The sequence below is a fragment of the Dryobates pubescens genome, chromosome 19 (assembly GCF_014839835.1).
Source record: "Dryobates pubescens isolate bDryPub1 chromosome 19, bDryPub1.pri, whole genome shotgun sequence".
Lineage (NCBI taxonomy): Eukaryota > Metazoa > Chordata > Aves > Piciformes > Picidae > Dryobates > Dryobates pubescens.
The window spans coordinates 6,644,926-6,717,014 of NC_071630.1; the positions used below are offsets into that span (position 1 = coordinate 6,644,926).

General features: G+C 41.5%; 1 protein-coding gene across 1 annotated transcript; it reads right to left on the reverse strand.

The window, feature by feature from the left end:
- Positions 1–2,230: 2,230 nt before the first annotated feature.
- On the reverse strand, positions 2,231–53,103 carry VAT1L (vesicle amine transport 1 like). Its single transcript, XM_054170112.1, has 9 exons — positions 52,785–53,103; positions 47,938–48,067; positions 44,212–44,427; positions 34,560–34,702; positions 32,149–32,252; positions 30,814–30,869; positions 28,963–29,157; positions 6,802–6,885; positions 2,231–5,234 (listed from the first exon to the last, which is right to left on the reverse strand). Exons 1-9 carry the CDS (start codon positions 53,012–53,014, stop codon positions 5,136–5,138), a joined length of 1,257 nt encoding a protein of 418 aa, XP_054026087.1. The 5' UTR covers positions 53,015–53,103; the 3' UTR covers positions 2,231–5,135.
- Between the last annotated feature and the right edge of the window lie 18,986 nt (positions 53,104–72,089).

Below are 72,089 nucleotides of genomic sequence, written 5' to 3' on the forward strand. Positions count from 1 at the left end.
TGTCACTGTTTGTGAGGGATGAAAGTGGGCATGGCCCAGGATTCTTCAGGAGGTAAAAAATTAATTTTCCTGAAATGCTACCAGAGAGCAAGGGTGATGATTGAGTATTGTACAGAATCTAGAAACCTGACAAGAAGGGATGGGAGCTCGTTGTCAAACCTGGTAAGAGATGGAGGGGCTGTTAAAGTAGCTCTGAGGAGTATCCTGATCTTCAGCAGCAGCAGTGTCAGTGCCAGGCACCCCTCCCCTTACAGTAACACCCCTTTATACACCTGCCCTCTGTGGGCTTTGCACAGGTCTAGCTGGCTGGGGTAGGAAGCGATGGTGCACCTGCCCTGTTTACCTCCCAGATGTGTGCTGCCGGGCACTTCTGCCGCCTGCTCAACATGCATGGCTTTGTACAGAGAGATAGGAGCTAAACAGAACTCTTGAGTACTGAACACTTTCCTTGCAGTGAGCTGGATTTACAGTGATGTGGTAAAACCCAGGAAGCCTCAGAGGCTGCCACACATGGATGCAACAGCCCGGGCAGTACCTAAACCCTACACCTGTAACAAACCAGCCCATGGCCAGCATTTCCAGCATGCAAATAAATAACAGGAAACATGCTGCAAATTCTACTCACTTGGGCAGAGACATACATGATTCATTTATCTTCATACATTCATCATCTTCATCATCTGTGCTGTTCCCGCACCACTTCCCACTTTCTGCAAAGCATACTGGTGGGGAGGTGCCCCACACAGCATTGTTAGATGGAGGCAGTGCTCAGAGCTCACTGCAGAGGTAGCTGACCGAGATGGGCCAGGTAAACATGAAAGAAACGGCTAAAGATCAACTAAGCACACTCAATTAGCACAGCAGCTCAGACTGAGGAGATAAAGCTACATTTGCATTTATACTGTAACCTCTTCTCTCCCAGGAGAACATTGGGATGTTTGCCTGGATGTTACAAATTACTTGGGAAAGGTGCCTGGATGCAGATAGCAGTTACAATGTGTTGATTGCTTTGGCTGCTTCTGCAGTGAAACGAAAAACGAGCTCACACCCAAGACTGAGCTGCTGTCACAGGTAGGAACTCCTGCATGGTTGAGCTAGAGGTTGCAAGTGTGTTTTGTGCTGGCAGTTGTGGCCATACTAGAAGAATCTTTTCTGACAAAAAACAACCGGTATTAATCGCTAAGCTTACAGAAGATGAAAGGGGAAGCACAAAATGAAGGATGATGTGAGGCCCAAGGATACCCATAATCCTAGAATATTTTTGCATTTTATCTGGCCATGACACACAGAGGCAGCCTGCTGCATCCCTGCTTGCCTGGCAGCAGCCTTTGTGTGTTTGATTGTATGACAGTAAGGTAGAGATGGCCTAGTGGGAATGCTGGTAAAAGGCAGAGCTTTATTAATAATCACAGAGAGATTGCAAAAGGCCATAGCTGTTTGCTTTCAGTCTTATCCTGACCCTGTGATTAGGGATGCACTGATCGTTATTTGCTTATTAAGACTTAAAAACAGAGAGCAGAAATTTTTCTCAGCTCCTCTTCACAATCAGCAAGTGTTCCTATGAGCTTTTAGATTATAAAGCAAATGCAGTAACTACTGAAGTGAGATTTTCCAGGGACATTATGAGCTATAGAACATGTCCTGCATGACTGGGATGAAGCAAAGTTAACATTTCCTCTTTGGGTATTAAACTGAAGTTCATGGAACTCTTTCTTCCTTTCATGCAGGGAGACCTTTGAAGTCATGTATGGAAGCACAGGCTTGAGATGACCTGCAAGGTTTAGTAACCATCATCAGTTCTTTGAAAGAAAAGGTAGAAGCCTCCTTGCAAGCCTGAGTAAAGTCATGTCCTCCTGCTTTCTCTTAGCTAATTTGATGGTGGCTGTTTGGGATCCTCTTTCTGAAATGAACTGTCCTCTGAGGATGTCTTGTGTGTCAGTCCATCTCCCAGTGCAATCCAAGTGCTAACATTCTAGAGACTAGCTTCTGTCTGTATCAAAATACGCTTCCTTGAACACTTTGTGACTGCTGCTTATATAATGTTTTGCATTTCTTAAATTGTAACATTCAATGCTTTATATCTGAATTTAATACAATCTGTCTAGATATATATCCTTCAGTGACCAAAATGGAAACTAACACCTCAAATTTTGCTCTTAACCAGTTCCAAGTCAGCTCTCTAAGGTGACCATAACTGGAATAAAACATGTAAGCCAAGGATAATGCTATGCTCAATATTTTATTTATATTTTTATGTAAACATAATTTGCTTTGTAGGCACAATATAACAAAAGCTCTAAAGCAACAAATACAATTAAACAGTGTTTCAGTTCACTTCAATCAGGCTTAAGTTAAAGAGAAGCTTTCACAGTTCCTTTAAGGCAAATTGAGTAATAATTTGTTTCACTTGAAGAAACTATCCAATTGTTTTAGAGTTGTTTAAACAACACTGTCAGTAGTAAGCACAAACCTTCATTTCTACTACAGTAAGACCTGGTCAGTAGCAAGTCTCAGCATTGTCGTTTTGTATAGCATGCCCTCTACCACTTCAGATGCAATACTACTGTTTGTGGTATTCTAAAAGGTACTTAGGGCTTGTGGGCCATATTCTGTTAGCACAAATCCTGCTTCCAGAACAAATAGCCAAAAAAATTCCATTAATACCAGTACAACAGAGAGTAGAGTTTAGCTTGCTGATGGTAACACTCATCCGTGTTGCACTTAGGTTGATCCAGAAGTACTCCTCACTGCAATTACCTGATATTCTGCTGATCAGAAAATGGCCCCAAAATTGCTATGAATTAGCATGAACAGTATTTTTGCCTTGCTAACAAAACCAGAAAGAACTAGCCAAAATTATTTCATTTGATTGTTGTCCCTGTGGTGTCTGTGGCCACGACCAAGATCACCCATCTTTGTCTAGAAGGGTAATTTCACTGCAGAGCCAACCATACTGCAATTATTCTAACAGAAGAACGGATTTGCTATTCTGCTTGCCCTACTAATTTAAGGCCTTGAGAATGCCACTTTACTGCCAGCTCAAAGATCACCAGCAATATTGCTCACTTTGGCGTCAAATCAAAATTCCTAGTTATGTTAAGGTTTGTTGCAGGACAACATCATTACACTAACTGCAAAACAAAATTGGGCATGTTTCCTACCGTTGTCAGCTTATGAGTCATGAGAACTTAATGGCCTTTCTTAAAAGCCCAATTGGCAAGCCCAGTACGTGGTAAACTCTCACTGAATACATAATGTTTCTGTGGATAAAAATCCCTGTTTGGGCCTGATATGGCACTGGAAGTACAGACAAGTCTGGCTTGAAAAGAAAATCAACCCCAGTGAAGTTCTGTATCAACATGCAGAGAAAACCAAAGTTCTGGTTCCGTTCATATTTCAAAAGCTCTTTTGACATTTTTCTCCACAGTTGTTTCTTCTCAATTTTTTCTGAATTTAACTCACTGGAAACTCCATCAGAATGAACAATTATCTGATATTGGAAGAGCAATTTCATGAGTACAGTGGAAAGAGATGGACATTAATACTCAGGCAGCAAGATGAAACAAACAGGAAAAATAAGAGAGAATCTTCTCAAACCACACATAAAAGTCATCCAGGCCTACAAGTCCTTTCACATTGAGAAAAGCCTGAGAAACCCTCCCTCTCCACTTTTCTCCATTAGCTTTTAACTTCTGTCACCACAGGATACGTGTAGATTTAGGTGAACAACTAGCCATGGCTGGGGAAATACTTCCTTTTGAAAAAACATACATTATTCAAGGCTACATGGCATTATAGACAGCCTCTGACATTCCTTTAGCATTTCTACTGGAGGGCATTGCAGTTATTTGAAAATAATTGTTTTGACAAGACATTTGTGGACCTGAGTAGCTGCTGCTTGGATAGGTAAAAGACATGGAGAAAACCTTTGCTTCTGTCATAGTTAGGTATAGTTTCCACTAGTGGGAGGTAGATAAGACGAGCTGGTCTTTGAATACCTTGAATACAAAGGTAACTGTACATATGGAGCAGAGCTTTTGACAGAACTCCTCACCTAGACAGAGTTATCCCCATTCATAATTTCTGAGGGGATTAAGGCCTAAAACTCATTTTTAGCAGGGTTAAGCTCTATAGGAGTTCAGCTCCCTCTTTGACAGTTGATCAGCACATTAGAGATTTCAGAGCAGTAAACTCCAGCAACAAATTTCTTTCCTCATACTGATGACTGATCCTTACCAATACAACCTAAAAAAGAAATTTAACATTGGTTTGGATTTTGGACACAGCTGAGTCAATGTGTCCTTGGCAGAAAATGCTGATCTGTTGATAACAATGTTAATTGCTACAGGCAATTAGAGTTCTGGGTCTAAACAGAGCAGCTCACTGACAGATTTCTTTGCCTGTAACCCACAGGGTGACAGCTCAGCTCAACAGCAAAGCATGGTAGTTGGCACTCTGAATGGTGTTTCAGTACTAGTGCTGATGACTAATGTGGTTATACAACACTAATCAAAGTCTCTCAATTAATGATTTCTTGAACAAGTCAGATTCCACAATTTTAAACAAGGTATTTTTGAAAAGGGAGATAGGATTGCTTATAAAATGCTAAAGCATGACCGAGGAAAATGAATACTCTTCTTTTTTGCAACTTTTATCTGTGGTTCATAAAGGGAAAATTATTTTAACACTGAAAATCTACAAACTTAAAATCCTCCCTCCAGTTACTAGAGTCTTCCAGACAGCAAGTGGGGAAATTTTTGTGTTACTATTTCCAGCTTGCAAAGAAAAAGCCCAACCCCTGACAAATAACTGTATGCAAAATGCTGGAATTGCATGAGGAAGATGCCCATCTAAAATTACACAGTAACTTAATAAGGCTTTTAAACCAGAACCGAAAAATCCATGGAACTCCTACAGGGAAATTGGATATTACACAGGAATGTCATAATACTGCACTGGATGAGGATGGCACTTGAGTTCAAAACAACAATGATCAACAGCTCATAGCTCAGCTGACTGCAGACAAATACAACACACACTGTACTACAGCATTTGTTCACTGATGCACAGGATAGATTTCCCAGTCTTGTTCCCTTCTACTTCATCAATCTTTCTGCTGCCACCACTTCTGGCTGTTACTGGATGAATGGCATGCGCTCTTTATTCTCATTGTCCCCTTCATGGTCTTCTTCCTCTTCCCCAGCCTCACTGGTCTCTGTGCTGTCATTGGCCATCTGTGGCATGAAAGATGAAGGACATCAGAGCATCTTTCACATTGTTTCAGTCATTTTTATTTCAGTTTGATTCATTTGACAAAGAAACTTTAAAAATGAAAGACAATGTGATTGTAACATGAAAATCAGCACTCTGCCTGTGCAAAGCTGCTCTGGCACTGCACCATTTCCAGCTAAAATTGTAAGCTATTCCATCATGGATAACAGCTGAACTACCTCACAGAAAGCAGCTCTGTAGGACAATTGCATCTGTGCACTTGTAGCAAACTGATATTGAGGCACTCAGCAAGGAAATGCAACTGTGTAGGAAGTTACAGAATGTGTGTAAGCTCTGGTTTGCAACTTTCTGTATCTGCTCCTCCAGAACTGTGGGCTTTGGTTTACAGCTTTCTGTATCTGCTCTCCCAGAAACGTGAGCCCTGGTGTACAGCTTTTTGTGTCTGCTCTTCCAGAACCGTGGGCTCTGGTTCACAGATTTCTGTACCTGCTCTCCCAGAAGTGTGCACCATGGTTTACAGCTTTCTGTATCTGCTCTTCCAGAAACAGGTAACATTAGTCTTTCTAGTCTCTTCCTTATTCTCTTTCTTTTTCCCTTTGGGAAGGGAAAGGGGTTAATAGAGAGCATCTGTCACTCATTTAGTGGCCTGCCCAGCCCTGATCCTTGACAGACCTGTCTCTGGAAGCACAAGGGTGGTTAACTGGACAAGGTGGCAGTGTTTAACAGCATAGATTAGTTCTCTCTTAGGACACAAGATGATTCTTGTATTAGCTTATAACGACTTCAAACCCAAGTAAATAAGGGACCCATTTACTTTTTAGGCAGAAACGCAGTGATGTTGTAATGTTCCCTGTTTGGCTACTAGCCTCTGCTCGAAATAAGAGTAAAACTCTCAAACACAACCTGATTTTACTGGAGGAAAACAATGCTCAGAAGTTCTCCTTAATTTAAAACCTTTTCATGGAAGTGTATCAAGTTTATCGTCACCTCTAACCAATGGCTGCTGTGAATATACACTATCAAGCTAATAGATGGAATAAATGTATTCATGTTCTGTTGTTGTTGTGGATTCTTCCTTCAGAATATTTCTAGAAGTGTTTAGATATTCTCATTAAAAAGTAAAAGGAATTCCTAACACAGGTATAGTCCAACTTTTGTATGGGAATCAGAAAGCACTTCTGTGTTTGTACCCTGAAGTAATTCTGAGTGTGTCATTTTGTGTTCCATCCACTAATTCTTATTAGTAGAGGAATTTTGTATTATGTGACATGTCTGCTTGCTTTCCAGCACAGGGACAGAAATAGATGTGGCAGTTCCACCCCAATCTAAGACTTGCAGACACATTTTTGGAGAGGCAGCCAGCCATTCAGCATAGAAAAGTAACTGCTGGGACTCTAGGAATTACAATTATATTTCACTTTGGGTTACATATATAATTTATGATTATTGGTTGCAATTAGGTGCTATAGACATAGAAGAAAACCATATTAAAAAAAAAAACTCATAAAAATCTCTAGCATGCTCTAACTCATGTGGCTGTACAGCAGGTATGTAGTGCTTGACACTCACCAGAGGAGTGGGTGCTTTCTCCACATCCAGAATTAGTTTCCCTATATTTCCTCGGTCATGGATTCTCTGCATGGCCTCCTTCACCTGTCAGAAAGACAATTTATTGGTAATTTTCAGGCACACTCTAAGAGAATTACCTCCTTCCAAAACCAGCAATATATTTAAGGCATGTGTTGATTGCCCATGCTACGTTCAAAGTCATTCAAATAGCTGCTTGAAACAAAATTAACAGGTAAACATTTTTGACAGTTTGTGAGGCCTGATTATTGCATTGGGTTTGCCAAAACGAGATGTGAGTCTTGATGACAGTTTCTGAATAATGTGGTACAGACAAAATGTTAATGCAGTTCAAAAGTAATGGTTAGCTGAGGTGCAGAGAAAAACACAGGCTCGGGGAGTTAATCCTTACAGGCTGGTTGTTAGATTTTCTCTCTGCAGAATATTTATCATAAGCCCAAACTTTTCACCAGAAGTATGAGATATTTTTCTAACTGACTGATGATATTTTGCAGTTAATTTCTTTTACATTCATACAGAGGGAATGCTGTATCCAGGCACTGCGTGTGATTACTGCAACATTGTGGTTCTCACTGCAGAGGCAAGTGTTTCTTTCCTTCTTTTTTCTTTCTAATTAATTTAACTACATCGTGTCATACAGATACCACTAAGAGCAGACAGTTAATAGCTGGCTGCAATTAGCACAAGTGAGAAAGGAACAAAAACCTCTTCTTACCAGTGCACTGGAGAGGAGCTTAATCTGATCTATGAAGTTTCAGAACTCATGAGAGCTCAGTGTTGATCAATAGAAATTGTGTGTGTGTTGCACACAGCATTCACACTGTCTGCTACTAAATCACTGAAAAGTGGAAGACGTCAGGAACTTCCTTGCTTTCATGGTGGGAAACTTCAGGAACACAAAATATACACATAAAGGCTATTTTGTATCCTCATCACACTAATTTTTGCCCACATAGCAGGACACGTTGAGACAAGAAAGAGTTTAATGTTAACGGCATCTGCCATCTGTGACATAGTTTGATTGAGTATTTTAGGAATAATGGCATAGAAGTTTTAACCAATATGCTGACTTGGGAACAGGTGGCTCCCACAGTACATTTAAAAGCCTGACCTGGGGTTCAGCTACCTAAGATAATTACTGTCTAATACATAAGGAGGTGGGAGATTTTTAAAGGTACTAAGCAAACACAGCTTTCAGCTTTCAATTAAATGCAATGGATGCTGGGCACAAAATGTCTTTACCATCTGTCAGCCTTATTTCAAAAGCTGACTGCAGTGAACTCAGTAACTCGGTATCACAGCCTTCGTTTGGCTAAGTGGTTCCCTTGATTTGTAAATACCAGACTAAAAAAAAACCAAAACACCAAAACCCTGTTAAAACAAAAGAAAAAATGCCCTGCAGTACACAATGATTTTCTAACTTGGCCCACAATTATGAATTAACCTTGGAAAACACACTGTTATGAATCCACTGGAGAAAAGACTGACCTCTAAATGCAGTCCACAAAATCACAATGACTTTTCTGAAGTTATCTTACAGCATAAACAATACCTAACTATCTTAATAATAATAATAACAACAACAGTTAACAAGAATACCTAACAAAAACAAACTATCCCAGAGATGATCCAAGGGCTGGAACACTTCTGCTATGAGGACAGCTTGAGGGAGCTGGGGCTGTTCAGCCTCCAGAAGACTCCAGGGGAATCTTAGAGCTGCCTTCCAGTACCTGAAGGGATCTGACAGGAAGGCTGGAGAGGGACTTTTCATAAGGATGTCTAGCAATAGGACATAGGGGAACGGTTTTAAGATGAGGGAGAATAGGTTTAGACTGGGTCTTAGGAAGACGTTCTCCAGGGTGAGGGTGGCGAGACTATGGAACTGGTTGCCCAGGGAGTCTGTGGATGCCTCCTTCCTGGCAGTGTTCAAGGCCAGGTTGGATGAGGCCTTGTGCAGCCGAATCTAGTTGAAAGGCATCCCTGCCCACAGCAGGGAGGTTGGAATAGATGATCTCTGAAGTCCCTTCCAACCTAAGCTGTTCTATGATTCTGCAGGACTTCTTCAGCAATATGGACAATATTCCATCACAAGCATCCCACAAAGACTCTGAAGCAGCAGCAGCAGCTGTATTATTTTTGATCACTCTTATTAGCCAAATCAATCTTTCAGGAGTCTATAGCACAGCGTAAATAACCAAAAGACATGTGACAGAACTGGGGAACTCAGCAAGCACACTTGCATATCCACTGAAATTTATGAGCAGAATATCACGTGGACAGCAGGGCATGCAACATTTATTTTAATTTGTACCACATCCTATTTAGCAAGGCAAATTGGAGAAAATGTGCTTTCCCTGCAGTTTTTACATGCACACTATCAAATTTAAGACTCTAGAGAAAGGTTCAGGAATTATTTCCAGGACACTCATAAGTAGCTTGCAAATGCAAACAGCAGGCAGAGGCAAAGGGAATAATAAAACTTCTCACAATAATAGTGGCTATGGAATCCACATGGAGCTATCAAATACATAAAAAAATTGACACAAAGTTTGAAGAGCTGACACAACATTTGTGTATTTTAGTGTTATTTGCAACTTACCTACCCAGTTAGTCAAGTTCTGTGCTAGTGCAATGCCACTTGCCACGTCTGACTTATGAGACCATGAGCTATTTTATAAAGGAGTCATTTTTATGTTTACAGCTGCTAACAGTCCACTTATTCAACCAAGACTGCAATTACTTGTTTCCCAAGATGCCTGAATATAAAAATCATTCCCTTCTCATACTATAGCAGGCAGAGAGCACTAAAAACCTCCTTTGCTATGCAAGTATGGTTAAGACTTAAGTTGTTCTATGCAGACTATATCAAAGTGCTGTGCATAACCTGCCCATCACAGCGTGGGGTATGTCAGCACGTGCTGGAGGTGTCCAGGGAAAGGCAACAAAGCTGGTGAAGGGTCTAGAGAACAAGTCTCATAAGGAGCAGCTGAAGGAACTGGGGTTGTTTAGTCTGGAGAAGAGAAGGCTGAGGGGAGACCTCATTGTTCTCTACAGCTACCTGAAGGAGGTTGCAGTGAGGTGGGGTTGGTCTCTTCTCCCTAGTATCAAGTGATAGAATCAGAGGAAACAGCCTGAAATTGAGCTGGGGGAGGTTTAGATTGGATATTTAGAAAAATTTCTTTCCTGAAAGTGTGGTCAGACACTGGAACAGGCTGTCCAAGGAGGTGGTGGAGTCACCATCCCTGGAGATGTTCACAAAATGTGTGGACATGGCACAGATGTCTTGTCTGTTTTTTCATCTTAAGTCATTCATTTCAGGTCTTCATCTCTGCTGTCCTGGCAGTCATGGCACTGATCCTAAAATCTGCCACAGCCTGTGACTGAAGTGAGACAAGTTAACCTTGGATGCCCACTACAGAAGAAGCCTGAAAACTGTACTGGATGTAAGTCTGACCCTTTATAAATAATACATGCCTGAAACAACTGTGCTCCAACTTTGTATTGCTATAGTCAAGCTTCCACTTATTTACCCATTTTACTTCAAACTAATTTGTAGGCTCTTCTGCATTTGAAATCAAGAGCCAACAGTACTCTCTACTGAGGTATTCATAAGTGCTTGCTGACATTCAGTTGCCTCTGGAATCTCATTTTGTTGATAGAATATAGCAAAAGCAGTCTATTGCTTTATAAATATAGGACAAGTTCAATGGAAAATGTATTGCTAATTATCTGTTGCACCATTTCACAGTGTGAAAGATAAATGCAGCCCACCTAAGAAATGGATGCTATTTTCAAGCCCCTGGATATTATTTTAAACATAATGATCCATTTCTGTATTTGGCTCTTATAAGGAACCAGTCTCAGGAGTAAAATAAGAGAGACTGCAGAGCTGGAACACTAAACTCCTCACTTTGCCAATATAACACATTGGGGGCTTTAGGCCCACGTTAGTAATACGGATGTTTAATAGAGAGAAACAATGAAGGCAACATGCCATGGAGAAGCTTCCTAGTGGAAATGTCAAAACATAAAGCTTTCATCATCCTACATGAAGCTGTTCAGCTCAGTACTATCATTAATTGTGTGGTTTTTAAGTAAAGTTGTACATTTATTTCAGAAAATAAAAAGGGAATTGAAAGACACTGGTGCCACAGAGAGGGGACATTCTTTTAACTCCACAAGGTCAAATGCAGTTTGTTGCACAAGCTGCCATCTATGGATTAGAGTTTCATTTCCACCGACAACTTTACCCCCTCACTGTAAACTAAGGCAACTTTATTGGACAGTGGCAGAGGACTGTGTACTTTATTTTCTTAGGCTTCTCTGCTGACGGTGGGTTTCCTGAGGTGTATAAAAGGACTTCTGCTTACGATAAAGGAATCCTTCATTCCCTTTTGGTAAATAAAGGCTTAGTATGAAAGGCTAAAGAATCTCATGCCAAGGTTACAAACTTAACCCAAGCCAGAAGTGAAATAATTTCAATTACCTCAGTGTAATGTGTGAAGCTCACCAACTGTTGTAATGCTGTATCATCACATGTTGTCAAAAAGGTGATTAGCACATGTCCTTCACCTCCAGATGGGCACAGTGGAACAGAGCATCAATTTGGTCTATGATCTACAACTGTAATTTTCCCCTCTCATTCGTTCCCCACCTTTAGGTTCAATACTGCTCTTCATCTTCACACATCATTTCAAAGAATCACCTTTTGCCCTCTGTTTACATGACTTTACACCCTGAAAACATCCAAGCCTTCCAGCATGGCAAGACAGTAATCCCCAAAACAGCAAAGTCATTGCAATCCCTCAAATTCTTCTTAAGTCTCTTCAGATGTGTATATGGGAAGCTGACAGCAGCTGAGTATTTGAGAAGTAGCTGCCATAGTCCTGCACCTTCCCTCACTGGCTCATACTGTGGGATGCTCTTGGCCAGTTTTGGAAGCAGTGTCTGTGTCTTCTTAAAGATACATATATCATGTCAGCAGAACCCCCACTTGATCATAGCCAAGCCTGCTAATCACAGCTGTGGCACACAGAAATAGTAACAGCATCTTTTAACCATCTGTCATTCTACAGCCAGTTTCATATACAAGTAAAAGAGGTGCAACAAAGCATTTTTCAACAGCAGAACATCTTCATCCTGAGGTTCTCTTACTAGGAATTGGCTGGCTGGCTGTACTCAGAGAGTTGTGGTCAATGGCTCAATGTCCAAATGGAGACCAGTGACAAGTGGCATCCCTCAGGGGTCAGTACTGGGACCAGTGCTGTTTAACACGTTTGCCAGTGACTGGACAGTGGTGTTGAGGCACCCTCAGCAAGTTTGCAGATGACACCAAGCTGTGTGGTCTGGTTGACTTGCTTGAGGGAAGGGATGCCATCCAAAGGGACTGGGACAGGCTTAAGAGGTGGGCCCAAGCCAGCCTCATGAAGTTGAATGAGGACAAGTGCCAGGTCCCACACTTGGGCTGGGGCAATCTCAAGCACAAACACAGGCTGGGTGAGGAGTGGCTCAAGAGCGGTCTCGAGGAGGACTTGGAGATGTCAGTTGATGAAAAGCTCGGCATGAGCCAGCAATAAAATAGAATAGAATAGAATTAGCCACGTTGGAAGAGACCTTTGAGATCATTAAGTCCAACCTATCATCCAACACTATCTAATAAACTAAACCATGGCACTAAGCACCCCATCCAGTCACTTCCTCAACACCTCCAGTGATGGTGACTCCACCACCTCCCTGGGCAGCCCCTTCTAATGGCCAATGGGCACATGCAGCCCAGCAGGCAACCATATCCTCTGCTGCATCAAAAGAAGTGTGACCAGCAGGATGAGAGAAATGATTCTCATGAGATCCTGCCCTAAGTACTGTGCCCAGTTCTGGTGCCCCCACCATAAAGGACAGGATGTGTGAGGCCTTGGTCAACCTGGTCTATTGCAGGGGGGTTGAAACTGGATGATCTTTAAGGTCCCTTCCAACCTAAACCATTTTATGAATCTATGAATGAATCTACTTCATAGTGCTGTTATGAGGTTGTGTGTGTTGGAATGGGCAGTTCACATCGTGACAGCTCCTTTTTGAGGACAATTTGGAATATTCTGTGTACACAGACAAATTTCACTCCCTGTTCCACTGGTGTAACTTCCATGACATGACTAGGTTGCATGTGAATGAGAAGAGCAGTATTGGGAAAGGACAGAAGCCTCAGTTGATAAAGGAATACCAGTAGTGTTCAGTAGGCTTCAATTACTCCAACATACATTCTGTATATGACTATTATCCTTCAAATACGGTTTTTACACAGGTCAGCAAACTCTGACCACTCCTCCAATCTTGGCAGAACATGAACTTTCCATTAGGAGAACTCAGTATGTTCCTTATGAAAGCTGAGAGAGTTTTCTCCTATGACCCTTGCCCTAATTCTTTACATGCAGCTAAAACAGTAAATTCAGCTTTTGCATTACTTCCATGCAGGCTTTCTCTGACATACAGAAGAGCTGTCTGCAAGAGCCTTCCTTACCAATGATTAATTCCTCTCTTTGCTCACTGTTGTGCGTCTGAGAAGCCTGCAACTGCATCATGTCTGCAAAATCACATGGACAGGATCTCCATGGTGATCGTGTCATGCGGTATGCAAACATCAGCTGGCTAGTCAAGGTTACTTTGGCAACCCAAGTGTCACAGGTAATGATCCAAATCTTGTTCAGATTTATGAAAGAATAATCTGAATTAAAAACTTGTCTGTTTTTCATGCTAGAGCTGTTTCTGTTCTGTTGTTCATAGCAGACACCATTTCAATAAGCCCAGAGCTATCTCCATTAGAATTACACACACTGATATCAATAATATTTATTTACGCATCATTTGTATGCAGTAATGAAGAAAAAGATGGGCACTGCAGTCTGTTCTAGCTGAGATACCACATAAGCAAAGCTTTACTATTGGAGCTTTCATTTAGTGCTATATGGCAACATGATTTTTATTACCAGACTCACTGCTGTGGTCTATTACCAAGCTATGCTTTAAGATGAATTGTGAGCTGCATTATAATTCCAGCTGCTCTTCTCAGAGAAGGAGAAGAGGGGTATTTTTTTGTGCCATTGGCACGGGTGGCTTTTAAAACTGAACACAGCACTCCAGACAAAGAGAAATCACACAGTCTGTTTTCTGGATTATGTCTGGTTAGCTTCAGTCTGTGGAAGGGAGCAAACTCAGTTATCAGAGGATAACTTTCTTAACTTGCTGGCAGCTGCAGGGGAAGTGCACTGGTACACTGGCTCCATGCATCTTTTGGAGGGCATTAGAGCACGGGAAGCATAGAGCAAATGTCCCTTGTAGAACCACTTGCTACAGCCCTCTTAACGTGGCTTGGGCTACAACAAGGGACAGGACACAGTGTGTCTTGTGTCTCCTATGACACACACCCTGTGAGCAGTCACTGGGATCCTTTGCACTGATGACTGTGTCCTTCCACCTTCAAAAGTGACATCTGTCAAAATTAGTCCTGTTGCTATGCTGGCATATTTCCCCCTTGGCAGCCTTGGAATGCATCTCATGTTTATGCAGTATGATTGAGTGGAGTAATATTTCATTGGGAAACATTCTGACTGTCTTTAAAGGTTTGTTGTGCTTTGTTTTTCAATGAGTTTGCAATACTTCCCTTTCTCAGGCTAAGTCTTATGTGCAGGGTTTTGTAGAAAAGCTGTTTGCCTGGGTGTGTTCACTGATAATTCCCCTACCACAGACACTTATTTGGACAAAACCACCCCTTTACTAGTAGGGATTGTTTCCCTTGGGAGCAATGTAAGAACCTGTGTTGAGCACAATACACTTCCATGGGACTGATCTGCATTCATGATACGGGTATTTTCCTCGCTCTGTGTAGCAGAGTATCTAGCAGAGAAATGTCTCTAGTATTGAATTGACTTAAATGCTGTGACAAAATCCTCCAATTATGCATTTCAAGGGACCTGGGAGGCTGGTAACCCCACATCTGTAATTGGCCTGGGTTCTCTCCTCTTACCTACACCATTAATTCTAAAGAGACCTCTCAAACTCCCTTTGTTCTCCTGGAGGCTAAGGGTATGCAGTATCTTGCAGACAGATAAAGCCGCATAATATTTACAGGATTTTGAGTAGGCTTTATTCCTGCCCATGGTGAATAGACAGCTCTTAAAATGCAGAATTGAAGCACTGAGCATGTACAAGAAGACACAGCAAACTCAGGCTACCTGAGGCTGAATTTTGATAAAAGACCTAGTGAAATAAAAGAGAAGTGCATGTGGAAAACACAGCTACAATCAAAAACAAACTGCTAACGTGTTAAAAAAAGTATTGTGAGCATTGATTTTAGCTGATTGGAGTATGTTAGACAGAGGAGTAGGAAAATAGCTTGGGTCATGGAGTCTGTTTCTTTGCTCTGTTACACTGAGGTTTTGCACCAATGGTTTTGCCTGCTGTCTTAGTTTTGACTGGAATAAAGTTAACTTTCTTCCTAGCAGCTGGTACAGTGCTGTGATTTGAATTTAAGGTGAGAACATCACTGATAACATACTGAAGTTCTAGTGATGAATAAACATTGTTTGTACCAAGTCAAGGACTCTTCAGCTTCTCATGCTGCCCTGCCAACAAGGCTGGGGATGCACAAGAAACTGGGAGGGGGTGCAGCCAGGACAGCTGATTCAAACCGGCCAAACTCCATACCTTTTGACTTCATGCTCAGTATATAAACTGGGGGGAGCTGGCTTGGAAGGTCATGGCTTGGTGGTGGGATGGGCATCAGTCAGTGGGTGGTGAGCAATGGTGTGTTGTGCATCATTTGTTTTGTATATTTTGTTTATTATTTGCCCTTCCATTCTTGTCTTATCCTGTCTTTATCTCAAGCTATGAGTTCAGCTTCTCCCCACCCCCCTAATTCTCTCCCCCATCCCATTAGAGAAGCTGGGGACTGAGCAAGCTGTGTGGTGCTTAACTGTCAGCTGGAGCTAACCACACACCTGCATACATGCACACAGAAAGTACTTTTGAAATCCCTTTCATTCTTCCATTGCTATTCACAACTGCAAACAGCAGCTCTGGCCTCTATTCCCTTCTGCCGCTTGTCAGTGAGAAGAGACCTTTTCTCTGGAATACCTTTTAGCCTCACTGGATGTTGCCATGGCATCAACTAAAACCAGACCCAAGATGAGAAAAATGTCAAAGGAATAAAACCTGACGCTACAGGCAAGTTCTGACTCTGAGTCTTCCCTCAGCTACTGAAGACATCTATTAAGTTATAGATCTTTTAGATGGAGAGCTACAGCTGCAGAACTGTGCTGCTTTATCTCTTTCCTTATTCCTATAACCTCCTGCTGACGTCAATGAGTATTTGTTTTGCCTCAGTAAAATTCAAAGAAAAAGAGATTTAAAGCCTTGTAATTACAGAAAAACTGAGCCAAACCTTGCCAGCTTTTACTTGTGGACTCAACAGGGATAAAGCAAAGAAAGTCAGGACCAACATCAGATTAAATATTTAGAAGTACTGAAGAGCAGTGCCTGGATTATCAGTGCAGTGGGAGCTTTCCCACACTGTAAAAGAGGAGAAAGGACCTTGAAATTTGATCCATCAACACAGAGATTGCAGCGAGTCAGGATAGCTCAGGGGTTATTCAACACTTCGATGGCAGCAGACTAACATTTTGGTTGCAAGTAATGTGCTATAGAAAGAACATCTCTGAGACTGTGCATTACCTTAGGAAAACCTGCAGAGAGTGAGAAGGAAAGCTATTTTTGATTTCCACTAGCACTGCACAGGTTTTCTCATTATCACTTGTTATTAGCATAAGCTTGAAGAAAAAGGGAATTGTTTCTGCACTGATATGGGAAGACATTACATTACTTTCAAAGTCAAGGGTTGTTTCTGATTTCTTCCTTTGGTGAAGGAATCCCTGGAACACACTCAAGCAGTAAAGCCACATCCTGCTAATCAGGATAAAGGGTCCTGCACTGGAATTTCTTTTGGAGCAGCAATAAAGTCAGAACCCCTGGACACAAAGCTTCTGCAGCAACGTGTCTAGTTAAGAGCACAACACAGCCATACCAACCCTAGGCTGAGACTGACCAGCCTGAAGATGAGCAGCATTGTGTGGAAAGGATACACAACTCTTGTGATTAAAAACTTCCTCAAATCCCCTGACCAAAGAGAGATCCCTCCTACATTACACCTCTGGCTGGCACTATATGCCTGTGGCAATGCCAGTGACGAGCAGCGTGAGCAATCTGGCAGTGCAGGCCTAGAACCTGACATGGTGGTAAGCCATGCTCAGCATAGGTGCAGAGCCAGCTAGCAGTGTAGCAAAACAGTGCTGTGCCTGCAGCATGTAACTAAAGCAGGACACTGGTAGCTATAAACATAGAAAGTTATCTTGGAACAACAGGACACGCACCTGCATCAACAACCTCACGTGTCGTTAGTAGCTGGACCACTAATCTGTAATAGTGCGATGTGTGGTCACTCATAGGGGACCAATGAAGCCATGCCAACACGGCACTCCGAGTTTATTTAAGTTGTAGAAGTTCCCTTGCTATGCACTTCTACCTCTCCTTTCCTTTCTTCTTCTTTGCTTTACTTTACTGTGCTATGCTCGCACTATAGGCCTACAATACTGGAACAATAAAGGAACAATACCTGATCATATTGATCTGCTGTATTGACTCCAATCTCTGTCATCGTCTTTATATGCCAGTGAGCCACTAATTCCCAGCTGCTCTCTTTGGGATTGCTGGTAGAAATTACACCAGCATGGTCCCAATTTATATTAGGAAAACGGCTTTAAGTACATCAAAGCCACATGCAGAGGAGCTCAGAACACAGCACCTTTATGGTACCTTCCTCCATTCTGAGCATTAAAGCATTTTACAGTTAGCTGCAGCCAACTGTGCAGGCAGGGAAGCCCCAGACACTTCTGAACTTGGGGTATTCAAAAGAGCAGACTCTACTCCAGTGAGTCTGGTTTGGCCTCCAGCATTACACTGAGGGAAATTCCTTTGGCTGCAAAGGAATTTTGGCAGGTGCAGGCAAAAGAAACAGGCCCTTTGGTTAAGATGCAGCAGTCTCCTGCCTAAACTGAATTCATATCTAATGTTCAGCTTGGTGTTCCATTACAATCTGTTGTAACAACTCATGGCAGGAAATAAAATTTATTACATTCATCTACACAATTAAAAAAATAAGAAGACTTTGTGTTGTTAGTGACTATCAAGCTCCATGACATCAGTTTTTAAACTCTTGCCTCAGCAATGCTGCCTTGTGATCTCGTTGAAAAAAAGTTTGGAGGAAAACTGCCCCAAGCCACAGGTATGTCTCATCTCTCACTGAACTCTTCCCCTCCTCCTCCCCCGGAACGTGCAGACATTATTATAAGCATACTGTGTTGGGTAGGGTGGTGTTTGTTGTATTGTCTTTCTAATTACGATGCCTAGACTGTAGACGCTGAATGTTGTTGATCTCCTTCGCACAGCCTTGCAGCAGCAAAGCTCTGGTTACTCCTCTGTGGGCATCTGGCAAACAGAGACCCCTCTTCACACATGAGTGAAAGATCAGACAGTCTTTCTGGAACCATGTTGTTTCACACCCATATGAGAACTCCCAAGTCTAAAATACTTCCAGAACCACAGATTTTCACAGACAGTCTAGACACTTGCAGGACACTATTTAAAGGCAGAATAATCTTTTCTTTGACACCATATTCTGAGCTAACTAGCTCCAAGTGTTCCAAGTCAATCCATGCCTTAACTCTGCCTCTGCAAAAATCAGCACAAACATTGCTATTTGAGTTGCTGGCAGGGGGGGAACCAGCTTGCAAAAGATTGGGTGATTCTATTCTATTCTATTCTATTCTATTCTATTCTATTCTATTCTATTCTATTCTATACATCTTGAGCACTTAGCAAGAATCAATGGCAATTTTACCATGTTTGTATATGTGTAGGGAGTTACACCAGAATACCAATGGAACACCAAAGACCAGGCTCTGGTCTTTGCAGGGCTTCTGCTTCATTTGAGGAACACTTGGCACTATGAGGGCTCAGTTTCCCAAGGTTCTAGGCATGGCAGACTTTTCATTAATGGCAGTGTTAAAGCTAATTTGTGCTATTGTTTTTCTGCTACTATGGTTAAAACCCCAGTTACTCTTTCTGACATTAAAGCCCTTCCAAGTACCTCCTGGATGTGACAAAACCAAAACCCCACATGTGGCTACTTTCTTGCTCTTTCCCAAGCTTTTATCAGTACCTCTTTATTCGAATTTCTGTTTATTGGAAACAAAGCAATTTATTTTATATAAAGGAGATATTTCTTTGTTTGTACCTCACTGGAGAGGATTTACTTTGTTTTGGGAAACTCTAAAACTACAGAAAACTTTCCCAAAGGAAGGTAATTTTTTATCTTGCATTATTTCATGAGCACTCCATGCTGATGCCCAGTATCACTCCCACCTCATTTATCTTTCAGGGTTGTCTCAGTTCTCTAATCCACCAGAAACATCATTCAATAACTGGATCTTCACCAAAACCACATTTCTACAGTCTTCCTATCAGAGACTTCTCCACAGCTTTCCAGCCCCACTGTTTTTTCCCAGTATTTTATCACCAATGCTTTTACATCCAGACTTAAGGCACTACAACCTGTATGACCAACTTTCTTTTCACCTCCTTAAAACCTCCCTGCCATGGCCTTACAGTAGTAGGGGCTGCTGACTGTGCCTTGCTTTCTTCTGCTTGAATCCTGTAATAAGATCCTACCTCTTTCCCTACATTTCACAAGTAGCAGTTTATGTTTTTGGAAGTTGGACACATAACCTTTGACCAATACAACTTCTGCCACTGCAACTTTCCATTTTCTAAATGGTTCAAGTGAGTCACATATCTTTACTCCCAGATATGTTCTACCACATATTCCCCAGCTCTTCCCTGAACTCTGTTTTGAGCTATTTATTTCACAATATGGGATCTCAAAATCAGTGATTAAAAACAAAGAAATTCCTGTACTATTTGGCTGCTCATTTCAAGGAACTTTAAGTCTTCCTTTGTCACTACTACAGAGAAGAAACCATGGTCTATTCCAGAACCACTAATCCAAACCATGGCAACCAAACTTATTGGTTACAAAACACAGTAAACATTCAGTCTTCCAGACAGTAAAGATATAATCATTTAAAAGCCTTGACTCCAACGTCTGAGCAGCTTCATGTACAAATCCATCTACTAGGATCAGATTACAAATGCACATTTAATACTGTCTTCAAAAAAAGAAAAAACAAATCTCCATGTTCTTTTATAACAATGGACTGTCTCCAATAAAATCCATCCTTCATCAGTAAACCAATTATGTAAATTTTTGAAACTCATCAAGGTAAATCCCAAAGGTCTCTAAAGATCCAAATGAGAAAATATTTCTCCTTCCATCTCTTGTCCCATTTATTTTTTTGTTTCAGAAAGTAGTACCTTGAGGATTCCAAATCTAATTATTCACAAGCCACCCTTGTGTTTTTGATTATTGAAAAAGCTCTCTTAAGTCAGATCTTACCACTGGGTGCCACTCCATAGCTTCATTAAAATGAAATAACCCCCAAACCCACTGATATATTAAACTGTAATGCAGTTGTAATGTTAGAGAGTGTGATTCATGCTTGTCCTATGTTTCAGCTACATCAGTTTAGAGTAAGATTGAAATCCCTCCTCTAGGTAAGACGAAAAGTATTTGAATTTATCTTGTTCACTAGCTGACAGCTTTACAATTTATTTTGCAGTCCTATTTGCTTTATTACTTAATCTTTCTCCTGGCACTGTTAAAAAATGTCTCATTCTAAGCCTATATTAAAGATCTTAACTTCACATAAGTATTGTACAATGTGATTGCTACAAAAATTGATGTAGTTTACAAGAGGTTTAATGCTCATGTGTGAATACTCATTCAGTTTGGCATCACATTGCGTCGACTGCAATCAAATTGCTGCGTAACTGGTAGCAGGGAGCTAAAGCAGTGCTCTTCAAGGGACAGAACGTCACTGATTCAGCCAAGACAGCTTCTAATCTAATTCAATTAAAGTTACATGTGGAGATGCACACACACACATACACACACAAAAGGTAAGTGGCATGTATATTAGCTACAATACTTCAGCAAAATAGGCCAGAACTTTAATAACACGTTTTGCTAGCTGTAGGCTAATGTATCACAGTATCACCAAGGTTGGAAGAGACCTCAAAGATCACCAAGTCCAACCTGTCGCCACAGACCTCATGAATAGACCATGGCACCAAGTGCCACATCCAATCCCCTCTTGAACCCCTCCAGGGATGGTGACTCCACCACCTCCCTGGGCAGCACATTCCAATGGCGAATGACTCTCTCAGTGAAGAACTTTCTCCATGCATAGAATACAGAATCACAGAATATATCTGGTTGGAAGAGACCTCAAAGATTATCCAGTCCAACCCTTGACCCAGCACTGAAGGCTCAACACTAAATCATGTCCCTAAGTGCCAGGTCCACATGTTACTTAAACACTTCCAGGGATGGTGACTCCATCACTGCCCTGGGCAGACCATTCCAATGTTTGATAACCCTCTCTGGAAGATGTTTCCACTGACTGGGATACTCATTCTCTTCCTCTCACATTGTGATGATCCAGTACTGAAACTCAAGTATATAAGGTAGGACTCAAACACTGGAATAAGTGGACTCATCAAATTTAATATTCAACTGTCCTTCTTCATTACAATCAATGCCAGCAATGGATAATCTGGTTAACATGCAGCAGATTATTCACACAAAACTACAAAATTATCTTGTCTACAAGTTCCCCAGATATAACAGCAGTGAGTGATTTTTATGGGCTTTTGGCAAAGTTGTATGAAATGGAACACAAACTTGTGTCATCTGTGCAATGAAGATCATCTAGAAACCTAGCCAGACTGGTAGTATGAAAACAATTAGAAAAGAAAAAAGAAAATAACAACCCAGGAGATGAGTTTTGTGCTACTGCTCCTGAGTTCCAGAAATTCTATCAGTCATCAACACGGTTAGCTGCTGAGAGACAAAGCTGTTTTTTGCTGATGGAACTAGCAATTTACTTTTTCTTTGGCTGTTGTTACACAGGTACACTGATAAGCAGATCCCAGGAGCAGGTATAGATTGCTCACTTTAGAAAGGCATTTCTAAATCCAGAAAAGCCCAATTAATTAAAAGGCCTCAGTCACTATAGTTCTGTGTCTACTAACAACTAAACCTCCTTCTACTGACAACTTGAACTGAGACCAAAAAATGTTTCTGAAAGAATACAAACAATCACCAGGAACTGTTAACAGAAACCTCAGATTTTTCTTTCATGACACCATGGGAGAGAAGCTGGATTTCTCACATTAGCAGTCCCTGCCAGTTCAGCTTCAACAACCAAGAGCTTTCTTTCCAAACCAGTCAACTAATTAACAAAGAAGCGTGAGTGGAATTTTTTGACACAGGTTCCATTCACAGGCTCTATGGCTTGAACCACACACACTAATAGTGCACAGCACAAGAATGAAATGGCATCTAGATGTGTCTTTGAAAACTTAAGTTTCTAATCTCTTCCCTTTTGTACCTGCTATCCAGCTAGCATTTACCATTGATGACATCCAGTATCTATTTCTCTATCTATTTCTCTAAGTGACAGAAAACACTCACTGGTCCAAACCTTCCAGTTCATGGTACTACCAACTCTTTAAGGTACACTTTCTGATAGAATCCATTTACAATTATTTCTGCTAGTAGATGGAATGTGTTAGCCTATATTTAATCAACCTGTGTGCAAGACTAGGAGAAGACAAGGAGATGTTTCCCTGCATTGACACAGAAATGAAAAAGAATGGATTGATGTGTATTTTGATCAAGGGTATAAAAGCAAGCAGCTTTTGCTCCCTAAAATTTCATGAAGTTTCTAGCAGTTGTTTTTGATATGACTCTACAAAATCCCATTTTCCTGACTCCTGAGAACAGCTAAAATGCTATGACACAAACAGTAAAATTGAAGTGTAGAACATGTCGGAGTCAAACATTCATGATGAACATAAAAGAAATCTGTCTCCTGGAGTTAAGCAGCAGTGTTTTTCAAGGTGTCCTAGATGTCTGAGATATATCCCCTCTGCTTTCCCTAACTCTGTCTCTGGTAATTTTCTTGCACAGGTATAGTATCACCCCATCAGTTCAATACCTATGGAATGTGTGACAATTTAGCATTTAAAAGCTAGCTAACATATTTCAGTAGGCAGAGTACTCCTGCAAATTACTGCTTCTTCATAGAAATTCAGCAGCAGCTTCTTCCTTCTTTTTTTTTCCTAGTAAATGCCAAAGCAGTTTCTCCTCTATCTCCTGTTGCTAATTTAATTAACTGGAAGCATGTAACTAGTTTTATCCTTAACAGTGCACACCTTCTTGGGGAATCTATCAATCTGAATCTATCAATGCTTCCCAAATTATTTTCCTGCCTATCTCCCCCTTCCCTGACATTACCCATCAGAAACCAAGTCTACTGATGTTCTCTGGCCTGCAGTTACAGAAAGCTATTATCTCTGTGGCACACAATTTGACCTGACCCAGAAACATGTATCATGACTCACCACAGCACTTCCAGTGTCTCATGCCTTCTAGAAAAGTATTTTCTGCCTGTGCATCTCCATAACTAATTAATTCTTAGCAGAGTGCTTACTAAGTAGATTAGAAAAGTGCTGTAGCTGTGGGCTGTGTTTATGTTAATTGAGGGAGGTTTAGTCTCACACCAGTCAGCTTCTAACCTTTGTAACAGTATCTGAACACAGAATCGATGTTCATCAGAAATATTGCCAAAATACATTTCCCTGTCTGCTACTTCATTCCAAACCACTGAGACGCCACTGCCCTGAACTGAAACGGCTTCCTGAGGTCTGCTAGCACACAGCATTCTGAGGTTAGAACCCCAACAAACACGTTGAATCACAGAGATGCAGAGAGACAGAGATTTTTAGGCTGATCCATGATCCTTCCACTAACATGCTGCATGGTATCAGGCAGGTGAAGTTATCCACCATCTCTTTTGTTATTTACCTATTAAATGAGTATTACAGCATGAATATTCTCAGCATGCACAAAGGAACATTCTGAAGACTCTGGATGGCAAAATTGTTTAAACAAGTATTCAGCTGGCAGGCCAGACAAAACAAACTAAATTTCAGAAGCTGTAAAGAAAAGAGAAGAAAGCACAGAGCTGGAATAAATTACTTGTTTAATTAAATTCCATTCATGTAGCTTGAATTTTATGCAGTGTTTATGAATAATATATAGCAATTGAAAATAATTGACTTCTGCTTACCCACTTAACAGACCTAACAAGTGATGTCTGAGTTTCCTAAAAACATCTCATTTACCCAGCCTGATTTTGTGGTAATCACAGCTAATGTCATGTGTCTAATGCCTTATTTTAGAACCACAAGGCCTGTGTCTAAGTCTGGTCCTGCTTCTTTCTCTCTCATTCTTTTAATAAAATCATAATCACATTATGTTGCCATCAACAGTGTGTGAAGCCAAAAAGACTTCTGGGCTATGCTATTACTTGCTGATACAAGTAGGAAGGGTGGAATGAATTACCACATAAAATGAAGTCCTGTTAAACAGTGTTAAATGGGGAAGAAATGTAAATGATATTATCTAGTAATTTATTAGCAACTTAATAAGAGCAGAGAGGATCCCATAATTAGGTATATGCAATGTCTTAGAGGGCAATGCAGTACCTAATTAATCTCCAGTAGTTTCAAAGTATGGTTTATTCCTCTAAGCATATAGCATCAAAATTCTTTGGAACATTAATATTTCTGTCAGATAAGCATCTGGGGAAAGTCTTTTATTGAAAATCACCTTACTCATGGCTCAATTTTCATTTATTTAGAAGTTGTGTTCAGTACATTTAATGTCAGTGAGGTAAAATTCAAGTGGGATAGCTTTCTCTTTACTCTTCCCAAAATCTGAGAAGTGTTTTGGCCTTTAGCAGTGTGTAATTTGCTCGTGAGAGTAGATACGAGCTACCCTGAATTATGCAGGCTTTGCTTCTCAGTCTGCTTTCTCCACTTCTCTCTTTGGAAACCTGCTACAGCAGTAAGAGATAGCTCCTTGCATTTTTGGCATTCTTTTGATATCCACATTAAACTTGTGTTAGACTTGTTGGTATACAAAGAAACATCAGTGATGTACAGATAAAACATTTAAATTGACTTTGAACTAGAGATGTTTATTTTATACAGCCAAAGGGAACAGAACCTCACACACAGGAAGAACAAAGAGTTCCAAGGCAGTATCACAGGACAGTATACGTGGGGAGCTAATGCCTGTAAATCAGGAATGCAGTTCATGAACAACTGCAAATTAAGTGCTGTCGTAGAAATAGTCACAGCATCAAAACAAGCAGACTCTGCACTGTGGTGCTAGGGAGGCAGCCACTGCAAAGGAAACACCTACCTGCTCTGGGAGCTTTCACAGACTGAGTTACATTTCCCTCTTTCTACATATAACACTGCACACTAAATTGGTTTATGCTTATGAAAAGAATTATTCTTTTCTATATTTCAAGGTGGGTTATTACTCATCTTGGTTATAAATTAATTCTAGATTACTTTTCATACCTTGAAGAACAAATACAAGTTCTAAATGCTACAAAAGTCACTTGACTTCAGGAAAGGTGTAGTTTGTTCAGCTGAAGATTCTGTTTTCATCAAGCAAAAAAGATAAAACTCCTGCACCTGCCTTGACTATTTTATCACAAAAAGAAAAATACAAGATGGCATTTAGAACAAGGTACCAGCCTCTTCTGCTATTATTAGATTGCCATCTTACTACGTTAAAAGTAACTAATAGGTCCATTTTCTCTCTGTCTTACTATGGATACATGAAAGGCTTTTTGTCCTAAAGCTAAGATCAGTGAAAGCTATGAATAGCTTTTGATTAAATTAAAGTCTCTGCTTTAGGGTGTTCACTGTAATTATTTTGCTATCATGGGTTTAAGACTTCCCATCCTTAGCCCCAAATAACACTGATATTCCTCCTATCTGTAGACGTGAGCTGAGATGGTCATTTACATGAGGATGAGTTCAGTGGAAAAGATAACAAAACCCAGGCTTACAATACCTGAATGCTTTGAAGCCACAGAGCAGTGATAAAACCAGACATACTGTGATGGCTTTGGCTCCCCCAAACATGCTATAAATTCTGCATGAAAAGTGTTCCTTTATCTATTTCTTGTCACTGGATAACAACTTCACAAAGCTGAGATCTTAGATGGACAGTTTCTACTGCTCTCCTTTGCATGCTAGTAACATTGAGAGCTACTGCTGAGAATTGCAACATGTGAGAGGTGCTTCTAAAGGAAACATCTGGAAGGGTGGCCCAAGGTTAAGGCTGCTCTGCAATTTTTTTTCTCAAAATATTTTAATTTTGAATGCGAGTTCCTGGATTCAAGTTCACCTTCATGGCAGAGTTACTAGTCAGAGGACAAATGGATTCTTCCATGGAAAAGTATTCCACCATTCATTTTGAAATGCTGTGCAGGGATCCACCTTTCTGCCCCCATCTAGTTAAACATATTTATTGTCAGTGCTCTTATGGGTCAGGAAATTTCCTCTGGAAACATCAAGGGTAAAAATTGGTCACATTGGTTTAATCTCTAATGAAGACCACTAAGAGTGAACAAATCAAAGTGGGCATTTGGAGAAAATCAGGCTTACTCAACAGGAAATGAAAAGCAATCAAATGTCAAACTCTGAAGTGGGGAGAGCTGAGAGCTATGGAGTTAAAAAAAGAAACCTCCCAAAACAGAACAAAAATGCACACCACCAACCTTTCCTCAGTCTGGTTCCATGCAGTCCGTAGTTATGACACATTTTTCTGTGTATTCCATTGACTTGAGAGTCAGCCCCAAGTTATTTTTAGATCCAAAATAGAAGATCCCCCAAATGCTAATGCCCTGAATGAGCAGCACTCAGTGACACTTTGCAATTGATTAAGGGCACCTCTAGCACTGCTATAGGCCTGAAGATGCCAGCCAGACATTTCCTTTGTGGATTGCCAGACAGCTGACGGAAAGCAGGCAGGCATGATAAATGAGCTGTAGTTTTCTAGTGCTTCTTAACAGATGTATTTACACATTTCACAATCTACCGGTGGGGATGGTGAGTGTGACTGCCAAATTTTAGACAAAATGTTATCAAACAGAAGTCTCCCAACAAATTCCCATCATGCTGACTATTAAGATCTGCCTGCTCTGTGTAATTTTTCATGCTATATCCTCCTTCAAAGTTTTGTAAGCTATTGCTACTTATTTTAATTACCCATTTCTTGCTCACCAATCCATGGGAAGTACATATTTACATGAACAAAGAGATTGCAGATTGCCTACCTAAAGATTGTGCCACTTGGATTTAAAAAATAATTCATGACCTTACTCAATAATTTGAAAAAAACTGTATAAAAACCCCAATCAAGCCCTTACAGCTGATTCCATTTTTATTTTATGCTGCTCTTTACAGCACTTTCTCTCTCAGACAATAGCAGAGAATTTTGCCTTGTCTGAGCCAGCTGCTCTTTATCACACCATCTCATTTCCCTCCAGGAGTTCAATGGTGAGAATTAGCCACTCCCATACCACTGGCTAGTAAAACCTGAGGTGTCACTGGGTTGCTGTCAGTGGCAGTGTGGCCTCAGGTATACACTTTAGAGAAACAGGGAAAGATTCCTAAGAAAGTTGTCATTCCTCAACTCTTTACCGAAGAGCAACAAACGGAGCTCATATTGTGCTGGATCATTTCCATCTGCTGTACCACACAAAGTGGCACATTTGGGTACACTGGGCCAGGTGTGATAGAATCACAGAATGGTTTGAGTTCAAAGGGACCTTAAGGATCATTCTAGTTGGAACCCTCCACAAAGCATGAAGAGACCTATGGCTCCCACAGTAGCACAACCTAAAGCAGTACACACCTTGACATATAACCTGGTGCAGGCACATACAAGCCCCAGTGAATAACGCAACACATGCTGCTCCAACAGCTGTCATAGGCTGTCCCACCATCCAACTCCAGATCTCTTACCTGTGTTCAGGACAAAGATGGTGCTACAATGCCAGCTGAATACTGAACATGCTGGGCTCAACACCCTGCCCGCACGGCATTCAGAATCTTAATAAAATCCAGTATTACCTAAGGCATTAATTCTGATGGGTGCTGTTTCCTCATGGATGCAGAGTGGTATCAGCTAACCTGCTCAGACCTTTTGAATTATCGACCATACAAGAATACAAGCACAATAAGCAAAGCTCATGCATTTGAATGGAGGTGTCAGGCTCAGTGCACTTCACAAACACAAAGCACAAACATTCATCTGAAGGCACTACCATAATCCTGCTGTTTCTTTTTATGTTAATATCTGCTCACACCTCCCAAATACTTGTGTTCATGTATCAGCATCTTAAGTATAAAGGTCTCAGAAATAGTGTTTGGGTCAAGGGGCTTAGAATTGCCCAAGCTGACCAGATTAGTTTCTTCACATGACTTTACGGATAGCTGAGCAATTAGAAGGAAGTAATCCAGAACCTAAACCTCCACATTCCACAAATGTAACTTCTATTAAAAGTGATTTCTGAATTGACAGCCTGTGATACATTTTCAGTAACATCCTGAAAACCTGCAAGCTTCCAAGGTTTGCTTGCAAAAATACAGCACTGAAACTAAAGCTTCTATTTTAGATCTTTTCCTCAGAATAGTTTTTGTTTTCAATCATAATGTCTGCACTTCACACTGCACTTGTTAGTCACATTTCATGCACTTAGGGAACAGACACAAATTTCTAAGACTGAAAACCACATTTATCAGCAGTATTTTCAAGAACTTTGCACAGAGCATTTGAAACTCCCAAAGTATTTTTATGAGAGAAATGTGTGGATAACTCTGAATTGTGGAGTTTCTGAATAGCAGGGGCTCTCAAAGCAAACTGCACAAACTAAAAACCAGAATCAATATGTGACTAGCTTTGAAAGCAAATTTAAATCCATTTTTACATCCAAAAGTGCAGAGATTTCAGACATTTCAAAACAGAGCGAAATATTTTGCTCTTACCTCTTCCAAAGCCCATAATGAATCAACCACAGGCTTGATCTTCTTACTGTTATAGAGATTAAGGAGTTTGTCCATCACACCCTTGACCAGGCCACTTCGATTCTGTTTGAAAAGTAGATTCAACAGGGAAAATCCAGCAATGACTTTGTTCTCCTCATACAGCTTGATAGGATTTACTTTCTCAACCTGCCACCACTGGAAAGCAATGAACAACAGAGGGTTAGAAAAACATTTTGTAAGAAATGTACAGGAAGCTACACAAACTGTCTGGGCTGGTGTGACCCATGACTCATCCCTCCGAGCTGAAGCAACAAGAGAAGCAGTAAGGATTTTATCAAAGGAAGAGGCAAAAATGGCACAGGTGACTGATGTGGAAATAAAACACAGACATGTGCTGTGTGAGATGAGGGTGTGAGAAAAAAAATGGTGAACAGATTTGGGTTTAGAACATGGCTCTAGAAGAAAGGAATTTGGACCTCCCTTTGTACTTCTGCTATCTTTTTTATCTCAAGAGAACCATGCAAGCTTCTTCTCTTACAACCAAGTAAACCATGCACTGCTTATCAGCTTCCATTTACTTTACGCCCATTATTATGTTTGTGATATTTGAGCAAGCCTTATAACATCTAATGAAATTATTTTATCTCATTTAGCCCAAGAGCATCCTTGAGACTGAGAACCCACTTCCTAGCAAGTTTTATTTGAACGGGTCAATTTAATTAAAGCTTTCACACAATTCTGATGAGTTCATTTTGCAGTATAATTAGAGAAACGGTTAGACACCCATACAGAATTTTATGTGCTGCTTATTCACTCAGTAACTATCAGTCCTGCCTGAAAAACAGGGCAGTTGAAACTGGTTTCATTAGGCCAACCTACCCTACAAATGACATGGGTCTGGATATGTTTATATTAACAATACAAAGGCTGCAAGTAAAGATTCTCTTGGTTTAGTTCACAAACACAAGACAGTAACAGAGATTGTGCCACTACAGCCAGCAAGAAAGCGTAGGAGTGCAAGAACAGCTTCTTGCTACAGTCTTTGATTTATCTTCCTTTCAACTACACCGAAATTTGAAGCTAATTTCTCCTGGGAAGTGGTTGTTACTGGAAGCTCTAAATGATTTCCTAGCACAGAGATTGTATGACAGATCTTCAGTCAAGACTTCTCCCTCTGTTCTTCTTGTCTGAAGGAATCACTTCCACTCCTGGTTCTCGCTGGCAGGTAACTTGATATATTTGCCCCTTTTGCACTCCCTAGGATTTCTGAGCGGATTTTGGTTGTAGTAAACTGAGGGAAAAAATGTAACACTTGAATTTTGAATTCGTTAACATCATCATTTAGAAAACAAATGCAACATCATCAACCTTGACATCACTTGAGATGAACATGGAGAAATGAAAACCACAATGCTGTATGGAACTAATTTCTGAAAAGCTGGAAATGACTGGACACAAGTTCAGATATATCTCCTTTAATACCTCCTTTAATTCACTGCCCCATCCTGACTATTTTCAGATGAGTAACCTACAGGGTACAGTTTTCCATACCCATGGATAAAATATTCTGTCATAAATAAACAAATAATGCAGTCTAACTTTAAACTTGGCTGTACAAGAGACCTATGTCTGATAGCTAACAATTTAAATATGCACTGCACACAGATCTCATTCCTGTCTAGCTGTCATATCAGAAGAAAATATGTCAGACAACACTGCAGTCAGAAAAATGCTCTTTAGCAACATCAGAAGTAACAACTTAGTAGAGAAAAGCTGGAATGGTAAAGATGAACCTGTTGCAGAAAAGACTGGTTAGAGGAAAGAGCAGAATCACAGCACTGGGACACTTACTGATTTTGCAAAACTGAAGAAGCTTTTTGTCTCTCCAGTAACCATGTTAGACGAACCTGTAAAAGATGAGTACATTCACACACAGCTTATTACATGCTGACAAGCAGCTATGTAAAATCACTTCCATGATTCATATATAAGGAAAAAACCTAACTTCCCCAGGTTTAAAAGGGATTAGTAGACATCCTTATACTTTGGCAAACAATAACAAAGAGGCCAAAGGACTGAGCCCTCCAAATTCATAGGAATTCTGAGATACCAAAAGCAATCTATCAAATCCTCCAAAATCAGGAACAAGTCAAGTGCATGCAGCATCTTGACACCACAACTCCCCAGAGCTCTCTCCATCTCTGCGGTAAAATGACATTTGTCTCTGACACACTACTATTTAGCAGCAGTCGCCACACAGGTGTCCCTTCTCTGTAAAGATAAATGTATGTGGCCACTACATGCGTGAAAGTACACCTCAACCTGTTAACAAACAGAGTGACGACTCACTGACAGGGGCTTCATTACAAACAGGAACCAGGCTGGCTTGCACAGTCCAAACAGACATCCAAGTGACGACTTGTTATTGCCACCCTGCCAGCTAGATCAAGCCCAAGGAAGCAGCTATACTTATCCATGATGCCACTGCACCTTCCACTGTGACACAGATCTGCTCCCAATTTCAAGACTTTAGGAACCAATCAGCTGTCCCACTCAGAAGCTTGCAGAACTGCAGGGCAGGTATGTTTATTTGGTATTTTGGAGCAGTCCATGGAAATTAGTGAGCAGAATCCTGGGACTGAATTCCTCAAAGTCACATCAAATAAAAATGTTAGCATTCTTCCTCCAAAATTCACTTCCACAAGAACTATATTACAGTTTCCTTGGCCACACTGTGTGGTGTGTAGAATGAGAGATCCAAATTTTCTCCTAGGATTAGAATCATAAAATTGTTTTGGCTGGAAAAGACTTCTAAGATCATCAGGTCCAACCATCAACCTAACACCATCATGGCCACTAAACCGTGTCCTGAAGTGCCATGTCCACACGTTTCTTGTGCACTTCTCCTGCATGACCCAAAGATATTGATCAATCTGAACTTCTGCCCAGTTTCACTACTGGACTTTAATATTAATTTTTTTACAGAGTTTCTTTGCATTGCCGATTATTTCTCACTAATTAACTCCATATTCAGCTTCACTAAAATCCTTGACTGGAAATGGTCAAATGGAGAAAGTGTAATATGGTGGCCTCCAGTTCTGGGAGAAGTAGCATGTGTGATTTCAAGAGATTTCAAGCTTTGCAAAGCTTTGGTTTTGAAATACGTAACTGGATTCTTCCACTTACCATATAAAATGTAAGTACCAAGTGGTTTGAGGAGACTGAGGCCTTTCCCGGTATTTTCTCCACAGAGACAGTCCAACACAATATCTACTCCATCTGTTGAGATTCTAAAAAGCAAGAAAGAAATCTCACTTAATAAAATCCACAGGACTGGTCAGCCAGCACAATACAGGCTGATTTGTCAGGGTAACACTAACGTTTTCCAGATACGTGAGAAAGGACTCTAAGGCGGCCACTGGATGAACTTTCACTTTGCAATCAGCTTTCAGTGGCTTCCATGGTTGAATTGCTTCCTCATCCCCTAGGAACATTTCCACACTTCTGTAACCTCTGGGTTGGTTTTGGTTTGGGTTTTTTTTTTGCCTTTTTCATTTGTTCTGGGGTGGGTTGGTTTTTCTGGGAGACTTTGTGCCCTGATGAAACCTCCTCTCTGGAATAACCAGTCACCTGTAATAAAGCAGGTTCCTACTACTGTCATTTCTCAACCATAGACCCACCCTTTTCTGCTCACAAAGACTCAAGGCTCCCTTGATTTTTTCCTTAGGAAGGGGAGACACCCTTAGGACTACTCCTGACCCACTGTACAGCAAGCAAATGCAGAGTCTCTGTCTTCCCTAATGGCCAGCTAACCTTTTCAAGCAGAAAGTGGGATATGGCTAATATCCAGCAACCCAAAAACTACACCATTCTCCCCAATGTCTCTATAGCATTCTTAGAATTACCACTTTTTCTTTTTCTTTTCTTTTTTTCAATGTAAAATGAAAATATTTAGATCTGAGCAGCACCACAGAGTACTGACATATTCTACAGGGTGCCAGTTATCAGTTGTGCCAATCCTATGCACCTTTAAACCAGGCTGGATTCGATGATCCTTGAGGTCTCTTCCAACCTTAGTGATACTGTGATACTGTGAAAGAAGCACAAACTAGTTTGTTGCATCTACATTTGTTACACTCACTGGTTTTCTGCCTCATTGGCCTATTGCCAGGTGAAAAAGTATGTGAAATTGCCAGGGCTTTAACAGACTTAAGAGCAGAAGTCCTCCCTTTCTTGACCAGGTGTCCTTTTGAATTTATTAGTTAAGGTTTTTTTCACAGTTAGGGGGGGGGTGTCAAGGAACTATCCCAAAAAGAGCTGTCCTGATAAAGGGCAGAAGCAGGCAGTGTTATGTGCAATTATAAAGTTATTAGAAATTTTTATTCCCTTTTTCCTTTTTTTTTTTTTTAAGCACTAATTTCTGTTGTATCTGCTCCCACATCACATACCCACTCAGACCAGACACCCCTGCCAAGAGTTAGGATTAAGGTTGGTGCTGAACTCTGATTAATGTTTTCAAGTGTTGTTTCTCGCTGAATCAATGTTTATAAAGTGGGAATTACTAGAATTCAATCTTCATCTCACTACAGCAATTTTCCAGGAGCAGCAAAACGCTTTGGGATGTATACTTGCCCAAGAAAAAGGCTATCAAATGGCTGAAGAAATGTGCTGCAGTTCTTCTGAGCTGTAACAAAATGGTAGGGGTTATGATCGGCTGGACAAGTCCTATTTTTGGTGACAATTCCCATATAGAAAAAGTTTCCTTTGATATAAAAAATCCTTTGTGATGGACCATTTCAAATGTTCTCTAAGTCCTCAAGCGTGCTCTGGAAACAGCAGCAAGGCACCTTGCATTCTCCTCCAAAGCCAGTCTGGGTTGCTAAAAGCTCAGGCCCTCTTTGAGAACTAGTGACCTTCCTACTGAGACCTGCTGAGACTTTGCACGTCACTCTGAGGCATTTGTAGGCTTGACAGGAAGCCTGTCAACTGTAAAATTAAAAAGACATTTTTTTACCAAGATCTTTCTTTTTACCTGTGCTAACATCAGTATCTATAAACAGACTGGAAAACAAAGGATTTGACAGCATGTAAATCGGAACACACGCGATGACTTCAAACGGCAGCAGGATGATTCTAATCTGAATGCAAACAAACAAAATCTAAGGATCTGATATTAAAACAGGCATCATGTGCTCTGACATCAGTCCCTGGCAGAGGATAAAAACCCAGACAGAAACACACTAGAGAATTCCAAAACCTGGATAACTTACAGATCCACTGAAATGGATTACCGTGAGCTCCATCATATGCAGGTAACAGCAAAGTGTATCCTTCTGTTAAGGCCTTCAGTCTTTTTCCTCAGTTTACTTTTCTCACAACAGACATTCAAGTATGAACATGGACAAGCAAAGCTAATGGCACTTGCGAAGAAAAAAGAAGATTCTTGCTATCGTGTCCCATATAGTGGACAGATGGAATATCTAGAATAAACTCCAGCTCCCAAACTCACAAATACAATTTCTTCACATAAACACGATCAGCCTGGTGTCTTTCATAGCATTTTGGCAGATATTATACTCAGCAAAAGAAAAGATTACCTCTTTACTTCTTGAACATAGTCTGCATTTCTGTCGAACAGGTGAGTTACCGAATCTTTGATTGCTTCATGTTTGAAAGATGAAGCTGTTCCAAAAACAGTAACATTGGGAATAGTTGAACAGAGCTGAGCAACAGCTTGACCCTGCAAACACATTATTATGTTAGTTCACTGACATGGAAATTGGTTGATGGACTTTGCAGCTGCCAATTCACTCATGACACAGCAAAATCCAAGACCAAACATGTGCAAGGGCTTCCCAAACTAATTCTTGACAGTGAAATGCAGTTCAGCCACAGGAAAAATACACACAATTCAAAAGAGTATCCTGAACACAAAGCAACTGCAGGGATAGGAGTAATTTAATGTACCAAAAATGTATTGGAAAGGAGTTCTTCTTGATCTTTTAACAGAGGCACTGCAATTGAAGGGAAATGGCATTAATTTACAAGGATCTCCAAACGTATTTACTCAGAGTGCTAGAGAAACATTTCTCATTTGCTTCTTGTGTCCTATGTGTATCTTCCCCAGAGCGCCTTGGGTAGTGTCTGCAGCCTTCTTTGCACTTCATGCCCTGGATCAGTGAGTGCTTCCACACACAATTTTTGTCTGCTCAAGGGAAAGACCCTGCAGCACCCTGTTGCTGGAATAGGATTTCTGACAGATCATGTAAAAGTGCTTGGCTGCTCTGGTGCACAGATACAGCTTTTATGCTTCAGGGGTTTGCAGTCCTGATACAGAAGGTCTAGTGTAGTCAGGTCCAGGACAGATGGTAGTCTACCATTCCTAAGAAGTCACACTTTCTTATGATTTCAGTGAGAGGCAGAAATTTGGTGTAAAAGATAGCAAAGCAAATCTGATTATTCAAAATGCAGGAATAACCTTTGACTCACACTAGCAGGTTTGCTTAGGCCAGTCCTCAACCTCAAAACTGATCAACAGCAAAGGGGCTAAAATGGCCTAGAGCACATACATGAATAGTTTTCCTAGTATATCCATCCTGCACCTGGGCAGGAATCCAGTGAAGTCAATCAGATCCTATGGCAGTGTTTATGTAGGACTTGAAGTGTTGGAGAACTTGTGTATTCAAATGTCTGTACTTCAACTTTCCAGCTTTGGGCCCCAGAAGGCTTTAACTTCCTGAGTTTTAAATTCTAATTCCATGAGGCTGAGAGAAGAAGGGAAGCATTGCACACATGCTGAGCCATCTAGACTTCAACAAACACCCTAACAGGTCATCTTTTTACAAGCCTAGGTTTTGGGTTACTCTTAACATACTAACAAATGGAAGACAGATTTTGGTAGCCACATCCTACCTCTTGTACCTACATTATGCCACTGGATCTGCCATGATTACATAGACATGCCCCAAAGCAAGGAATGGCACTGTCATTCTAAAAACAACATCTGATGGAATTCAGCAGATCATTTATGTTTACAGCCAGAAGATTGCCATTTGTAAGCTGTACGCACTAGCAGTAAAATCATCCAGGGATAAACACATTTCTGTTCTTTCCAACCAGAAACTTGATTGTCTCTAAATACCAGTAATCAGTGCTTGGGTTTTATTTACAGTAGAATAATTAGATAACCCTGCATACCCTGGAGGTCTTGGCATGCTCCCATGTAATGCTGAACATAATCGTTAGTGACAATCCTCTGAGTGGAACATGGCAAGAGAGGACACTATTGGTATTTAAATATGGTGGCATCCAGGAGTTTCAGGTTGGTTTCCTACTGGATTAGTCAGTTAACAGCTACACAGCAAGCCATGGGGTATAGGATCCTTTGGACAGGTACCAACAGACAGAGAGAAAAGAGCAGGAGAAGAGCTGCATTCTCATTCATACAGATGAGAAATGGAATAGCACAGCAAATTGAACAACCTGTTCAAGAGCTCAGAGAAACTTCCAGCAGGACCCAGGTATGAACTCTGATTCATAGCATGGGAATACAATTCAAAAGATGAAGAGCCTTTTATTTTTAATATCATCCACCATTTTCCCCGGCTGGAATCCCTAATCTCCTAGAAATCATAGGAACATCCATTCCTGAAGGTCCTCATCTCACAAGATGTAATGTCTTCCAGGAGCACAAAACATTTCCTTCTTCTTAGGCTTCATTTCCCTACTACTTACTCATTCTGAAGCTCAGGTTTTACTCTCCAAAAATATTGTAATAAAATTATAAGAACTAAAAAGATCTAGATTTTCTCTCTCTCATTTTCATAGCCATTTTCACTAGCAATCCTCTTTTCTCACTTGCTGAGCCTCACAGAAAACCATCACCCACAGTGCAGACAAGTCAGTACTTTAAGATGTGTGCTAGCTGAGTGACACTCTGACATTATTGATCTATTCTCTAATTAGTTCTCTGCATTTTCAATCTAACTTTGGAAGATGAGGGATAATGAGTATATCCTGAATCAAAAACTCTGAGCGTTTAAAAGGTCAAATATTAGAATAGAAAACATGTTGATTTTTATCCTGCAGAAGATGATTAACATTTAAGGAACTGACAGTCAGATGAACAGGAGAAATGCACAGAACACCCTAGGATGTACATAACCTATTTTCCCCCTGACTCAAACTCCTTAGTAGTCCCCTCCCTCCCCCAACAGAGATAAGCCCATCTCAAATCCCAGATCAGAATGCTTTGCAGCTTTCTGCAGATATTTAAAGCCTTAAAACTGATTCACATGACCAGCACTTTTATAATTGGCTGAACAGTATCACTGAAGCATTTTGAAGCAATTCCTTTCTTCTACAGCTTGCTGAAGATCTTGATTTGACGTTGACTCAAACTTATTTTTGTGCAAAGAGTTCTCAGTGTTTGTATCTCAAAAATCCAGGAATAAAGGCTGATACTGGACTTCTGAAAGTTTCCCCTCCAAAACAGGAGAATTGAACTCAACCTCTGAACTCCAGCACTTCACTAATTTCTGTGGAATTTGACTAAGCTACTGAACAGCACTATGGCTATGCAAGTCACTCTGAGGTCTCTTTTCTAATCCCTTAAATCATCTAGCTACCTCTGGATTAGCAGCTAGTGTTTAGAGGTCTATACATTTGAATTGAAAGTATGTGAGGCTCTGGGGTTCAGAATGTTCATGGTTCACAAATGAAGTAGCACAGAGGGCTTTGCAGCTGGAAGGAAGAACATCCTCTTCCCAGGGCCATACAGGGGCAGGTGAGGCATCCAGCTCCTGTCCCCCTGCAGACTCACACCAGGAAGCACCCTTTGATCACAGGGGCATAGGAGCCCAGTCCTGTCTTCTGGATTCCAAAGCCATTCCTAAAAACTGCTTTGTGGCAGCCAGAGGAGGGCTTTCTCCCTGCCCAGACAAAACCACATCGTCTCTCCTACCAGCCTTCACCATGGAGACCACATGGATATGGAAGCATGCAGCACATTTTCAGAAATAGCCTATGAACAACAAAGCCTTCCAAGATGGTGCCTAATTAGATAGGCATGATCTGAAGAAAGAAAACTCTTCATACATATAATTTTTCACATATGATGCAAATTTCCACCTGTAACTGCTGACTAGATTCTGCTTCCCATGGGGAAATTAGTAAGTGGCAAAAAATAATTCTCACCTGGACAATTAATTTCACCTTTAACAGGATTTAGCAGTCTGAATAAAATGGTCAATTGCTACACTGAAAAGATAGACACAGTTGCAAAATGTTTCCTTAGAATGGAATTAATGTCCTTTACAATATATGTATTTTACATGCTACTTATCATGCAGAACTCCTCAGAGTGAGTCCTTAAAGAAATTAATAACTTGGAATAAAGCATTCTCTGGAAATGAAGCATGTCTTCTAATACTGCATTTGGCATGGGAGTGTTGTGTCTCTCCAGCTTCAAAGTCTGTCTGATATATTCCTTTTCAAGGCAGTCTGTCCATTTATAAACCCAGTATGTTGAACCTAATTTACACATATGATGATTATAGAATTTCCTATAAATTGATATCCTTAGAGCAGTTTGAGATCCAGTCAAAAGACTCAGATTTCTTTACACTCCTTTAAATTCCAACTTTAAACCTGCAGGATGGAAACTTCCCATAGTGAGATAATCACATAAAAGAAGAGAAAAGTAGATTTTTAAGAAGTAAAAGTGAAATAGATTGTTCTGTGGATTTAAACCATTTCAAAGCACAAAAATGTCACTGACATTTAAAAGTCAATGTAGAAAGTATGAATAGAAAACTTACTAATCTCAGTAGCTTATTAATGATAAGTTAACACTGGACAAAACATAATTAAGTGGTAGAAGGTAGTGGATTTCCAAAAAGGTCTGACCTAATGGCACAAGCCAGACCCTAAGCTTGATGTGTAAGCTGTGCACTGAAAGACAGCAGTTAAAGATCAGTACACTTCAAAGGAGGCATCTTCTTTTGCTGTTATGTAAATTGAGGTCAGCTTTAAAGCAGGAGAGAACAAACCATCTGGAAGGCAGCACCCTGCTAAACTCCACATGAACCAACAGCATCATTGAAAATACAATTTCTAGGATGTATTTTCGCAGCCCAAAGGTGCTGCAGCATTTTTAAAAACCCAAACCACTCAGCTTTAACCTTGCACAAAAAACTTGTCTGGAACCAAATGTGAGCAGAATCCACATTTCCAAAATGCTTTGTTGCCAGGTACCTGAAGGTGGTACAAAGTACACAAACATCGTAAGAAAACTGTGTAAGAAGACATCTACTATACTCCTGGCAGCACGGAACGCTTGTCTTTGGTGTCAGAAGTAAGATGCACAACATTCCATCTCCCAAAGGTGTCTTTTTTTTTTTTCTTTCCAATTACAGCAGAGGAAATTGGAAACCAAGCAGTAAAGTGAACATCACAGAGTGGACAAACTGAAATGTGATTCTTGAACAAGTGTAAGGCAGCATCTGCTGCACTCAATGCACTACAGATAAATTTTGGAGTAGAGGTAGGAGAAGAGAGAGTCACCAGGAAATAATGGCATCTGTTACCCTCCAAAAATCTCGTATTTTCTACAACAGTTAGCAGGGTGTATTTTTTCCTTCCCCTTTGCAAAACTGTGCAGCTCTAGGTGAATCCAAAATTCAGAGCTGAACCCCCATCGGTATAAATCCTTTCCAGTTCAATGGAGCTACAACATACCACAGCCAGGATCATTGCCCAGAGGAATAAGCTATCCAAAAAAAGGTAGGACAGCCAAGGAAGAGTTAAGAACTGCCTGCCTGTGGCATGACTCAGCAGGGGATTCAGGGAAAGGACATGTCCTCTGGGGACTGTGCAGGGCTTGGGAGGCAGAAAGGCCTTCAGAGACCGGAGCCTGCTTTGGTCAGGGAAATTGCTTTTTGTGTATGGCTCGCCAGGCTTTTGTGTTTGATTAACAGATTATGCTCTGAGGCAGCGTCTGGAAATAGACTCAGGCATGGCACTGGGACTCTCCTGAGCTGCTGAGGGAGCACATCCATTGCTTTAGGAGCATTCCACAGCACAGGACAGCTCAGCTTTGAGATGCCCTGTCTGGCGTTAAGTGAGATAACTGGGGTACTTAACGCAGCCTAAACTTGGTTACATAGAGCTCTGTGAGAGATGATTTATTCCCTTTCTTAGCTGCTGTAGATGAAATAAGAAGAAAGCACTTCATCAAATGCAGAAGGGCTAGAAACTGCTAGTATGAAAACAGCAAACACAGTCCTGAGAGGGAGCAGGGAAAGACTATAGCAAAGTGGGAAATATTCATGCCATTGTACAGTGTGCTGACCAGGATCATCAAAAAAAGGTGGAGTAAATTCTAATTATTCCCATTCAAGAAAGACTGACTCAAACATGAGTGAATGTAATGTGCTCCTACCTGCTAGGTGCAGACAGAGCTAAATTCAGTCCACCCATGCAATGTTTAAAATGATCAGGGATGCTGTAAGGCCTGTTTTAAAAGGCTCTGGCTTTCACACTAGCTAGCTGCTGCTTTGCTGCCAATCAGCTCAGAGTCCAAGAAATGTGTATAGAATAGAATAGAATAGAATAGAATAGAATAGAATAGAATAGAATAGAATAGAATAGAATAGACCAGGTTGGAAGAGACCTTCAAGATCATCGTGTTCAACCTATCAACCAATCCAACCCACCTAATCAACTAAACCATGCAGCCAAGCACCCTATCAAGTCTCCTCCTGAACACCTCCAGTGATGGTGACTCCACCGCCTCCCCAGGCAGCCCATTCCAATGGACACACTCTCTCTGTGTAAAATTTCCTCCTAACCTCCAGCCTAAACCTCCCCTGGCACAGCCTGAGACTGTGTCCTCTTGTTCTGGTGCTGGTTGCCTGGGAGAAGAGACCAACCTCTGCCTGTCTACAGCCTCCCTTAAGGTAGTTGTAGAGAGCAATAAGGTCACCCCTGAGTATGTATCTGGCTGGACCACTGTCTGTAGGATGACCAAGGAAACAGACACTTAACGTGACAAAGAACAGGGGTATGACCAAACAAACCTGCTTTCAGCACGAAAAGTACAGGTGGAGGAGAGATTTGATTCTGAGCTTGCTCTAGCCATAAACACAGACACATCCTACCAAAAAGACTTGAAAAGTGCCCCAAGAGTAAAAAATAGCTAATTTTAACTAATGGACAACACCAGAAGAAGAACAAAGATCTATTAACTAGCCACAAATAAAGTCTTGACATTGAGAAAGATTTCTCACCATGGAAGACAGAGAAGAAATTTGTTAAATCTCTTGAAGGGGTTTCTATCTGCTGCCTGCGGTAGCGGGTGGCCAGATCTACTACGAAGTGCCAGTTCATTGTCAGATAAAATATCACCACTTCAGTGATTCAGTTTGGAACACATCCTCAAATATTTGCAATTTATGCAGGGGAGACACAATAAAAAAAGAGGGCTCCTGCCAAGCAGTAACCAATCCTGCCAGGATGACCTAAATCTGGTGCCAAGACAGATTTACCCTTCAAATTCAAACACCAGAGCTGCATCTGTAACATATTCTGCTTGCACTTCCTCTGCTGCTGAGCCTGAAAGGGAAGGTCAGATCACAGCTTCAGGATAGTAATCAGTGCTCCTGCATGAAAGGCAGCTTAATTTTAGCATGTGTAAGATCAAAATGGCTTCAGATAAGTTAGTTTACTTATTTCCAGAAGTTTAAGGGGACCTCAGAAGGCTATCATCACACACTAATCATATCCTAGGCACAGATGGGAAGACAAATGCTATAGTTACCTTACTACCAAAAATATCTATAAACAAAACAAGGCCACATAAATAAGCTGAGGCAATACATAAAGGTCCTTGAGTCAGGGAAAATTCTCTATTTATTGGGAAAGCTGCAGGATCCTTCAAAAGGGGACTGGGAGCCAGAACAAAGAACCTCACAAACAGTTCTGAAGCAACAAGTCCTTTTTCATAAATTGTCTGAAGCAGCTAAAATAATGATCTTGCATAATGAGAAAGAAACAATTACAAACTTCTAGTCCCACAGGGAGCCTATTGTCTCATTAAAGCTTTCTAGAATTTCTATGACATTTAGAAACAAATGACACATTTCCCACTTGCTGAAAGTGGGAATGGACCTTCTATCTATTAAAGCAAGAACACAAAAAATGCCTTTTCCCATAGCAATTTTAGTGCCAGCTTTCTGATTTATCAACTAAGAACTTTGTGAGAATGATTTGATTCATTGAGGCTGTTCAAGTTTTCAAAGGACTGACAGGTTATTAGAGTGGTTTAAAGAGTTACACAGACACCTCTGAAATCTTGCTGTCTCCTTAAGAGAACTGAAACATTTCCATGCATCTCCAGAGTGGAATTTGACCTCTAAGACCTATCAAGCAACAGCAAAAACCTTTCTTTTCCAGTCTTAGTTACACCTGCCCTTGCCTTACAAGGAACAACAGGCTGCATGAGGCACTCCTCCCTGTGCCAGAGTCATCAGCACCCTGTCTTGTAGGCTGGCCAGCCCTGACTCCCCCTTGCGCACCATCCCTCCCGGATCATACACAGACTTTTATCAGCTACTGGCCAACTTGCTCATTCTTCCCACCAACATCTCTGGTCTTTCCCTTCAAAACTCTGTATTATTTAACTACTTAGCAGATGATGGACCTGCTTTCTCCAGAAGGTACACAAACAGCCACAGCAGAGGACCAGTCAAAAGCTGCTCCTTGAGCATCTGTAGTAAAAGAGAGGACACCAGCAACTCCTTACAGGCACAGCCCAGCACAGAGGCTGGGCACAAGTGAAGAAGACTATGTTAGAGCTGGCAGAGCATTAACAGTGCAAGTGAGGTTAGAAAGACATAAAGACATTTATAGCAAGGCACCCTATCTTCACACGAAGTTCATTCTGTCTAGATGCATGTGTATGGGCAGGGACTGCTTTGGGGTGCTTTGCCAATTCTGTATACTCGACTTACACAGTGTCAGCTGGGCAAAAGGCCTTACAGCTAAAGCCAGGACTTCAAAGTTCTCCTGAAGCTGTGGCCTGACGTTGCTGTAACAGTCCTGAATTCCACATGAAAAGGTTTAATATTAAAGAACAAAAAAGTCTGCCATAAGGCTGTAGGTTGCACTGTGCCAAAGCATAATACGATTATAAATTCCATTCATTTACAGAAGGATTCCAAGAGGACCATTTACTGCAAGTAGGATTACTGTTAGACAAAAATACTTTGCAAAGGGAACTCATGAATTTATTCCTTTGATTACAGCCTTCTTTTACATGAGAACCTAAAAGAAAGTCTAAGGACACAGAACTAGGGATAGAGTGTTTGGGGCTGCCCACCAGACTTCAGTAGACAACGGAGTATTAATTTAGCAGAAGAGGTACTCCAGTCTGAAAGGCTCAGATCTATTCTTGGGCTGTAAAATCTGCCTTATAGAGCTACACAATTTCAAATGTAAGTAAATTTCCCTGACACTATCTTAGCATTTTCCAAAGAAGAGAGATTTTCCTAAAAGGTAGTTCAAGGAACTGGTAACACAAAATGCTGCCTTATTTCATTGTGTGTCCTGGTATTCCACAGAATTCAGCCTGATGATGTTTTGCCTTCACAACATAATACTTCATTACTAATGATCAAACCTATGACAGACAGCAGCCATCACTGACCGAAATGCAGCTTTTCTATCTTTTCTTCAAGGTTGATTTTTCAGTACTTTCAATCCCTCTCCAACAACAACAGAAAAAGAAAGCATCACACACACTCACACGTGGCATTTGCAGGAGCATTGCAAGAGGGCCATTTACTGCATGGAGAATTATGGTCACCTACAAACACTTTGTGCAGGGAGTTTATTTATTTATTCTTTTTGTTACAGCCTTCTTTTACATAAGAGTAGTACAAAGTGTTTACGTTCAGAATGCAATGTTTGGGACAACACTTGCTTCTTAATCTCTGACAACCAATTAAAGTATTTTCGATGGGATTTTGGGCAGAGATTATTGTCAGAACATTTTTAGTTCATCAAAAGCTCCTGACAACCTTTCACAGCCTTTTGATGGGAAAACCAATTCAGTTCCTCCTATTGCAATCCCCCACATAGGGAGGTCTGATAACAAAGCAAACTGCAGGGTCTGGCCCATTTCAGAAATCGAGATGCATCAGACAGCTTCAGTTACATGGTGACAGGAATGTAAGAGAAGTTCCAACTTACCACCCCACCTCCTGCCGAGTGAACCAACACAGACATGCCTTCTCTGAGGTTAGCAACTTCAAAAAGCATCATGTAGGCAGTTACAAAGTTCATGGGAAATGCAGCAGCTTCAGAAAAACTCATGTCATCTGGGATCTTGTAGACAAATTCTACTGGGGTGCAGACTACTTCAGCCCATGCATTGTAGTTTACAAAAGCCATGACTCTGTCTCCAATCTGCAAACGTGGAAGAGAACAATGCTCAGGATATGGCTGCAACTGAGACAAGAGAGCAACTTGCAGCTCTCCTGTTCAAGCTGTGAAGATAATGATGCTCCGTATCTTTGGCAAAATAGTAGTTAGGGTGTTTGGCTTTGGGCTTTTATCATTTTGAATTTGTATTTATTTAAAAAGTTGAATGTAACACAAATATCCAAAGTTAAAGCCATTTCTTTTTTGGTAGGCTGCTTCTGTGATGGAGCAGTCTTCCATCACCACCAATACAGATCATCTTTTGCTAGCAGCACTCTTAAATAACAAACAAGTCTGTAAGCAAAAATAGCATTCTTATTAATAACCAGAAAGGAGCAATGAAATATTCTTTTTGAATGCAACATTTCTCTGCTCAATTTATTTGGAATATATATAGTAGTGAAAGGGTATTTCATACACTCAGACACGGAAATAAAGATTTTATTGTTAGTATTTGATACATTCAATTGCTTCTAGGAACCTTTCAGTGGTCCAGGCATGTTAAACTGATACATTTGTACAATGGTTTTCATTGCAGCTTCAGGGTTTGCAAATGGAGATAGTGACTCCCCACTGATGGGCAAGTATAACTGGAGCCCTGAGGCTTCTGCAGGGTTACAACCACACTTGGAAAGCAACACCACCTAGGAGTAGAAATTGCTCTGGTGGAGCTACTAGGGAGAGCAGCAGTGAGCAAACACTTGGCCAGTGTATACTGAAATATTCACAGGCACAACTGTTACAAACCCCAGGTAATGGCTTGTCAGAGCAGCCCCTATGCATCTTTTTCCTTGTCTTAGACCTCTTTGCTTTTCTGTAATACACCAACACAAAGAGCATCCTTAACCATGAAAGGAGCTCTTCAGTGGAGCCACAATATAAGCAATCAGGCAGGAACAGCATCAAACTTCAGGACTTTCTCTTTTAACCAAAGCCAACAGCAGCTGTCCCTCTAAAATCTCTTTGCTTACCTGCCTCACATTCTTGATCTTAGATTCCACTACCAGCCATGAATATTTTAGAAACACTACAGGTTCTTTGGACTGTTTAAACTATATTCCACAGCAGTGGAGTAAAGCACAACACTTTTACCTTCAGGCAAATGTTTATAGCACAAGCACGTTTTGGTCTCCCAAGCACCTGTCATCACTTTGGCTTTGGGATATTGCAGGTTTGCTGAAAGATAAGGTGCTGGTGACAGTTCTGAAGGGTTTGTCTCTTAGAATGAGAATGCTGAAACAAAACTGTCATTTCAATATCATCAAAATGCCTCCTCCTTTTGAAAAACATTCAAATTAGCAATGCCTCACTGGTAACCACTCTGTGGTTCCCTTTTGCTGTTAGACAATCATCTAAAATCTAAAGTCTGTTTGGATTTATTAATCCTGTGTCTTATATCCCTGTGACCAAACACAAATCATTCCCCACAAGAATGCAGAGAAGGCCCCCTCGGAGATTCCCAAGGAACTTCTTAGCAATAATAAGTACCATATTTTACCACAAAGACAACACAGAGCTTAGGCCTTAGCTCCTGAGAATCATCCCCACAACTAGAGAGCAGGCTCCATACTTTAATGCTCAGTAGGAATCAGCTTTTTGTTGTAATGGGAGAAGAAATAGAAGAAGTTATATCATTATTCCATGACAAAAATCTTTCTTTCAATGCAAATGTTCTCACAGATTGCTGTCAAAATGGACTGCCATTTGATGCTCAAGTGATAATGCAACCCCAGCAAGGCAGTAAATTCTGGCATTATCTCAGGTAGTGAGGGCCAGTAAGACACATTTTTCCAGGCCATGAAGTGCCCACAACTTTCATCTGACTTAAACTGGAAGAGAACTATAAAGGGAAAGCATGTCAGAAGATGTAGGGTGCAATCCTTGACATTCCTGTGGACAGTGGTAACAGCATGTGTCAGAGACAACAACCAGGCTCCTCTTTTGTGCAAGGAATCTATAAAGAAAGCAGCAGAATGCTCCTGCACCTTCCTCATGGCACATTCTCCTGTTGATGGGCCCATACCTGTGCAACCGCAGCTATTCTGAGTGTCAGCCCTTCTTCATCACTCAAACACTACTATGGTTATGCAGATCATGTGCAAAAAACCCTAAAATGCCAGGGCTTGTTTCAGTTTCAAGGGGTTACACCAGAGCACAAAGACTTGCTATAGTCAAAACAAAGATACAAGTTTAAAAGAGGCCCAGCATATTCAGTCAGGTGCAATGTTATTCAAACAAGCACCATCTGCTGTAGCCTCATGATGCCCTTTAAAAACAGCAAGAACTTTTAAATTGAGAATGCTAATCTAGAGCAGACTCCCTACGCTCCTTTCACAGGATGTGTGACTATAAGCCACAGATAATGGTGCAGAACTGAAGCAGCAAAGTTACTGTTCAGTTATTGTCTGTCACAAAAAAACATTGGAAGATCATGACTTGTTTCAAGGTAGAGATGGGGCAGGGTAGGGGAAGGTAGAGAAATGTCCTATGAAGAGTTCATCATTAAGACCCTGCTATAAACTAAATCGGTCATTATCTTCACTCAACTAAGAAATCTTTACAGCTCTGTTAGAAGAGCAAAAATGTTACCTTTAAATAAAAATGTATTAATTGTCCTCTTAAGATCAAGATACAATAAGGATTCAGAAAATACTATTGCTTGGTGACATAGCTTACTCAGCAAATAACTAAGATAGGATTGATATGCATTAAGTCAGGTTTTATTTTCTTTTAACTACTTAGGAAATAAAGTGCAAGACTGGAGGGATTACAGATGTTTAACATCAATAATGGAATAGAAGGTAGGACAGAATGCTATTTATATCTAACATAAGATACTGAAGAGTACTTAACTGGTTATGAAAACTTTATTATGAAAGCTTTATTGCATATATTAGTTATGAAAGCTTTATTATGTATCTATTAGCTATTTGTCATTTATTGCTATTCTGTGAGGTGAAATAAATTCTCTTCCTCAGTGATCAGAGTAAGTCAAATACCCACTATCAGGATCCCAATTTTATCCACACTTCATGAATGTACAGTTGTAAGAAACAATGCTTACTGTATATGGGGGTCTCATTAACTCAAGATCAGAAGTTGGAACTAGAATCAGCAGTACATGGGCTCTGTTGAGGAACAGAGTAATGATGAAAGCAAACATGGCCAAGAAAAGGAACTTAATAAGTTACCTCAGTTTCTTGTACTTTCTTAGAAGACATGAGTCTTGACTTCCAGTTCCTATTTAGCCATCAGGGTATGTACATGGTACAAGTGACTTTTCAGGAAATATTTGAAGGAGATAACAGTGGTGGCTTTAGAAACCAATTCAAGAGGTCATTCTCATGCTTGAGAAAAGGCAAGGAAAAATGACCCTAATAATTTCATCAGGGTGGTGAAGGCTGCTGTTTCTGGTGCACCACAAGGAATTAACGACAATATAATCAGTGAACTGGTGATTATTTAGTCTTGCTCTGAAAATAAAGAGAGTATTACCTCAAATCCTTTCACACTATCTCCAAGAGCTTCTACAATTCCAGAGCATTCAAACCCAGGAACAAGTGGCGTCTTAGGAGGGTTGTCGATGTTCCCCTGTCGCACCATCAAATCAATAAAGTTCAAACCACTGTAAAATACAGGAAAAGAATTTAAAAGAAAATAAAGTCAAGACTATTACCACAGACCAGAGGAAAACTTGACCTGAGTGATGGGAAAGCCAGAAAGCTTCAGGGCAGCATTAAGAAGCTGGTCTCCACAGTGTAAGAGGGACCCAGCAGACATTCACATTCTTCATGCATGGAGCAGAATGGCTTTACACAGTGCTGTACAGGCCTCAGGCAGAAGAGTACACATGCAAGACAACCATATCTGTCATTAGCCCCAGAGCTTCCAAGACTGTTTGGGAATCACATGTGGAGACTCACACAGGGGAGTTACAAATTCAGTTGTAACCTTAAGACTTCTACAAATGCATTTCCAACTGGCAAGTAAGCCCCAGTTCAACTGCAGAAGAAAACCCCAAAGCTCACACATTAGAGATGTTTTGAGCCAACAGCAACCTGATGGATCTGGTTTAACCTCTGATACGACTCCAGGAATGAATCTTGTGTTCATCTCGGGCAAAAGTCCAAACTTCTGATCTTATTAAGCATCAGACATGCTGTTGTTTTAAAACTGTTCCTCCTGGACCACTTTTGTACAGTTTTGAAAAGCTTCTTTAGGTCTTGGCAGCCCTCAGGGCTGCTGCTCAGAAAAAGCACAGGTCTTCCCCTATACACTCAGTTTGGTAAAAATCTTGAGGCATCTTTACTTTGTCTTTTATATGCTATGCCATTTTATTAAGTTTAAGTTTGTGGTTTTCTAGGCAGCCACAAAAAAACCCAAACAAATGGTATCATTTATCTACTATGTGCATACACTGATTACTGGCACAAATGCCATGCATAGTTAAAACTTCTAAACCTCCCAACTAGCTAAAATACACTTCAGTATTAATCCATTGTTCCAAAACACAGCCCTGCATTTATTGTAAGCCAAAACTGCTGCACACTAACTCCCCCAGCTCCATGAAGCTACGCACACAGCCAGTCCTACTCAAGCATACACTACCAGCAACTGCTTGTATACATAAGAATACTGATGCACACAAGTATCTATAGGATGCAGCTTTAGTCAAGATGCTAATCAAGATGCAAACAGATTAAACAGACCCAATAAAAAAAGACAGGGTAGGCACACAGCATAAGCATGAAGACAAGACAGCATTCATGAGATGTAGGTCACTGGGTGGGGAGGGGAAAGAAATTCCACTAAATGTACACATTTGTAATTGTGGTGGAGGGTTTAACAGCCACCTGAACCCACAACTTTTAGCTCTGTAAAAGCAGGATTGCAGATTAGTTTTTGAAAAGCATGATTCTGACAATCTAGCTTGAGAAACTCAAGAGAAAAACAAATACAAAACCCCCACAACATGCTCACACACAAAGCTCAGAACATTAACCATATGGAAGGTTAGGAGGGGTTTGGCACAATTAAACTGGGAGCTTTGAAAGGATTTTGGAAAGGCCACTTCTTATCCAGTGGCTAAAAACCAGCTCCTATATTGCCACTGTAATGTTGATAATGAATGAGAACTGCCAAGTAACAAAATGCCTGCAAGGTAGTCATCATTTGAGAAATAAAACCCCAAAATATCCCAAAACCCCATCACATAACCAAAAGACCCACAACATACATGGTGGCAACCATTTTGTGTGTACATTAACCTCAGAGACGACATGAATACATCTTTTCCTCTTACCCCTGGCCAACAAACTGCCTGGCAATCTTTAAAAAAAAAGTGTGAAGGTTTAAAACTATCAGATCTCATACTTTTTATCCAGAAACACTCATAGTTTATGAAGAAGACTGCCTTCAGGAACAAAACTGATACACTCTCCACTGCTCTGCTACACTTAGGATGTCTTTTATTTGCTAACAGTTTTTTCAAGTGCTGTTATCTCACAGTCAGAGAGTCAGAAGGGTCACTTCTGCCCTGCTCCTCATGACGCACATGTATGGTGGTGCAAGAATAATTATGAGAGAGAAAAGTAAAATAAAGGGAGGTAATTACAGGACACCATTCCTTCTTCACATCCCCTATCTGAAATACTGCTCTGGTTTGTTTCAGCTCCTTGTCTAATCTTCCCAACAATATGCATTCTGCAGACTACCAATTGCAACACAAACATAGCCATTTCAACTGCTCCATCATTATCAATCAGCAGTCACTTCAGGAAACATGTAGAAGCTGTGACTCAGCTTGGACATCGATGGCTGTTCCATTTCTTAGTCACTGAATGAGGCTAACACATGACTCATCTCAGCTGACACATTTTCAATTGGATCATTGATATTCCAGACCTTCAAAAGAATTATTCATCTGGCTTTGCGCTAATAGCAAGATCTCCTCCATCATCTCCTCTATTTATAGTCCCATACTACGAAAGGTATACATGTGATTTAACTGGTGCATACGCCTGATTCCACTGGTCTAATTCCCCAGTGAACATGGAGACCACATAGGACTTGCATTTTTTACTGACAAATACTATTCATCCTGCATGCACACCTTCTTCTTAAAAATTATTTTTCTCCACCAGTTGATGGGAAAAATAATCATCTGTAATGGTGGTCATCTGCAGAACTGATTCAACAAAACCCACCGTTTGTTATCAACACATCTCTGCAGAGCAGCCCACCTTTGGCATGTTCATCAGCATCAACATGTGCGTACTGCACCGGGCAAAGCCAACAGACATTTTTCTCCCAGAGTAGACCACAAGTCCATCATCATCCTGCTCAATCCTCTGTATTTACAGACTCAGGTCAAGAAGATTGGCAAATTGATTTTGCCTTGTTTGGAAGCACAGTTAGGTGACCTGATCACGTCTCAGCCCCACAGCCATTTACAGCCAGGAATGACAAGCAGAGATGCTCTACAGCCCACAGGCTCCTCTGGCATGAAGGGAAGCTTCCAAAACACACAGGGTGTTGTGCAACCTGCGGTAACTACCCAGCAGTTGAGCAGGTCTACAGATGTCAGACAGCAATCATGCAACTCACACAGCTTACTAGTGATAATGCAACCCTGGAAAGCACCAGTAACTGTACCAGAGCTGAATATTTCTTTGTAACAGCCAAGTGGTCTCTGACAGGCAACTTGCTCTTTATGATACGTATTTACTACTTTGAGGAAAGTGGAATTCGTACAGGTACTGAAGAGTGCTGTGAAGCCCTCAGGAATTTAAAAGAATATGTCCACATGCTCACAACATTTGAAGTTTTGCATGTTAACTTTTGTTAACTCAATGGTTGGTAAAAAAAAAATATCAGTCAGAAAGCAACAGAGCCTGGTCTCAAATGGAACAACAGCCCTGCTTCATAGCAAAATGACCTACCCAGCAGCCACTATGCTACCAGTATTTCTTCTGTTTCACCTAGCATGGAATTTCTTGCATTTCCTGTTGTGGATAGTAGAGGGGGAAAAAATCAGTAAATAAATGAGAATGGGAAAAAATATCTCAGCCCTTCCTTTATTAGTCCTCATTCAGACTGGTGGATATTGACATTTTTCATGGGCCGTATCTTGGGGGAGGGGCAAATACACAGGTCACAAACCATATGACCTCCATTAAGCACAGGATGGAAAGCCCAGTATCTGAACACACCAAGGCTACCAGGATTGTCCAAGATCTGAGGCATATCCAGCAGATACACCATTCAAAACAAGCTCACTGCCCCATACCACTTTAACTTCTAATGCAAGTTACTTCTGAAATAAACAACTCGGCCTTCACCTTGGAATTTATCTTCTGGAAGGTCTGTTTTCACATAATAGAAGAGGACAACAACAGAGTCATTCTTGCCTAGGAGAAATTAATTTAGTCTTTGGTACACATCAAGCTGCATGTTAAGATCCTAATGTTACTCTGTCACTTAAATAAGTCTGTTTTCCTGAGAGAACATGTGCACAGAGAACCAGCTATCTAGGAAGAACAATCTGCTCCAGTTGTCTGTGAAAAGAATTAGCCTTCCAGGAACGCTCCTATCAGGATGCTAGAGATGGACAGCCACTTGTCAGCAGGGCACAGGAACTGAGCACTGCTAAGCCATCGCTGGCTCCAGCTCTGCTGTCACACCAACTCCGAAGAAAAATTGTGATGACTGAAGTAAGCGATTCCCAGAGAAAAATAACACCAAGTACGGGGAGGGAAAAGGACAGGTGCTGAGCAACACACACAAGCTGGCATCCACATTTCTCAGAAGAAAACAACACAACACAGTTGACCAGTTTTCCCTCCCCATTTCTACCGTGAAAATCGATGACAGGTTATTTTATTTTTTTTTTCCCTTACAGACTCTGCTGACAGCACAGTAACCCCCGGCTCTGCTCCATGTCTGCCCTGTACCGAGCGACCCACAGCTCAGAACTGAGCCAGGGGTGGGTTTCCCGGCTGCTGCCGCGGGGAACAGCCGGCGGCTGTGGCGCAGGAAGCGGCAGCTCGGAGCGGGGCTCCCCACCGCAGGGGGAAGCTACAAGTGAGGGAAGTTACTGCAACAGCCTCCCGTCTGCCCCGGGCAGCGGGAGGGGAGGCTGCGGGGCTCGAACCGCACGCCGGCCCCCTCCGAGGCCAGGAAAGCCCCGCCGCAGGGGAGAGCCCCGCACAGGGAGACGCGGGTGTGCACGGGGGAGCCTCCCGGCCCCGCGCCCGCCCAAGGGTGGCCGCATCCCGCCCGACCCCGCGGGGCATCCCTGGACCGGCCCAGAAAACAGGAGAGGGAGAGAGGTGATACTGGACCAGGCTTTGACGCGGATCTTCAGCTCCCCCTCCTGCGGCTCCGGCATCGCTTTCTTGGACACGCGGAGCTTGTTGAGCCCCCCGAAGGCGGACAGCACCACGGCCCTCATCTCCTTCGTGTCCCCAGCCCGCAGGCTGCTGGCGCCGCTACCTTCAGCGGCTTCCTTGCCGCCCTCCTTCTCAATCATCTGCTCCGTCTCCTCCGCTCGCTGCGCTCCCTCCTTGGCCATGGCGGGGCTGCGGCGGCACGGCTCCCGCCGGCTGCTCCTGTGCGAGGCGCGGTGCCACCGTGTGGAATGGCCGCGGGCGCGGCGCGGAGCGGCACGGCGCTCGGTCCGCCCGGCGCCGCAATGCACCGACTAGCTGCGCAGCACCATCCGCCGCCGCGGTGCGACGGGAGGCGGCCCCGCTGCCCCCTCCCACGCAGGTCTCCTGCCCTTGCTCGGCTGTCGGAGCGGGAGGAGAGAATAGCTGGCGTCGTGAGGGGAGTGCCCGGAGCCTCAGCCGCGACGAAAATCACACCTGGCGGCCGGGCGGGACGGGCGATGCCCTGGGGTGGCCTCGGTCGGACCGCGCGTGTCCCAGTCTGCCTGGCGGGCCGGAGGAGGCCTGGCTCCTCTCCTGTCCTCACCATTTTAGCCCACAACGGGAGCCGCAGGTAGGAGCCCGCAACCACGGCCCTACGGGCCGGTGCTGGAAGTGCTTCCACACCCCTGCGAAGCAAAGTCTGACACTTCCATCTTATCCCTGGGCCCAGACAGAGCCCCCGAGGAGCTTGGTGTGTAAGCTGGGGCCAGGTCGAAGGCTGTCTAAGCAGTGGCCTGACACCGTTTCCTCTGTGCCCCGCACCTAAAGGCATCATGCCTTCAGCCTCCACTTAAGGTGCCCAGGTCTGGATCATTTCTGGGGAACCAAGTGCTTCTACTCCTCACTCATTCTTTGACCTGTGGCCAACCAAGTGAACACTTGGCACCAGGGGAATGTTACAGGCAGGCAGGTGCCTCACAAGGACATGCATAAGCAAGAAACCCAAGTTTGAAACTGCTGTCATGCACATCCAATCCTCTGTACAGGAGGTCTCTTCCCAGTCATCGATGCCATTGCTGGTTCTTGCAGGGAGCTCAGTCCTTCAATGCAAGACATCCCCCAGCTGGAGCTTTCTGTGATGGCCTGGTTTGGGGGCCCTGAGGAAGCTCAGGCATCAGACATCTGGGTGCTAGTAAGGATGAGTACCTGCAGCCTCACCTATGACAGCCAAACATGGATTTGGGGGGATCATTAGCTGTGGTTCCATGGATGTCTGAAGTTTGTTTCTTGACTTCAGTATTAGATGCTCCTCAGTCTGAATAAACTCACTTCTTACATGCCTAAAATTCTGCATGTACTTAAGGAGTTTCAGCATTGATTGCAGCATGCTGTGTGTGTAGCAAGCAATTCTGCAGACCTCTTTGTGGATACAGTTCTTCCATCAACACCCCTATGGCAACAGTTCTTCTTAAGAAGTTTCAGGACCTTTCTGACTCATGCTTGGGAGAATAGAATAGAATAGAATAGAATAGAATAGAATAGAATAGAATAGAATAGAATAGAATAGAATAGAATCAATAAGGTTGGAAGAGACCTCAAAGATCATCAAGTCCAAACTGTCACCCAAGACCTCATGGCTACTAAACCATGGCTTCAAGTGCCACGTCCAATCCCTTCTTGAACACCTCCAGGGATGGTGACTCCACCACCTCCCTGGGCAGCATATTCCAACAGCTAACAACTCTCTCTGTGAAGAATTTTCTCCTCACCTCAAGCCTAAACTTCCCCTGGTGCAGCTTGAGACTGTGTCCTCTTGTTCTGGTGCTGGTTGCCTGGGAGAAGAGACCAACCCCTTCCTGGCTACAGCCACCCTTCAGGTAGTTGTAGACAGCAATATGGTCTCCCCTGAGCCTCCTCCAGGCTAAACAACCCCAGCTCCCTCAGCCTCTCCTCTCAGGGCTGTGCTCAAGGCCTCTCACCAGCCTCGTTGCCCTTCTCTGGACATGTTTGAGTGTCTCAATGTCCTTCTTCAACTGAGGGGCCCAGAACTGGACACAGTACTCAAGGTGTGGCCTAACCAGTGCTGAGTACAGGGGCACAATGATTTCCCTGCTTCTGCTGGCCACAGTATTCTTGATGCAGGCCAGGATGCCATTGGCCTTCTTGGCCACCTACCACCATCATCACCCACTATCACCACCATCTCAAGGCAACAAAGACAGTGTGAAGCAAGCTCACTACTCTGGATGTCAAGGGAGCAGACTTCATCCTCTTCAGGAATCTGCTTGGCAGTGTCATGCAAAAAAGCCCTGGAGGGAAGAGGGGCCCAAGAAAGCTGGTCAATATTATATACCATCTCCTCCAAGCCCAGGAGCAGTGCATTCCAAGAATGAAGAAGGCAGGTAAGAATGCAAGGAGGCTGGCATGGATGAACAAGGTGTTCCTGAGTTATCTGGGCAAAAAAGAAGAGTCTATAAGCAATGGAAATAAGAATGTGCCACATGGGAGGACTACAAAGGTGTTGTCCAAGCAGTCAGGGATTGGGTCAGGAAGGCAAATGTACAGAGAGAATTAAACTTGTCTAGGGACATAAAGGGGAGTAACAATTTCTTCAGGTGGAGGGTGTCCCTGTTCATGACAGGGGGGTTGGAACTAGATGATCTTTAAGGTCCCTTCCAACCTAAACCATTCTATAAATCTATGAATCTCTGGGCTATGAATGTGTTGCAGTCTGAGTTCATCTAAATCAAAATTTTACAGTATACATTTATTTAATCTTGAGTTATGTATTCAGTGTACTAAGAGGAAGCAAAACACTTGGAAATGTCTTAGCTATCATGAGTAATGGGGTAAAACACTTTTATTGACATTAGCTAAGTGAGGGAGTGGAGGAATGGATGGAGTTTTCATATTTCTTTGTACTTTGTATGTAACGCTTTGGAGCTACTGTCTAGGCTGTAAGAAGTTTTGCAGAGAGAATTTGTCATCTAAGCCTGTCAAAAGTGAAGCAGTACACAAATACATGTTGGGAGCAAGGGAGGTGTACTAGCCACAGGGAAGCTTCAGTAGCTTCTTTATCTCAAGAAGTTCAAACAGATTTTATCAGAAGTGAGGTCTGATGCCTCGATCACCTCTTACGTTGCCCTTAAGATACGTTTTGGACAAAGATTCAAAACCAGCTCATTAACGCCATCGAGAATTTTCTATGTGATGCACTGAAGTGATGCTATCCATTCTGAGTAGCAGTTTGTGGAGGGATCTAGGCAGTTTAAAGGTCAGGAAGATTTTTTCCTCTCTTGCTCCCCTGGTAGCACCGTGAATATTCCCTTCCCTGTTTCCTGTACTTGGGTAATTCAGTGCTGTGGTAGGGAATACAAAGTCCTGTCACTCTAGATCTGGCCATTTGAATGCAAGACCAGGCGAGCAGCAGCTGAATAAAGAATAACATGTGTTTGACTCCAAATGATTCACTCAGCTGGCATCTAATTACAGGTCTAACTCAAATGAATGGTAAAGTGCAGAATGACTGGGGAAAGTAGAGCAGATAGCATATGTCATCTAAGTGACATCTAGAGTAACGAAGAGCCCACGGGGCAGCTTGCTCACATCACTTCAGTGATCTGAATCATCAAAGAAGTGAGTCTGGACCTCTAGATTGTGTTTGTTTTGCATTGGTTTGTCTGCTACTGTAGTCACAGTATCACAGTATTCATAGTATCACCAAGGTGTCCTGTTCTGCATTGGTGATTTGGGGGTTTTCTGGTTGACCCTATCCATAATGATTGGAAGCTGTCTGCTTCTCCTTTGTTCTGCGCCAAAAGTTATTTATCTGAAGTGATTTATCAAGAAAAAAATGATTTAAGGATGGCCATTTTGTAGAAACAAAATGTTCTGCTTATGACAGAAGCAGTGCCTGCACACATCAGTTGTGGCAACCCAGGCAACATGTAGCAGATATCGTGACAGAAATCCTGATGCCATTATTTTGATTTAATTGATGAGCACTTCTTCAAGAATATGGGATGATGCAGTGTGGAAGCTTACACTAAGATGTAAAAGCAGCAATTATTCTGACAGTTGGCTGTAAATCTAACCACTCTAGAAATAGGCTGTAGGATGACCATATCACTTAAGCCTGCAATAAAAAACATTCTCATGGTGGCTTTCCATTGACTTCAGTGGCCAGTGGATTAGACCTGTAAGGTGAGAAGACTTGATTTGATTGGTGTAGTTGAGTAGTGACAATCTTAATGTGAGAACATGAGCCAAAAGCAATTAAGAGTTTTTTGGTCACCATTTTTACCTGCTGGTCAGCCTGGTGACATCTGTTCTTTGCAACAGTGATTTTTAAAAATGGAAGAGAGTAGATGTGGATAAATGCTGGCAGTTACAGTCCACAGCTCTTCCTGATTCAAATCCTTTATTTCAATAACCTGTGTGTGACTGTATCAGGGACAAAACAGTCTTCTTCACAGATACTGTTTTGAGGGTTCATGACTGAATTTCAGGGAGGGGAGCAGCCACTCAGGATAAATCTAATTGTGGTTACTACCATGCTTTTGGAGTGAGACAGCTGAAGAAATCTATGTTGTTACTGGAAATACAGACCACATGGAAGGTCAATCAAAAACTAAGGTAGATGAGTTAAATGATAGATTAGGCTCTGTGTGGAGATGAAAAAACCAAACAACCCTTGGACCTTTGTGAAAAAGAACCATCCTATCTCAGATACTTACTTTGTACTTTTTAATGTACTGGTGTTTTTTGGAGGTCAATGAGGTTTGCATTCAAGAAGGATTTGATGTTGTTCTATCAGTTCCCCTTCTTAGCAGGAACATTTAAGACCCCCAGTAATGTCTAATCACTTTGCTCAAAGGAAGTAACATAGAAATGGCAAAACAAAGCCCTCAGTTAAGTTGGATAATATTGCATTTTTTTAATCTCAGCAATTTTACCTGAAGCATAAATCACAGTTTGCCTTAGAAAAAAATGATTTACTTTTAAGCTCAATTATATGTTTTAAAAATAGATACAAATTACATTAGCAAAATGATATTGATATATATTCTGGCTGCTATAATGCATAAACAAGGCACCTTTTAATATACTGAGTTCCAAAACCATTATTTTCATTGCAGCCTACTGTTGCAAAATTCTGTGTAGTGCAGGGATGGAAAACAAATCCTCAAGACTCCCTTAACTTTTAATCTTATTCAACATCTTCCCCCTGCAGCTTTGTGTGCTCTAAAGCATCCATATTGCTTGACAGCAAATACATCTTTTGCATGAGGCTTTGAGAACATGATCAGAATACCTATTTCAGCTGTGGTTATAGCCTATAGTCTACAACAACTCTTATCAATAGGAACATGGTTTTAGTATCCCTGTGTAGAATGTATTAACAAAGACAGATATTTCCAAAGGAATCTCTAAGAGCATAGGATCCTAGATTTATTTGTTTGGGCTTTTTAGAAACAAAGGAGACCTCTATTTCCTGAGGTTAATTCACACTGAGATAATTGTTTTGGTTTATTTTATTTTATCTTAGCTAAGGGCTTTCTCTTACTGGTGGAGCTATATATGAATCATAGAAGCAATGAAGAAATTCTCTATAGTCACAGAAAAAAGAACTGTACATTTTCTTCACTAGACAGGCACAGTTTAAAGCTCCTCTGATTCATCAGGAGTAATGGAAATGTGTTGTGTTTTAAATTAAAGAGGAAAAGAAATCAAAGCATTCATGCAGGATTTGGCAAGGCCAATATATGGCAATATGACTTATCTTGATGACTGCTCAGTTATTGTATTCCTTCAGTACTTGGCCATTTGTCTTGTACAGGAATTGTGTTCAGATAATCCAATGGTGGGTACAACAGAAATGAAATACATGGATCACATTGTTGTTGATCAAGAAATAATGCAATTTGCAAAAATGTAAATAGCTTGTGAAATCTTTACATCATGGTGATGATAGCCATCAATAAACACAGACCAAAATGAGCCCTTTTAACAAAGCTTCATTTATGTATTTACTTTCTGAGCCCCCTCTTTTTTTTTGGCTGTCTGAATACATGCTATAAAATACTGTTCAGTGTCTTTGCCTGCTGTCTGTACAGAAGCTCTGCTTTGCTTATTTCTGAAGATGCATTTCAAGAGCATGTGACATAAAGGTTGCTGCTCTGGAAGCAGTGATGCTTCTAGCTTGAATTGAAACTTGATGGTATTCTATTAATTTGAAGCTCTTGTGAGAGTTCCATAGATAGGGTTTACAATACAGAGAACTGTCCTTTTCCCCCACAAACCCTTGATGCAGCTTTTGGCAGCACTGTGCTTGTGCCCTCTGTGATGGGCTTTTGAGGAAAGGACCAGGAAGCTCTTTAGCTTAATAGTGTTTTCTACAGAGTGTTTTATGTTTTATCATGGCCTATTAATGGTCTCACTTCCATAGCTAGTTACTGCTTTCTAACTTGTTTGTTTTAATAAGCCAACCAAGTGTGCTGCTGTATTCTCTTCTCTCTCCAGACAAAAAAATACACGCACCCCCAAAACCAACCAAACCTAAACCCCATAAACCCCAGCTTATTAGGAGATTGTTTTACCCTGAGCACTCTTCAGATGCTAATGGAACTGCTCATTACAAAGCTGCTAGGTTGGATTTCACCCAGGCTGGCAGAAACAGGGAGTTTCACTGAATCAAACCAGATGAGTTTGCAGGCAAGGCTTAGATCCTTGTTTTCTTTTTTCCTAGGATGGATTTCACTTTCTTCACAGCAGCTCATATGATGCTGTGTTTTGGATTTGTGACCACAACAGTGCTGATAACACAGCAGTGTTTTAGCTATTGCTGAGCACTGCTTACACAGCGTCAAGGACTCCTTTGTTTTTCATGCTGGCTTAGCAGCAGGTAGGCTGACCAAGAAGTTGGTGGTGAGAGCACAGCTGGGACAGCTGACCCCATCTGATGGAAGGGGTGTTCTTTACCATACGACATAGTACTGAGCAATAAAAGCTGGGGAAATGAAGGAGGGGAGGGACACATTCATGATTATAACTGAGGCCCTGCTTTCTTGGAACCTAAACATCTGCCTGCCTGGGAAATTTGGGATACATTCCTTATTTTGCTTTGCTGGCACCCAAAGCTTTGCTTCATTCATTAATCTATCTTTATCTCAACTCACAAGTTTTGCCCTTCTGATTCTCTCTCCCATCACCTAGTATCACAGTATCACAGTATCGCTAAGGTTGGAAGAGACCTCGAGGATCATCGAGTCCAACCTGACACCACAAACCCCATGACTAGACCATGGCACCAATCTCCTCTTGAAGACCTCGAGGGACGGTGACTCCACCACCTCCCCGGGCAGCCCATTCCAATGACTAATGACTCTCTCGGTGAAGAACTTTCCTCTCCCACTGCAGGGGAGAGGCAAGCAGCTGTGGGGCTTATCTGCCTATTGGAGTTAGCCCACAACACAATGAAGTAGCCAGCTGTCTTCTTTTTGTAGGAATATGAACAGGTAAACTGATAGATTGGGAAACGAGCCTTAAAAATCTCATGCTTTTTCCACCTGGAAAAGTAGATCCTTAGTCTGCAGTTAAACTAATGAAGAAATGGTGCTGTACCAAATATTTATAATAGCACTGAAATAAGTGTTCTAGTTTTATGACTTATGGATTCCATCTGTAGCTGTACTTCACAGCACTGGTAGGTAGCAAGTATTATAGTCTGAAATGGGAGTATTTGCTGGCACCAGTGTCACTAAGGAAGAGGACTATGTTACTCTGTTTCTAAGAGGCTTTGGAAAAGTATTGGCTTAATTTCCAATGTTCTTTTCAATAATAACCAGCTAAGTGCTAGGTATAGGTGAGAAAAAAATAATGCAAACTGTGCATAGCAAACTTTCACAGTTGGAACAGAGAAAAATGCTTCTTCAGCACTCCAGTCTTTTGAAATATCAGGTCTGGTCCAATACACTCCACAGTCTCTAAGTACATTTGGAAATCCTGGGACAAAAAAAGCCCTGAATCAAGAGCCCATACGGCCTTCTCACAGCCCCAGTGAGATTGTCTGTATGGTAAAGAGACATCCTAGTAGCAGCATAGGATGTGGTTGTAGACTTAAGGCAGACCTTGTTGCATAAAGAAAGCATTTGTATTTTTAACAGTATCACAGTATCACCAAGGTTGGAAGAGAACTCAAAGATCATCAAAGTCCAACCTGTCACCACAGACCTCATGACTAGACCATGGCACCAAGTGCCACATCCAATCCCCTCTTGAACCCCTCCAGGGACGGTGACTCCACCACCTCCCTGGGCAGCACATTCCAATGGCGAACGACTCTCTCGGTGAAGAACTTTCTCCTCACCTCAAGCCTAAACTTCCCCTGGCGCAGCTTGAGACTGTGTCTTCTCATTATGGTGCTGGTTGCCTGAGAGAAGAAACCAACTCCCTCCTGGCTACAACCCCCCTTCAGGTAGTTTTCTCCCTCTGGAAACTTATGCAGATAAATTCTAATTGTGATAACTTGAGCAAGCGTTTAAACATGAATTGTAGAACTTGGCCACAGTGGACATTGGACTTTGAAGTGCCAGCTAAGGGTTGTGGTGGGGACTGCTCACTGCCATGATGTAATCCCATTGCCTGGTTGTGATTGCTGTGAATTTCAACAAATTCTATCTCTCTGAGATATTGTTACAGGGCTTTGAAGTCCTGATGAAATGATCTTTCATATGGAGGCTTTAGATCATACCAGCTATCTCCTTGCATGACCTAACACAATTAGGTAGAGAATCATAGAATGGTTTGGGTTGGAAGAGACCTTAAAGATTATCAAGTTTCAACACCCTGCCACAGGTCACCTTCCTGTGGAGGTGTTCAGGAGGAGACTTGATGGGGTGCTTGGTGCCATGGTTTAGTTGTTTAGGTGGGTTGGATTGGTTGATAGCTTGGACGCGATGATCTTGAAGGTCTCTTCCAACCTGTCTTATTCTATTCTATTCTATTCTATTCTATTCTGTTCTGTTCTGTTCTGTTCTATTCCACTAGATCACAATCATTTGCTTGATCCTTTGTCCAGTCTAAGAAAAGCTGCAAGAAAATTTGGGCATTCTGGACAAATCTTTTTCTTCAAGGGTGATATAGAAGGGTCACAACTACTTCCTGAACATAGAGTTTGATTTTACCTTACTGTGAGATCATTTTATATCTAAAGTCTAGCTGGTCAGTAGGTCAGTATATTTATTTGAATTACAATTGGAAACCATTTAAGAGTTTGTAAATGCAGGTAGAGGTCCCTTTGTGAAGTCGCAGTACACAGTGGACTACATGAGTGCTGCCATTTGCCTTACTCTTTAAAGAAATAATTCAAAATGCAGTCTACAGTTTAAAAAAATCAGGAAAGTCTAACATGGAGAGTGAAGACAGGACAAAGGAAAGTGAGATTTCTAGACAAATGGATATTTTGCACTATAGAAATAGAAAAGCTCTTCCTTTATCTTACTGTATAAGAAAAATAGATAGACTTGATATTTTAACCATGAGCCAAGCAATGTCCTTTAATGGTAGGTAACCAGCCAGCATCTGTCTTTAAAGATGAAGATGCTGACTAGTATCTGGAATCTCAGGTAGAGGAGAGGGTGGATTGTGTTACTAAATCAGATCCAAATACCAATAGAATCTTGGTTAAGCTGCAGCATCAGAATTATTTCTACTGAATGTCTGCCAAGTTTCTTCAGAGACCTTGAAATCAGTGAGTGTCAGGCAAGTATTGTCCCAAAAGACTAGGAAAAATTGATTGTTTGCAATAAGAGGCTATACCTCTAGTCACTTTGAAGTCACCTCCTTAGTAGGAAGATGGAAAAGGTGTAAACTGCTCTTAAGTATTAACTGAAGGATAGAGGTACTGTTGGGTTAAATCAAGTTAAAAGAGGAACAAGAACCTATCTACAATTATTATCTAGGTTCAGAAAAGATGAACAATTCTCCAGAAAGTCAGCATGGTAGGATTTTTCACTTAAATTTTAACAAGTTGGTGGCAGTAGGGGCATTGGACTTGCTGTGTCTTGAGAGAGAAGTGTGGGTAGGAACATGAAAGAATGAAGAGAAAAGGCAGTGCCCTACAGCCTCACCCAAGCAAAAGAATCTGGTATCATTTCATGGAAGCAAGCATGTCAAAAGAGAAATTCACGTGAAGCTGTTCAAAAAAGGTTCTTGAGTTACTTTTGAAAACGAGTGCCCTAAGAAAACACTCATCTAAGGGAGTCAAGAAGCCTTAAATAGAAGGAGAGTGCCCAGAGGTCTGAGGTACTGCAGGGGAGAACCATCAGGGACACAGAGCAATACTTCCTTTATCTGTGCTCCAGCTTCATGGCTACTGAGGCTGACCTCTGCAAGGGGCTTCAAAAGTTACACAGAAACAATTCAACAGAACCCCTAGCAGCAAGCTTCCTGGATGACCAGGCAGCTGGGAATTTTGTCACCAAAGTCCTCCTCAAATAAAAATGCAGAGCTAAGTCTTGTTGGATATTGGAGGGCGATGACAAGAATTTATCAAAGATTCTGATAGACTTTTGCAGTGATCACAGCCCATGCTGCTGGTGAGCAATATCAGAAATTGAACAACTTGTGAAAAAATGAACCCTGCCTTAGCAGAAACCCGAACTGGCCCTTCACTGGGAAGCTGTGACACAGACATGTCAGTGTTGATAGCAGTGATGCACAGGAGATAGAATGACCTCAGAATGAATGAGTTCCTGCTAGGCACTGATTTTTCTGCTTGAGCACCTCAGTCAGGAGCTGGGTTTCTTTGCCAGAATGGAGAACAGGAAATTCCTTCATCAGGAAAAGCCCTTTCTGAGAGAGTCAGTCCAGCCTAATAGCAGCACATCCCTATCCTGAAGATACGCTCTCCCTGACAGAATTACAGGATGTGCCTAACGATACATCCTGATAGCAGCTCCCCTTTAGCATTGCTCCCTCCTTTGAATTGTGCCATCTAAGGAGAGAAAATGCCTGTGCAGTAAATTTTGTAATGCACCATCCAGTGTGTTCATGATGCCTGTATCACAATCTACACAACATGCATAGGCTGCTAATCAGTGACAGAGCTTAAAACAACCGCTAAGTCACAATTTCCAGTCCTCTTATTATTGCTCTATACCCATGATCAATATCATGCCTTGCTGAGTTACTTCCCATCATCTGAGCTGCTGCAATGGATTTTACACATACATAGATCTTTCAATCTGTGAGGTAAACCTCATTTTCAAATATCCCAACACATTGTACCTCACAGCTGGGTAGGAAAAGAGCACATTATTAGTCCACAGAGAGTTATGGGGGATTAGCTGTAAGGAACTAACTAACTAGCTATAAATCAAGCTGCAATGCATGAATACAAGGTTTCCAGCAGCTCTGGGTATTCTCACTTGTTCAGCTGTTCACTGCTCATTCCCACAATCTGCACAGGGTGTTGCCTGCTCAGCTGGGCTGGCCCAGCTGTATTTGTGACCACCCTGTGAGACATACCAGGGAATTGCTGGGGCTTAAAACACCCTAGAGTGTCAACTACAGGAAAATACATGTCCATGCAACAAAAACTTAGAGAAAGAGTTTCCATAATTTTTCAGTCAATGATCTCTTTCCCAGACCTTTTAATTTCCCAGGAGGTACCACAAACCCTCTTCCATAAAGTATGTCAACTTACAAGCCAAGCTGAAGACAAGCAAAGGTGAGGGATTCCTGCTGTTAAGTATTTCCCCCACCTCTGCAGTTAAAAAGGCATGCTTCAGCCAGGACTGGGCCTGATGCTGCACCTCTTCCTCTACCTTCCAGATACATTCCCACCAATCAATACTTCAGCAGGGTGCACTCCCAAAGTCAAAGATACCCTAAAGTGAAAATCACTGCCTTACTGTATCGCTTTGCTTCTGAGCTTAACAAAAGGAGCATCCCCATGAACACTCATTTTTGTATGCTCTCTAGCTTAACTGCAGAGGTGTCTGTTGTGCCAAGGAATTCTAGCTGCGAATACTTGCCAGATTGTGCTAGGACAGGGACATTCCAGTTGCATGTTGTTCAGTGGTAAGCATTATCACAACAAATCCTAGCTCCCTGTAAAAGAAAGAACATTCACTTCATATGAAAAATGAGAATATTTTATTTCTTGACTCAAATTTGAACTGCTCTGTCTTCAGGTTACAGTGTATTTAACATTGAGCATTCAGTCATCTATATACTAAGAGGCTCTTCTAAGTGTATTGGCTTATATTGTAGGTTCTGAACAATTCCCCATTGTTTCATATTTTGTGGGCTCCTCTGGATAAGCCAGAAGAGTTCTTCCAGCCTGAAGCTGAGCTCACTAAAATTAAGCTGTGATGACCTACAATTAACAATTAAGTCTTTTTTTTTTTAATTAGTCTTTTTTTTTCTTAATTAAAGTTACATTCTTTAACACTCGTTCTAAGTAAACTAGAGTTTGCCAATTTTGTTGGAGAGTATCATGGTTTGTGTAGAGTCACCTATACACAGTAGCAGTTTAGATGAAGTAGTTGTCATGACAACTCAATTAACTAAATAAACATAACTGTATGCAGCAGCAGCTCATGTCTTCTGCATCATCTGTACCTCTGCACAAAGCATGTTGAGTATATGTGTGAATGAACCTGTTCCCCACCACCCCTTGGCCTCTCCTCCTCCCCCCACAAGCAGGCAATGATGAGAATGAGGTACATGCAGTACTTCTCACTTCTGCTGAGCACCTCAGCTGGAATCCTTACAGGAGTGTAGCTGCTTCTGACACTGCAGAAATCCAGGTCAAGTCACTGTCATTTTTCTCTCCCTCCCACTCCTCTCCATTCTCCCTTTTAGGCTGGTGGATTAGGTCACCTTTTCAGAAATGGCTTCTAGTTCTACTATAATTAAAGTAAAAAAGGACAGTTTGTGGATAAATGCACAGTAAACTACCTTCTTGCCAATAAAATCTGCTTTTAAACAAAGGACTAGCACAATCAGTATGACAGCCAGCCTGAGGTTTTCTTTAAATCAGCAGATTTATGCATGCTCTTTTAGAAATACACAGCGTAGCAACTGAAGTTACTCAAATAGCTCCACTTGCCAAAGACCTGTGAGCTCTGGGATAATGATATCTAAGTGAATGCTCAGGTCACAAATAAGTTTTAATTGCCTGCACTACAAAAGGAATGTAATGTTGCTTCATAAAGGAAGAGCTGTTTCAATACCTCCCCCAAAACACAAAGCAGCAAGGAAAAGAAGATAAAAAAGAAAGGTTCCTTATTAGAAAGTAGTTGAGGTTACAGCAGGTTGAGGCCTAAATGCAATGCAGAGAACAGACAAGATCCTCCTGCAATCATCTAGCACCAATGACTGTTTTCATGTTTGAGAGCATCTATTTCCATGTTCCATCTTTTACATACTCTATATTTATCTGTTAGAAATTATTGGAAGGGACATAACAGTAAATAGAGCCCAGGAGGAAGATGGAACAGAAATAACACCACCAAGCACAACAGTACATGCCACAGTCTTAACAGAGCAAAGACTTTAACTGTTAGTCCCACCATTATTATCTTCATTCCTATCACATCCTAGTAATGCCCAGGCTGATTTTTGATCCTGAAAGAAGCATCAGATATATGAAAAAGTCCTTCTCAGCTCAGGAAAAAAGTGTGGAGTAAAACCACACCTGAATTTCAAGAAGAATTTTAAGAAGTGGGGGTTGGTCTCTTTTTCCAGGCAACCACCACCAGAACAAGAGGACACCATCTCAAGCTGTGCCAGGGGAGGTTTAGGCTGGATGTTAGGAAGAAGTTCTTCACAGAAAGAGAGATTGGCCATTGGAATGTGCTGCCCAGGGAGGTGGTGGAGTCACCATCACTGGAGATGTTTAGGAAGAGACTGGATGGGGTGCTTGGTGCCATGGTTTAGTTGATTAGATGGTGTTGGATGATAGGTTGGACTTGATGATCTCAAAGGTCTTTTCCAACCTGGTCTATTCTATTCTATTCTATTCTATTTCTATTCTATTCTATTCTATTCTATTCTATTCTATTCTATTCTATTCTATTCTATTCTATTCTATTCTATTCTAAAGATGCTTAAGTGACCCTTGTCTGGTTTGCAGTATTCTATGCAGTTTACACTGGGGTGACTTTTATCCAATCCTGAGCCTTAACAGTTTTTAAATAACATAATATAGGATTCTGTTTTGAAAAGCATGGAAGCCACTTAGTTTTGTCCTTCTTGGCTTTGGTGTTTTTTCTAATGGGATATAAGTTCATGCCTAAAATGAAACACTTTTTTTTTTAAATAGAGGTTTTTGTTTGGTTGGTTGGGTTTTTTTTTGGGTTTTTTTTTGTCTGAAGTCCCCAGTGACTCAACTAGTAAAGTTTTAAACAGTCTGGCTCTGTGAGTTTACCTGGCTTCACTTCAATTGTAATTCTCTAAACATTAGAAAAATGAATTAACTCTACCTTTAATATTTCTCCTTCTCCAAAAATGCATAGAGAGCAAGTGCTACCTCCTTCCTCAAAGCCTCAGTTACAATCATCCCCCAAACCTCACATAAGACTTGAAGAGAGTATTAGATTTGATATTTCAGTATCACATTTCTGGATGTCAGATTCAAGCAGTGAATGATGGGTGAACTAAGTCAGCGTTTACTTAAGCTACAACCCTCACTTTAGAAGAATAGACAAATGTGATGATTGTTTTTGAGGTGCATCATCCTAACATACTGTGAAAGCTTGAAGCCTAAGGATTCAGAGCCTGTTGTTCTCAGGCACATATACTTGAAAGCCAATGGAAAGTGCCAGACTGGAGGAATTCAGTCCAGAGGAGACCAATGATTATTCTGAAGAATTTCAGAAGCGTTGTGAGAAATTCTGAAGTTTTCATTTTGCTGCCCAGGCTGGGGAAAGGAATGAGTGTTCCTCTAGTATTTCTGCAATGTAGCCCAGGACTCTGAGTGCCTGATGTCTGAAAGACACTGATTTCTGTGCCAATATAAAGGGACTGATGCTCACAGGCACCTGGGAGAGAATTCAGATTACCAAGTCAGTAAGAGGTCCAGTCCTATTTATCTGATTAGTCTCATGGAAAACTTCTTCAAGCATTTGAAAAAAGGGCATTTTTTGTACTGCTAAAGCTAGAATTCACCCTGCCTGCTTTCCTAATGGACAGCTCCACACAGCAGAGGGATCATCGCTGGCTCTGGAACTGCACTAATTTCCACCAGCTGCAGATCTGACTCACGGTGCCTGAATGTAACTGAAATGTCTTTATATCCTGAGCTCCACAGTACAGCTCCAGGAACCATATGACTGCCCACCATACAAAATTGTGAACCATCTGTCTGTTCTGCTTAATAAGCCTTAATGTTTAATAAGTAAATGAAATATTTAATATTTACGGAAATGAGGCTGCAGGCTGCGCAGTTGCAAAGCGTGAAATGGCCAACAGAACGTACACAGCTGCATCTCTGCTTCTGTGGATGTGGCTGAGGAACTCCTCTGATGCCAGACACTGGCTGAAATTAACATTCCTTAATGAGCAAGCTTCAGGAGCAGAATCTTCTTATGCTTCTGTTTAGCAGGATGATTGTATTTTAAGCAGGCCCTCTGCACACAAATATAAGTGTTAATAAACAGGGTCAATAGTTAGGCAAGTAAGAAACTTTTTCCCCCTCTTTTTGTTCCCGTTCACCATCCTCCATCCCTCCCTGCTTGTCTCTTTGTTTCCAAAGTTCAATTCTTTTTCTTCACATTAGTCTCACAACATAAACTGATGAAAATGCTCACCTAAAACTTTTCAGCCTCAACATCTGTGAATAACCAGGTCAGATATAAAAGGCAAAATGTGGAGGATATCAAAAGAGCTTCCTTACTGACAGATAAGGCTCAAGGATCTACCCAAATGAGGCATATTAACAATAACAGATACCAGCCCCAATCTGGAAAGAATCCAACTAATGACCTGATAACGCTTCACTGGAGCATTTATTTTCACTGAGGCTCTTAAACTCTGAGGAATGTTTTATGTAGTGTGGAAATTGGTGTGGTAATCAGTTACCTTTGGTCAAAACTAGAGTAAATGCCGCAGCAGAGTCTAATGATCAAAATTAATGTTATAGTTTTAAACAACATGGATATATACAGAAGACAGTTCTCAGACTAAAGAGATTTTCTCCTTCTAATTGAGAGAAATAGTTTTCCTAGCAGAGCACTCTTTCATGTTCCTTCTTAGGGCTTTAAAAAACCAATTATCAGTTTGCATGGCTTCACAAACAGCCATGTAATGGACTGGAAGGCAACGTGAACAAGGCAGGCTAGAGATATTTGAGATCTCCTATTCATTCAGTCTTGAAGAAAAGCATGAACCCAGGCTTACCGTGTATCTTCAGGTTGCTCAGCCATGCTGAGTGTGGATGGACTGGAAGAATATTGCCATTCCCAGCCCACCAGAACACATTCTGAGAAAATTAGTAAACCCAGCAACACATCAAGTTGTCTGTGGTCAGTCGTGATGCTGCAGAGACATGCACATACAGTCCCATTCTAAACAGCCATAAAACGTGCGTTTTGGACAACCCTGTATCTGACTGCCCCCCCAGAACCCAGCAGCCAGTTTAAGGTATTTCCAGCCAGCTGCTGCTCGAGGGTTACCTGTGCTGGCCTGGAGGCTGCAGCAGGCTTGCTGTGACGCACCCGGGACGTGGCGCCCTCTCGTGGCGCTATGCTGAGATGCTGCCCGCTCAGCCCTTGGCACTCGGTAGTCCTTGACATTAGGCACCTTCCTAATTCTTTGGTCTTTTCCCCTTGGAAAGGACAGCTCTGCTACAGCAACTCCTTTCTATTTCCCCTCACCAGATAGCTTATGTTTCCCAGTTGCAGAACTCTTGTGTTTTTACATTCAAATAGTCTCTCTTCCTCCCCACCTCCCCACCGCCCCCCAGCCTTGTAGTCCAGGTTAAGAGGCTCTCGGAGATACAAAGGTCTCCTATCAGCTGCCTTCTCAGCCTGAAGATTGTGCCACTGCACACTTTCTTCTCCTCAAGTGAGGAACAATTTGATATTGGGTGTATAACATCAACTTCCTTTCTGTTAACAATATCCCCCTTTTTCTAAGCACTGGCAGGCATTTGTTTACATGTGCTCTGAATTCATCAGTTACTGCATTTCTAATGTGACAATTAATAGCTGAGATCCACCAATAATGTATTCTGTATGACTTCCAGTTTTAGCAATGAAACCTGGCAGTGAACTATAGCAATCCCATTTTATTCTGTTTATTTCCCATAAATATCTGTAGATGATCTAAAAAGATCTTGCTCTCAGATTTAGAACTACGCCCTCCTATTTTAGGGACAACTAACAATATATTCTAAACAAGTTTTGGCTTCTTTAAAAGTACTCAGTTATTTGATATTAAGAATTGTTGATAGCACTTGCTATGCAAATGTTAAGAAATAAAATACTGAATTGAAAGATACAAGGTAAAATATAATTTAGGTAGTATGTTGTTAAAGTAGGTATGCAGTATAAATAAAGCCTCAGAGCATGTTCTTTGGCCCAGCTGTGCTAAGGTCAATGAAATTCCTGTGATTTATGCCAACTACAGATTTGCAGCAATTAAATTATTAGGAAAAAGGAAACAGTTTCATTATTTTTCTCTAAAATGATGAAATCATTTCCATGCCCTGTTTGTCAGCCTCTTTTCCCGGGTGTTTGTCTTACTATACAAATACCTCTGAATACAGATTTACATCACTGTGTCCTTAATCTTTCAACCAGACCCGAGTTTTGCCTGGAATTATTCATTTCAATAACTGGGTATCTGGCTCTTACTGGGGCTACCACAAGCCTCAGAGACAAATTCAGCTTTCCTCTGAAGAACAACAGCTCCTGCTTGTTGCCAGTGGCTCTGGATGTTACTATAGGCACAAAAGAGGGTGCCGGCAGACCAGTAAGAACAGCTATGCAAACATCTTCAAGCAGCTGTGCTAGTGGACAGGCTCTGCAGCAGCTGCAGGATGAATTGTAGGGGAGTATCTTTAAACAATATATGTCCAAACATACTTTATACTAGAGTGGAGATCAAGATGGACATAGGTCAATAAATGGTCATGGCTGGACAGCCTAAAAGGATTACAGAATTCAGGGTGAGAAGAGGTAAATGTCCCCAAATTAATGAGCCTGTTGCTAGCCAGTGAACAATGTTTCCCCTGCAGCAGATTCTGACAAAGAGGATGATTGTTATTCATCAATGTTTCATTATTACTTGGATGGTTTCCTTCCTAGCACACATACTTTTCACTTTGAAAATGAAACAAAATCCACCCAAAATTTGAAGTACTGCGTAACAGGTCATCACACACTAATCAACATCATAAAGCACAAAGAAATTGATGTTGAAACTCAGACACCCATCCATGAAGTGAGCATTCTGACTACAGAGTTAAAGCTTCTGCAAGGAATCAGAACCAGGTCCTTTACATCTTCCTTATTCCTTTGATTACGTTTTGGGAAGAGATAAGCTTAGAGGGACAGAGAAGTTATCTAATGACCCTTTTACTATAACTTTTGGTGGGTTTGGTGGGTTTTGTTTTGGTTTTTCCTTTTTTTAAACTGGAGATGGTTTAGCATGTAGTGCTGAGAAAACTGCATTGCTATGGCAACCTACTGAAGAAACAGAATGGCTGTAGGTACATCACACGCAAATTGACATGTAAGCACTCACGGGAGGTTTGTCGTGAAAGACAAAAGCACCTCCAGATTTTCTGGGTTTTATATATATGATTGAGCCATAGGCTGAATACAAATAGTCTCCTTTCTTGAATATTTACATTCTCTTCTAACTGCTTTAACCCTGCATGGACTCAAGCTATGCAGAAGTGACCTGCATTTTAACTGAGCAGCATACATGGAACTTCTTGAAATTAAATGCACCTTGTCTGCTTTTTCCCCACCCACAGAAGTGCTGTAAGCTCGTGTGTACACAGTAGGGCCTCTTCAAAGGAATTAAAAAATATGGTTAGAATTGTTAAATACCAATTTACATACCATATATATATAAATGTTAAAACATTCACATGAATGTTAAATACCAAAAGCCTGAACACTGAAAAAAAATAGAGAATTGTTAAATGCTGAATCACAGCACATTAACTAAAAGAATGACTAACAACTCACATTAGAGTGTATGCCACTTATTTTTAGTTCCTTTTGTATCATATCAGTAATTTTCTTGTTCTGATACAAG

What these genes read in the sequence shown, in the direction of transcription:
- VAT1L (XM_054170112.1), bottom strand. Translation starts at nt 53,014, where the DNA reads ATGGCCAAGGAGGGAGCGCAGCGAGCGGAGGAGACGGAGCAGATGATT. An exon ending in ACTCGGCAGGAGGTGGGGTG is followed by an intron (nt 34,703 to 44,211) that starts GTAAGTTGGAAC and finishes ATGTGTTTGCAG; the next exon opens with GGTCAAGCTGTTGCTCAGCT. An exon ending in CATTATGGGCTTTGGAAGAG is followed by an intron (nt 6,886 to 28,962) that starts GTAAGAGCAAAA and finishes TCTTTCTGACAG; the next exon opens with GTGAAGGAGGCCATGCAGAG.